At 49.9% G+C, this 71,222-nt stretch overlaps 5 protein-coding genes across 5 annotated transcripts; 2 read left to right on the forward strand and 3 right to left on the reverse strand.

Moving 5' to 3' along the window:
- Window positions 1–7,703: 7,703 nt before the first annotated feature.
- LOC135819064 (uncharacterized protein K02A2.6-like) lies at window positions 7,704–13,872 on the reverse strand. The gene is made up of 3 exons (XM_065332214.1): window positions 13,542–13,872; window positions 10,193–12,520; window positions 7,704–10,109 (listed from the first exon to the last, which is right to left on the reverse strand). The coding sequence occupies exons 2-3, from the start codon at window positions 11,759–11,761 to the stop codon at window positions 7,704–7,706; spliced, it is 3,975 nt and encodes a 1,324-aa protein (XP_065188286.1). The 5' UTR covers window positions 11,762–12,520; window positions 13,542–13,872.
- Window positions 13,873–15,204: 1,332 nt separating this feature from the next.
- On the reverse strand, window positions 15,205–20,289 carry LOC135819141 (3-oxo-5-alpha-steroid 4-dehydrogenase 1-like). The gene is made up of 3 exons (XM_065332298.1): window positions 19,735–20,289; window positions 17,133–17,401; window positions 15,205–16,575 (listed from the first exon to the last, which is right to left on the reverse strand). The coding sequence occupies exons 1-3, from the start codon at window positions 20,064–20,066 to the stop codon at window positions 16,358–16,360; spliced, it is 819 nt and encodes a 272-aa protein (XP_065188370.1). The 5' UTR covers window positions 20,067–20,289; the 3' UTR covers window positions 15,205–16,357.
- Window positions 20,290–20,650: 361 nt separating this feature from the next.
- LOC135819143 (RNA-binding protein 25-like) lies at window positions 20,651–44,064 on the forward strand. The gene is made up of 18 exons (XM_065332302.1): window positions 20,651–20,865; window positions 20,954–21,009; window positions 21,793–21,888; window positions 22,888–23,038; window positions 23,729–23,820; window positions 24,334–24,483; window positions 27,595–27,663; window positions 28,952–29,021; window positions 29,740–29,816; window positions 31,860–31,940; window positions 32,178–33,047; window positions 36,131–36,294; window positions 36,558–36,714; window positions 36,956–37,141; window positions 37,611–38,267; window positions 39,435–39,533; window positions 42,500–42,547; window positions 42,862–44,064. Exons 1-18 carry the CDS (start codon window positions 20,715–20,717, stop codon window positions 42,952–42,954), a joined length of 3,267 nt encoding a protein of 1,088 aa, XP_065188374.1. The 5' UTR covers window positions 20,651–20,714; the 3' UTR covers window positions 42,955–44,064.
- A 1,470-nt stretch (window positions 44,065–45,534) lies between these two features.
- Window positions 45,535–48,767, reverse strand: LOC135819147 (protein cereblon-like). Its single transcript, XM_065332305.1, has one exon. The coding sequence runs from the start codon at window positions 48,582–48,584 to the stop codon at window positions 46,662–46,664; it is 1,923 nt and encodes a 640-aa protein (XP_065188377.1). The 5' UTR covers window positions 48,585–48,767; the 3' UTR covers window positions 45,535–46,661.
- An 11,349-nt stretch (window positions 48,768–60,116) lies between these two features.
- On the forward strand, window positions 60,117–64,166 carry LOC135819065 (uncharacterized protein K02A2.6-like). The gene has a single exon (XM_065332215.1). It carries the CDS (start codon window positions 60,117–60,119, stop codon window positions 64,164–64,166), a length of 4,050 nt encoding a protein of 1,349 aa, XP_065188287.1.
- The last annotated feature ends 7,056 nt before the right edge of the window (window positions 64,167–71,222 follow it).

The following is a 71,222-nucleotide window of genomic DNA, read 5'->3' on the forward strand; positions in this document are numbered from 1 at the left end:
GAGCGACCGGGGGGACTTTCCCGGGCACCGCCCTGCCCCCTCAACCCGGTCTGGTGGCCTGGCTACAGTGTACACACATGCTCTCCGTGACGCACACTCACACCTTCTATATTTGGACTACGGCGGAGCACCGCATTGCCGCGGAAACGTGCGGCCTGTTCACTTTCAAAGCGGAGCGACTGGCCAGCAAGCCGCACTCGATCGTTGCCGTGAAGTTCAGCCGGCCGCAAACGCCGCAAGTTCTCCTATCCATGCGCTTGATACATCCGGTCAGTGCCCATGCTCTAGATAGCAGCAGCGGCGGCAGCGGTAGCGGCAGTGGCAGTGCTGGTAGTAGCAGGGTTAAGTCTGGCAAGACGCCACTCACCATACCACTCCTGTCCGAGGCCAGCGGTGTTGCCGGCGCAAAGTCAGCGGTGCGCCGAGTCGGCAAGGCAACCTGGCACGGCATGGCCTGGTCATCCAGCACTGCCCTCGGCGAGTACCAGTCGCGCTGGCAAGACAGCCTCGTGCCCGTTCAGCCACTGGCTGCTGACGAGAGCGCATGGCTTGTCGACACCGGAGCGGCCAGCAAACCGCCTACACTGCGCAGGGGTATCAGCCTGCGACGACAGAGCTCCTTCCAAGCTGCTGCAAAGCCTGATGGCGGCGTCGGCACAAGCAGAGCAGCGACCGCACACACCACAGCATTGCGACCGGCTACCAAGACACCGCAGCGTCTCGAACCGGGCTTTCTACCTCCGGACTCCCTGTTCGTCGACACACAGGCCACATGCACTCCTCTCACAACAACAACCACATCGACAGCAACAACAGCTGAATCAGTGCTAGAGATGTCAGAGCTGCACACTGTACAGGCAGCGAATCTGAACACACTCGCTGCAGCCGCTAAGATCTACTCCAGCGGTGCGGCACTGCGCGGGCGTGTGCGCAGTTTGAACAGCAACGTTGGCAACAGTCTGATGACGGTCAGCTCATCAGTGGAGGGTAGCAATCACGAGTCGTACACGGTGTCGGCTAACGTAGAGCACCATGGTAACGTGGCTTTCTTCTCCTGCACGTGTCCCTTTCACAGTCGCCGAGAACGTACTAGCGGCTGCTGCAAACACGTGATCGGCATGTTACTCGAATTCAACGCCAAGCAACAGCTGAAAGCTCTACAGCAGAAGAAGCAGCAGCAACAAGAACGACCCTCACCGCAGCATAACGTGTCGGCAGCTAAACCCAAGCGTGAAGAGCTAGATGCCGCGAAGTCACTAGCACCCGGCCAACAGGATGCGAACAAGCCTGCCGTCACACCTGCAAAGCAATCACCCTCTGACGCGCCGCAACCACTATCAACTCCTCACAGTGTTGGTTCAATGACCAGACAGGAGACGATTGGTGGTGCTCGCAGCCTGCCCGACTGGATGGTCGGGTCTCAGCTGAAACGTCAGGCTAGCCTTAGCTCAGAGCAAGTGGCTAAAGACACAACGACGACGAGCACCACAGCGGGAACTGCAAAGCGGAACGGTGGTGGCGGTGACTTTGCCTCGCCAATACGTCCGAAGCGCACTATGAAACGCACCGCCACGGCAGCTGCAGCTGCGGCCAAACCGAGCACAACGCGCGCCACGGACACTGAGTATCGCCTGAGCGAATCGGAGCTGCTCGCCGCGGCCAAGCTAATCATTCGCGAGCACGGCCAAGCGAGAACGCGCGTTCAGCGTGCGTGGAAGCAACGGGTGCAACGTCAGCGACGACAGCAGCCACACCGGACGGCCGCTGCAGCAACCACCGTAACCTTTGACAGCAGCAGCAGTTGTACTGGTGAAGACAGCAGCGACGATTGCGTAACCGTTGACAATGCCGCTGCACCTCCGCCTCCGACGGACAACCTCTGCGTCGACACTCTCCTGCAGGAACTGAGCTGCGAGGCGGAAGTGGAAGCACAGCGGCTTGATACGCCGCTACCGTCTGATGTACATGTCACAGCTGAAACACAACAAGTACAAGATATTGATGACCATCCCGGTCACGCAGACTATGAACCTACTGCTAATGGTGGCAGAGGCGGTGGTGATGCACTGGATGAGTTTTTCGCCGCCATTCCCGATCTTTCACCGGTGAAAGTTGCCGTGGCGACTGACCACCACACGGCCGTTACCTTGGTACCGGAGACTATACTGGCAGAGAGTGATGGCGATGAACAGGCCGGCGATAATTTGGTGGACTTGTTCGGCCAGCAACCGTCGTCACGTAAACGACACCATTCGGCCATCGATTCGTTGCAAGACGGCAGCTCCGAAGACGAGGAGAAAGAGAGTGCAGAGTACTTTGCAGCTAAGAACCGACAGCCGCTTAGTCGCGGACGTCTTCTCGCCACAAAGAGCACGGCATCCACCAGGAGCAATGCGTCTACTAGTCGGCTGCTGAGTCGTCGTGTTGATTCTGACCTTTATCTCCACGATGGTCGCAGTAACTCGTCAGGTATTGGTCGTCAGTGTACCAAGCTGCCACAACACACTCACACGCTGAGAAGCCGTCAGCATGCGCCAGTCATCATACCTGATTCGTTTGCCATCCTAGATGACGACGATAACTCGGAAACGCAACTCGTCTGAGCTATGTGTGTGTGTGTGTGTGTATGTGTGTGTGTGTGTGTGTGTGTGTGTGTGTGTGTGTGTGTGTGTGTGTGTGTGTGTGTGTGTGTGTGTGTGTGTGTGTGTGTGTGTGTGTGTGTGTGTGTGTGTGTGTGTGTGTGTGTGTGTGTGTGTGTGTGTGTGTGTGTGTGTGTGTGTGTGTGTGTGTGTGTGTGTGTGTGTGTGTGTGTGTGTGTGTGTGTGTGTGTGTGTGTGTGTGTGTGTGTGTGTGTGTGTGTGTGTGTGTGTGTGTGTGTGTGTGTGTGTGTGTGTGTGTGTGTGTGTGTGTGTGTGTGTGTGTGTGTGTGTGTGTGTGTGTGTGTGTGTGTGTGTGTGTGTGTGTGTGTGTGTGTGTGTGTGTGTGTGTGTGTGTGTGTGTGTGTGTGTGTGTGTGTGTGTGTGTGTGTGTGTGTGTGTGTGTGTGTGTGTGTGTGTGTGTGTGTGTGTGTGTGTGTGTGTGTGTGTGTGTGTGTGTGTGTGTGTGTGTGTGTGTGTGTGTGTGTGTGTGTGTGTGTGTGTGTGTGTGTGTGTGTGTGTGTGTGTGTGTGTGTGTGTGTGTGTGTGTGTGTGTGTGTGTGTGTGTGTGTGTGTGTGTGTGTGTGTGTGTGTGTGTGTGTGTGTGTGTGTGTGTGTGTGTGTGTGTGTGTGTGTGTGTGTGTGTGTGTGTGTGTGTGTGTGTGTGTGTGTGTGTGTGTGTGTGTGTGTGTGTGTGTGTGTGTGTGTGTGTGTGTGTGTGTGTGTGTGTGTGTGTGTGTGTGTGTGTGTGTGTGTGTGTGTGTGTGTGTGTGTGTGTGTGTGTGTGTGTGTGTGTGTGTGTGTGTGTGTGTGTGTGTGTGTGTGTGCATGTGCGTAGTCTCTCTAGACCGCCTGCCCCCTGTGCCCAGGTCACCAGTCCTGTGCTAAGCACCCATCACTGTGTGAGATTGTCAAGTACGCCCTAGGCCCTAGGCCCTGTGCCCTAGGCCCTGTGAGTACCGCGTACTACTAGTACATGTACTGGATGCCAGGCCAATGTTACCATGACAACTGAGCTATTGTTTGTGACATACATGACATGTACATGATTGTAGAACTAGGGTAGTTATCAGGAGTGCTTTAAAAACGTTTTGTTAGTACTCTCTGATAGTAATCGCTCACACTCACCATTTGAGAAGTCATGAAGAATTGAGTGAATTCACATTTTTTTAAACTTTCCCTCGCGAAGTTTTATTTTTTGATCAGCACAAATACCAGCATGTTCATGTAGTCTTGTACTTGTAGAAGACTTGAAACCTGGGCTTAGCATTTTACTGCTCTCTGCTTGAAACGTGTCAGCGTTTGGAGCACCGTAGGTTGTTTTCAACATTGATAGTTTCTTCCAGGAGTTTTTAGCCGTTTTTTGTAAACTTAGATGTCTCGCTTTTCCACAGTGATGATAGTGTGAGGATGTCTCTTCGACGCAGACAGTATCATAGGCCAACAGCTAACACTTGATGCTGAAGCGACAAGTTGACCTTGACAACCGCTAGTTGTGTGTCTGTGTCTGGCTGACGTACATGTACATGTAGCTGCTTGACCAGTCATGGCTCTGTGTTGTGTGTCTGTGTGTTCCTATGCTCGGTGTTGTGTGTCTGTGTGTTCCTATGCTCTGTGTTGTGTGTCTGTGTTGTGTGTCTGTGTTGTGTGTCTGTGTTGTGTGTCTGTGTTGTGTGTCTGTGTTGTGTGTCTGTGTTGTGTGTCTGTGTGTTCCTATGCTCGGTGTTACTGTAAAAGCAGAAATTTTCGGGGGTGTTTTATTTTCGGTAACTTCGGTGCCGATATTGTTACCGAAAATGAAATGCGCCGAACTTCATAGTACCAAGAGTACATAACCCAAGAGTGTGCAACTCCAGCTATGGGGTCTGCGACGGCAGAACTTCACATCACGTGATGAACCCGTGCACTCTAGTGCATGATAGATACTGGGTTGTACGCAGCCCAGCTTTGGGTACAACTCTCTTGTGGTCACTTTGCACTGTTTGCCAGCATAACCTTTTGAACCATGTCACGTGATGTGAAGTTCTGCCGTCGCAGCACAGCATAGAGGTTGTGCAGGCAGTTGCACACTCTTGGTTATGTACTCTTGATAGTACACTTACCTGGAAAACGGGTTTACCGAAAACTTCCCTCCACCGAACCGCCGATTTTGGAGAGTACCGAAAATATTACACCACTGAAATGTTCTGCTTTTACGCTACCTGCTGATTCTGTGCCCATGCCGTGGACAGTGCGTAGCGAATCAGATATCAGTACACTGTGCTTGAAGTACGAGTACTCAGGTGTGGTTGCTACTATCATGGCATATACATTGTTCATACATGTCACGTGCCTGTTGTCAGGTCGTTGCTAGCATTTGGCCAATCAGAGCAGCACCGTACCAGGGCATTATCAGACGATAATGCCCGGGTACGGCGTACCCATGCCCATTAGGAATGACCCCAGGCGTACTACGTACGCTGGTGCACTGCCAAATATGCACCAAGCCATGCCTTTTGGGCAGTGACCTGGTACATAATTGGCAGTACTCCAGCGCACATAGAACACATGGGACCATTCCTAAGGACACCACATGCACTCGCACACACCACACAAAACGAAACTACTAACGTGCACCGTCCAAAACATTTATATTTTACTAGCAATGTCGACATAGGAGAAGTAATTTATAACAACGTGACAATAGCACACAGCATGTCATTACCATGCATTACTAAATTCAAGTCAATTGAGACGAACAAGTCAACAGGTGAACATGCATCACAAAGTTACCTATCTGGAAGAGATCAGATTGTATCTCGAACTACTACAAAATATACAGTTACATCTACATTGTACTTCAAATGTACCTAGCTACATGATTGTCCAGTGTACACATGGACCTCAAGTAAACTGAAAGCAATGCGAACAAAATCTCAGATGTAAGTGAAAAAGTATCATTGTTCCGAATAAGAACACTTACAATGTACTCTCAAAACTAGTCTAATTACTAGTGCCCCTTGGTCAAGGATGTTTGCGGCCAACGTTAACCCCAAAGCAGCAGCGAATCAGCTAACTTCCGTACTGCCCAATAGGCAACACTAACACCAAAATGCAAAGACATATTCCTGGAACTGCAAGTAAATCTGACACAAAACGTTCTATCATTCCACGGAGAAAGCTCCTTCCGATCTTGTTCGACCCTTCATTCATATGACAGCTGATTGGAACCTTCCTCCTCCCTTGACCATGTTTACCTTATTTGTCTACAACTAGGCACGTGGCATGTATGAACTATAATAAACACATGGTGCGTCGTGCATTATGGCTGATTGTATGCCCTAGTGCGTAGCCCTCGGTCGTGCACCGTAGCCCGGGCCCGCGGGCCTGCGGCCCTTGGGCTACGGTGCACGACCTCGGGCTACGCACTAGGGCATAAATCAGCCATAATGCCCTCCGTACCATGTGTTATAAGAGAGGTTCTGCACAACGAAAGTTCGAACGAAGTTTCGCGACAGGCCTTGCGAAAGTGTGTACGAATTTTCGCACGAACTTTGTGTTCTGCACATTTTCGTAGTTTGCACGCGCCAAGTGCACGTACGACATGACCCAATCTCACGAAACTTCCTACGAAAGTTCATTTCGCGTTCCCTGCAAGTTTCGCGTCCAAAGTCAGTCGATGCGCCAGATTTGAAAAATCACGTCGGAACACAGAGTTCTATTTTTCAGATGCACCCTTTTTGGGCACTTTTCTCAAGGCATTCTCAACATACGATCGTTTTCATGTATGTACGTGCCGGCCAGTCTCACGCTTTCTCGGAGTTATTCGTCACACTCGAGGATTCAGTAGTCGCCTTTCACCTTTTTCTGTTATGAGTTCTTCAAGAACGACGAAATTCTGTAGTTTGATGTCGCTACACGTCGGTTTGTCTCTTTTCCTTTTTTCGTCGAAATTTCGTCGCCCGACCTATAATTTCGTGCCACCGAATTAACCAGGCATTTCGCTGCTTCTATGCTGGACGTATCGAAAGAGTAAGTCTTTGTGACATTGGAGCGGAAGTTATGTTCTGGCCGAAAAAAGGGCATGCCTCTGGTGACGTGATTTCTAACTAGTGTTTTTACGTGTATTTTCCATGCATGTGTGCACAGATGTCAGCGGCAGGAAGACCCAGCAATGCCACAACTGGCACAAGCATACATACTTGACGACCATGTGGCTCAGAATGAAGCATTTGCTCCAAAGTGCCATCTGACAAGCGATTTACACATGACTCAATGCTGTCAGATTGGCAAAATTGGCAAAAGCTACACACATGCACATCCATCACGTCAGGCCAATGCATTTATTGCAAGTGCGTCAAAGCACTACGACGCCAAGTATGCACAGCAGCGAAAGAAAATAAGCCACCAGTCAGCCAAAGCACATGCAGTGTACATGATTGCAGCGGAGCGGCATCCGTACACTGTCCTGCAGACAAACTGCGCGTGCACAGTCTGAAAGAACAGTGCGAACCGCTTCTGTGCCCAACCCATTACCAGCAGTGTGTGGGCCATGCAACATGTGCTTGGTGTAAGTCGAGACTCACACCAGAACACAGGTGGAAGTCACCAAACTTTCAGCTTGCAGAGTGTTATATTCGCCAGAATATGATCGACAGAGAACTACGTGGAGCAAGAGCACAATATATTACAACTATACTTCAGAACGACAAGCAAGGAACTATTCGAAATCAGGAAACGAATAACTGACATAGCTGACAGAGTAGACTACGCGCTCTACTTCAAACACTACGCATAACGTACACATGGCAAAGCAGTTGACAACAGTGTACAAGGCATGCATGTATAATGTGCAGTACACACAGAGCAGCGTATGGCGTACAGATCATGTACAGACAGACTATGGATTCAAACATAACACTCCTCCTCCTTTAGATAAGAAACGCCGTGAGGAATAGAATGTTGTTCATACTAAAACAAAAAAGAACTACTGCGTTGCAACAGGGAACACAGTAAAGATAAAGCTCACAGAACAATTAACAAAACGGAATGAGCTGTGCTAGAATCATGACAGGACTGTTAGTGTCATCACAATTCTTCAATCAAGCGTTGACGGGGACGATGCTGTCTGGAGGATCGGCGCGGCGACTGTGCTGGCTTAGCCTCAGACGATGTGGATAGGGGTTGAGCTACTTCGATGTCTGCATCGGGCTCAAATGCTGGCTCGACAGCTGGTACAGCGGGAGCGTGTTCTGCTGGTGCACTGACTGGTGCAGGTACGGTAGAAGGCTGGCGGAACTCAACGGCCGGTTGCGGTTGCAGTTCAATTTGTTCAGTCTCCTCTTCCCTCTCAGATTCTGCCATACGAAGGTGGTCAGAATGTACATGTCGCGTCTGTTCACCGGTACGAACGATGTACGATAGTGGACCAAGCCGCTCGGCGATAGTTCCGTGAATCCACTTTGGACCATTGCCATTACGAGTGTTGAGTACTGCTACAGCATCACCGGGAGTATAGTCTCTCTTCGTTGATGACGCTGTAGTCTGACGCTGACGCTGGGAACTACTGAAATTGGGCTTCAGCAGGGAGAACTTGACGTTTGGGGATTTCTTGAACACCAAGCTTGCAGGCGTGACTTGTGTTGTTGAATGTGGTGTGTTGCGGTACGCGAACACAAAACGGTGGAGCTGGGTGCCGGCTGACACGTTGTCCGGGCGAGTACGTAGCGCCTTCTTTAACTCTTGGACACAACGTTCTACTTGTCCATTGGACGCTGGATGATATGGCGGTGTGCACTTATGGCTGATTCCATTCTCCAAACAGAATTGGCGGAACAGGTGCGACGTGAACTGCGGACCATTGTCGCTGACCAGTGTCTTCGGGATGCCGTACGTAGATAAGAACGACAGTAGGCACTCCAGGGTCTGGTGGGTTGTCGTAGAAGACATCTTGTAGACGCTGAGCCATTTTGAATAGGCGTCTACAAGCAGAAAGTAGTGCTGGCCGTCGTGCTCGGCGAAGTCGACATGCACTCTTTCAAAGGGCTCGGAGGGATAGATCCAGGGATGCGGTGCTTCCTTGGGCGGAGCATTAGCGGTGTCTTGGCACTGACGGCATGACGTGGCTAGATGCTTGATGTCATCATCAATGCCTGGCCACCAGAAGAAACTGCGTGCGACGGACTTCATTCGCACAATGCCAAGGTGCACACTGTGCAGCTCCTGCAGCAGCGCGCGGCGAAGTTGCACAGGGATTACGGTACGATGGCCTCTCACCAAACAACCAGACTCGATCGTCAGCTCGTTGCGGCATCGGCGGTAGGCTTGAAGATCGTCGGGGGTGTCGGCGGGCCAACCGAATTGAAGGTACTGCATGATGCGCGAGATAACGGCATCGTCTTTGCTGGCTGCGGCAACATCAGCAGCAGAGACAGGTAGAGACTCACATGGATCACGGGCATGCTGGAGAACGGCGTTCACAACGGTTGCTTCTTGCTGCTCGGACAGCTTCAATGGCAGGCGGGATAAGCAGTCAGCGATGACGTTAGCGGTGCCACTGATATGCTCAATCTGGTACTCATACTCACTGAGAATTACTGCCCAACGCTGTAACCGGGAAACGGCTGTTGCTGGCATGTCGGAGTGCGGTCCAAAGATACGCAGCAGCGGCTTATGGTCAGTGCGGAGTACGAACGGACGACCATACAAATACATGTGAAGACGTTTCACTGCGAACACAATTGCTAGAGCTTCACGCTCGATCTGGCTGTAGTGCGATTCGGCAGAACTCAAAGCTCGGGACACGAAGCACACAGGACGTCGGCTGCCAGTATCATCTTCTTGCAGCAGACAGGCACCGAGGCCATACGGAGAAGCGTCACACTCGACAATGACTTTGCGGTTGATGTCGAAGTGGGCAAGAATGGGTGCATCGGCCATCAGACTCTTGACCTTCTCGAATGACTCTTGACATTCAGACGACCAGTCCCAGGGTGCGTCTTTCACGAGAAGTTGTCGTAGCGGCTGTAGTACATCTGAGATAGATGGCACGAAACGGCTGTAGAACATCACTAAACCGATGAACGACTGCAGAGCTGTCTGGTCTTTCGGTGGTGGTGCGTCGACAATGGCAGCAACCTTGTCGCCATTGGTTTGAATGCCTTCGCCTGAGACAGTGAAACCGAGATAGCGGACCTGGTCAACGCTGAGCACACACTTCTCGAGACGTAGACGTACACCAAATTCGGCAAGTCGCTCCAGTACTTGACGTAGGCGCTCATCGTGCTCGGCTGGGGTTGCTCCGGTGATAAGGATGTCGTCATAGAAACAAACCACACCGGGGATGCCTTGCAGGATCTGATCCATGGTTTGTTGCCAGATTGCCGGGGCACTTGCAACACCAAACGGCAGACGGTTGAATGCATAGAGACCGCGATGCGTGGCAATGACGCAATACTTCTGGCTTGCTTCGGATAGCGGCAGCTGTGCGTATGCCTGGCTGAGATCAAGCGTGCTGAACATTGACCCACCGGCAAGACGTGACAACAGATCATTCGGATTAGGTATTGGATGCTGACGTGGATCGGTGGATCGATGTGCCGGTTGATCGTGACCTTGAAGTCGGCACAAAGGCGGATGTCGCCGTTCTTTTTGCTGACTATCACTAGTGGCGAGGCCCACTCAGCTGACTTGACTGGACGTATGATACCTTCACCCTCCAGACGGTCGAGCTCACGCTCCACGGCAGGACGCAGAGCATACGGAACGGGACGAGCTGAACAACAGCGAGGGGTCGCTCCCTCCTTCAAGTGGATCTCAGCTTGGTGGTCCTTGACCGTACCGAGGCCAGTTCCAAATACCACCGGAAACTCATTCTTGAAGTCAGCCTCTGTGCTCGACACTGAGTTGATGCGGAACAATGATGGCCAGTCGAGACGAAGACGGTGCAACCAGTTACGACCGAGTAGGGGATGGCTACCGCCCTTCACAACCACAATGGTGTCTGTGATGGATTGCTCACCGTACGCTACTTCAACAACCGTCTCTCCTACCACTGGTAGCGAACTGCCATCATAGGTGGTGAGTTGCAGCTGGGACGCCGCAAGCGGAACATCACTCCAGGACTGTTCCCACACGTGTTCAGGTACTAGAGTGACTTTCGCGCCTGTGTCCACTTCCATTCTCAGCGGCCGTTCGTTGACGAACACGGACACAAACAGCGAGTCTGACTCGTTCAGCGGAGACGTGACTTTCCCAATAGCGTAGGACTCATGCTGGACAGGCTTCTGCTGAGATGCTGGTGCGCTGTGTGCTGAAGGTGCACTAACGACTTGATGCGTACCACCTCCTCTTCCTCTCCTTCCAGTCTTGGACGACCTGGACGTCACTGGTTTCCGACACTTGCGCTTGTAGTGACCTTTCTTGTGGCAATTCAGACACTCCTTGCCACGTGCAGGGCAGTTAGCAGACTCCGCTGTGTGATCCGAAAGGCCACAGTTGCTACACTCTGCTCCGGGTGGACCACTTGAATACGTTGGTGTCCTAGTGCCAGTAGTGGAGGATACCAGACGGACAGGAGCTGGAGCACTGCGCGATTGTGACATTCCTCGAGCGCTGAGTTCAGTTGCCTCGAACTGTCTGGACAACTCCAGAGCATCCTTGAGCTTGAGAGTGCCTTGTTTCTCCAGAAACTTTCGGCGTAGACGATCATCGATGCACTTCTCTACAAGCTGGTCACACACTTGCTCGTCCTGGTCAGCAAACAAACAGAGCTTTGCTTGTTGAACCAAACGGTTGCCAAACTGAGCTACTGTCTCTGTCTCCATTTGCGCCAATCGGCGGAAAGTATGTCGTTCGAACATTACATTCGGAGTGTACTGAAAGTACGAATCCAACATAGTGACTACTTTGTCGTAAGAATTCTGGACCGAACCATCCGTCGGAGCTGGAGGTTCCGGGAGCGTGTCAAACACGTCCTGTACAGCGGGACCAACAAGATGTAACAGCTTTGCTTTCGACCGTGTCGAATCGGTGATATCCTCTGCAGCAAGGTAGTATTGAAAACTGCGTTTCCACTTCGCCCAGCGAATGGATACATCTTGAGCAGGGCCAGTAGGATCGAACTGAGGTACTGGGCGTTCTGCCATTGCGGATTACAAAAACTATCTTCGTCGCCAGTGTTATATTCGCCAGAATATGATCGACAGAGAACTACGTGGAGCAAGAGCACAATATATTACAACTATACTTCAGAACGACAAGCAAGGAACTATTCGAAATCAGGAAACGAATAACTGACATAGCTGACAGAGTAGACTACGCGCTCTACTTCAAACACTACGCATAACGTACACATGGCAAAGCAGTTGACAACAGTGTACAAGGCATGCATGTATAATGTGCAGTACACACAGAGCAGCGTATGGCGTACAGATCATGTACAGACAGACTATGGATTCAAACATAACACAGAGCATGTGTTGCGTAGCATGCACCATGTCAGGATTTCAGACGAGAGTCGATTTTGTAGACGCTGCTACCAAAAGCAAATTGACATGCTCCCTGCCGACAATGCACCAAGCACAGACCACCAATTGCGAAGCATCATCTCTCAGTACAGCACGGAAGGTGCCGAGAGTGATTTCCCCAATATTATAGTCATTGCCGCTACAGGACGGGAATTGCTGGACAAGGATGCCATATTGTTGACGACAGTGCACGATTTGTATACAGAGACTTTGCACCCAGCTGCTGACCCCAAGCCAGCGGCATACGTGCTCGGCAAATTGAAGTTGACCCTGGAGTACCACTTGCACATCATTCCACCTAAGTCGCGGAAGGATGGCACATTGCTGCTACGCAATGGATGTAATGTAATGCTGAGAAGGCACTACATATGATCCTTTCTGCAGAGCGTAAACACAAGATAGAGCAAACACCAACAAAGCTGGAAGACCTCACTCTGCCATGCTCACAGCACAATTGATAGCCAGCAACCGAATAATACATGTACTTCACAAATATGGGAACCCATTTACACCAAGTGCTATTATCGGACAATGCCATTATGCTCCTAGCACGCGGCACAAGAAAATTATAGAGCTTCGCCAGCATTGCCTTGATTTTGTCGTAATGTGATGGTGTGTGCGTGTGTGTGTGTGGTGTGTGTGTGTGTGAACATGGGAACCCATTTACACCAATTGCTATTATCGGGCAATGCCATTATGCTCCTAGCACGCGGCACAAGAAAATTATAGAGCTTCGCCGGCATTGCCTTGATGTTGTCGTAATGTGATGGTGTGTGCGTGTGTGTGTGTGGTGTGTGTGGTGTGTGTGTGTGTGTGTGTGTGTATGTGTGTGTGTGTGTGTGTGTGTGTGTGTGTGTGTGTGTGTGTGTGTGTGTGTGTGTGTGTGTGTGTGTGTGTGTGTGTGTGTGTGTGTGTGTGTGTGTGTGTGTGTGTGTGTGTGTGTGTGTGTGTGTGTGTGTGTGTGTGTGTGTGTGTGTGTGTGTGTGTGTGTGTGTGTGTGTGTGTGTGTGTGTGTGTGTGTGTGTGTGTGTGTGTGTGTGTGTGTGTGTGTGTGTGTGTGTGTGTGTGTGTGTGTACATTACATATTGCCCTATCAAAAATATATAAATAAACTCGGATGGTGAGCCAATGTAATCATGGATAAAAAGAATAAGGACAAAATGTTACGAGTTATGACTAACTGTCCACCATGTACCAATGTCGCTAGATCATATACAGTCGGCGAGCGCGACAAAAAGGCACAAACTGACAGGGAATACTAAGACATACAACGACCAAATAATATTCAAGTTAATTTCGAAATGTCTATAATTTCGTGCCGTCGGATTAACCAAGCATGCAACGAAAGGAAAGGTATACACGCTTAGACATATATTATTAGGCAATTATCTGCACCAACCTGCATTCCGGCCGAAGCATCATGTCGGGTGTGGTGGGTCGGCATTCCGGCGTATCTCCATACACCAGGAAAATCGTGAAGCGAGAATTCCCTCGTCTGCAACTGGCAAAGTCTTCACTTGACACTCAAGTTGAAATTTCTAGATACCTAGCTAATAGGAGCAGACTTCAGGACATTTGTCGCACTCGGGAATCGTCAGTTCGATCCGTACAGGGTTGGTAAGACACAAGAAATATAGCAAATTTCATTGACTGACATCTTCATCTTTACCAACACAGTTCACCACATAAACTTTCGCGCGAAAAAAATAAAAAGACCCACTCAGCTGGCTTGGCGCATCGACTGAAGTTGCGAAAGTTCGTGCGAAGTTTCTCACTTCGTGACGTAGAGCGAAAGTTCGTACACATTTTCGTTTTGCAGAACCTCTCTATTATATACTTTTGCATCGCCGCCAGCCATGCCGGAATCAGCAAGGACTTAGCACGGGGTATAGTGGACCCGACCTCATGCATGCATGATGTATTCCCATACTGTGCCATGTATGCAACCTTTACCAGGGAACACTACACATGCCGGTATGTGTAGTGTTCCCTGGTCTGTATCATGGTGGTTGTACTAGAGCCGTAGAGGGACGAGATCCCATGCATGGCAGAATAACATGTTGACGATCTAAAAGTGATTCGAAGAACAGTGGAACTCAGAACATACAGTGATAAGACAAACCCTAGCTTAGTACGTAGAGTGTCCAGAACTCTTGTGTATTGATCCATGCTGAAGTATAATAGGACGTACCGCAAATACAGTAAAACCTGTCAAGGCGACCACCTGTCCTGGAAGACCACTCAAACCAGGACCAAGGGATACGGTAATATTTCCAGTCAAAGGACCCTGGATAGGGAGACCACCTGGTTACAAAGACCACGTTTGTAAGGTCGTACAGAGCCGTAGAGGGACACGATCTTAGACAGGTTTCGCTGTAGTACGTGTACAGTTTTGCTGCTCGTGGGGTTACCATGGTTACGTCTTATCAGGGTTCTACCAGGGAGTAGTAAATATTATGGCATTTTACTACTCCCTGGACTATACTGTACTGACTGGGCACCCAAAAGTATGGAAGCCGCAGAACCTCTCCTGGCTCGAGCTCTTCTCGGGGCACGTTAGAACCCAAGAGGTGCATGCCATGCGTGCATCATCTCAGCCACATCAATCTGTAGCCCCATGGGAAATAGACTATTTATAAACGTTGCAGCCATAACCATAGTGTGGTTATGCCACATTGGCATCATTCTCTTCATGTGAGCTCAATACACCGGCCATGTGATCGATATGGCATTCACATGCATGCAAGTGTAGCATACACAATAATTATGATAAGAGGGCTAAGACCTTCAACGAGGCTGTGCGATACTATAATTTATAAAGCTAGCTCAGCTCCACCAAATGGAATTTTTCCAGATCCGACCATGGATATCGGTCTGTAGGATGGTGGGTGGTCGAGGGATCTCTCTCTCTCTCTCTCTCTCTCTCTCTCTCTCTCTCTCTCTCTCTCTCTCTCTCTCTCTCTCTCTCTCTCTCTCTCTCTCTCTCTCTCTCTCCCCCCCCCCCCCCCTCTCTCTGTGTGCGCTGGCCGCAGCACCATCACACACATGGAAGACCAAACCACTCAGATAGACATTGCTATTGCAACTTCATGCTTACATGACAAGATCTGGAGATTGAGCAGAAGATAAAACACTCAGACACCCGGTCCATGTCTGTGTAAGTTAAAAGATAGACAGTGCACGAATAAAGTATACACAAATGTCGATACATTATTGGTATACATTTTGCAGGAGCAAATCTAAAAAGGCAATAACACTTGACAAAAGCAAAGCGTCCCACTAATTCCTGACGAAAGCACCAAGACACGTGCTAAAGAGTTCTGGGAGGCGTGTACAAGCTGGCAGACCAGAGCACTGCCTGTTTGCAAACATCAGTGCAGAGAGTAATCAAAGCAGGCTAAAGGGGCTAATAATGATACTGGTTAAATTGTAAAATATCATCAATGTTTTTCACGAGACGAACAATTTTCGGATAATAATAGTATAATTTATGTGTGGTGGGTCAAGGACAGTTTTGGTTTGGAAAAATAAAATGATACCGGTAGCTAAAACATTGCCTGTAACTGTGAGATGGCCCTGCCATTAATGCTAGCCATAGATAAAGTCTAGACGTCGGAGAGGGATAGATACATACATACATTGATGGATAGATAGATAGAGAGAGGGAGAGAGAGAGAGAGAGGGAGAGAGAGAGAGAGAGACCTGCTGCAACTGCGCAGATAGAGTAAAACTACGACCCGTGGTTGGGTAAACGAAAGGCAGGCTGCAGAACTGTCACGCACGCTGCTTGCAGCTGTGTGTACTTCAAACAACCCGCACGAGTGGTTCGTGTCAAGACTCAGACTCCGTCACTGATTGTACGTATGGACTGTGAGCAGTAGGAGCATGCCATAGGCCGCAGTGACTGCATACCACAAAGTGACTGCACATGACGTATGGACTGCATACAGCACAGTGACAGCATACGGCACAGTGACTGCATACGGCACAGTGACTGCATACAGCACAGTGACTGCATACAGCACAGTGACTGCATACAGCACAGTGACTGCATACAGCACAGTGACTGCATACAGCACAGTGACTGCATACAGCACAGTGACTGTAAAAAACACAGTGACCGCACAAGGGACACGAGCAGGCCTGGCACACAAGTACATGTAGTCGAGAGGGGCACGCATCTCGGCACGGTCGGTCGACATGCTTGCCGTCACGTTAGAAGATGAAGGGAATGATGGCGGCGCGCTCCGACGGGTAATCTTCAAACTTCTGTTTGTACCAGGCATGGTGTGTGGTGGCACGTGGCACCAGGTTCAATAGAGTGATAACAACCATGACGGACGATGGCACTGAACAGCCAGCTAGTGCCAGGCCACTCCACTCCACAATCTCACCAAAGTAGTTGGCACAGGATACATACTCGAAGAGGCCGCCTGCAGTACACACACACACATACACACACACACACACACACACACACACACACACACACACACACACACACACACACACACACACACACACACATGCAGCAAACAGACGGGAAAATAGTGAGTGGACGGGAGAATTCAGTGAACAGGAGTACTGTGCGTGAGAGTGTGTGTGCGCCACGCTAGTAGCAAGCACTACCTTCACCGGGGGCAGGGTTAACTGCAGTTGGATCCCGGAATGGATACCCTGATGCCGTCAATCCTTTTTCTGCACCTTGTCGTCATCCACTTACCGAAGTGTGGTGAGCCCGTGATTGGGATCATTTCCAAGTCCACCCAGAGTTTAGGGATTTCCGGGGGCGTCGGCCGTTGGGTGATTCAATAGCCAATTGAGTCATCTTTCCAAGATTCCTTTCGAATGTTTCTTTTTCGAATTTTTGAATCTTTTATACACTACATAATACTGTATTATAAAACCAATAAGTTTATATGTTCACACACAACATTACTGCAACCAACATTGCAACAAGGCTGAAATACCCTCTCCCACCCGAACTTACCTCTGGGGATTTTATACCCAGTCTCGCCGGGCTTTCGTAAGTTCCTCAGCACGCCGTCCGCATGTATGTTGAGCAGGAGCCCGGCGAAGAAGAGCACGAGCCCGATGATGAACTGCGGACTGGACGTCCAGGTCGGCGGGTAGGCGAGCACTTGGACGAACGCCAGCGCGTGTATGAGACCGGACACACTGCACACGACCATGGCAATGTGCGTGGTGAGAAGAGACGACGGCTTGCTGCCGCGCAGCAGGAATGGAAATATAAATGACCTGAGCACACACACATACAGCAAAACAGGTTCACGGTTCACATGAGACTTGGCGGGTTTTCGGAATTTCCGCATCCGTAGGAACGCCACCACCCTCTATCGATCAAGGCGCAGCACCCAGCAAAGGCCAGAGGAAAGCGATTGTACACAACTGCCAAGATGACACGCAAAACCGTAAGAACGGGTTCCAGAGTTTACGCTACATGACATGTACATGTACTTCGAAGTACATGTTCTTCAATAACACACAATGTCATGTAGAAGTATACACCGTAAAGTAGTGTATAAAGGCCTCGGCTTATACGACTTTTTGGGGACATTTTTGCAGGCTTCTATTTGAGACAGGCTTCCATACAAGACCGGTATTTCTATGTATGTCAACACTATAACCAGGCTTATGTGCAGTCAGTGTATCTCGAAAGACAGACTTCTACTCTATTCTATTCCAGTGGTCAATGGTGGTGGTGGTGTGTGTGTGTGTGTGTGTGTGTGTGTGTATGTGTGTGTGCATGTGTGTGCGCGTGCGTGTGTGTGCGTGTGTGTGGTGGCGTGCGTGTGTGTCGACGGAGGGTCGAGAAGGCAGCCCCAGACATCCTGTGGCCCAACTACCGCCGTGACCGAGTGTTCCGTCGTCCTGGTGACCTCAATCGGCATTCGCCGTGCTGCAGATTTCGGCAAGAGTACATGAAAACCAGAGTGTGCAGCTTGGGGCTTTTTCTGCTATGGGTGTCTGTCACGGCGGAATTCCGTGATTACATCATATTTGGCGCAGATCTGAGGCGGGAAATGGCGTAGTGCGTACAACTGAGCTGCAGTTGTGCAGAAAGAGACCTGCTTGAATCCTGCTTGTACATACTACATCACTAAAATGATGTAATCACGGAATTCCGCCGTGACAGCAACCCATCCGAGCTGCACACTCTGCTTTTCATGTACTCTTGATTTCGGGTTTAGAGCCTCAGCGCGAGGAAGCCATCGCTATCATTGCTACGGCAATGGGCGTTCAAGGTGTGTGCGTGTGTGTCCACGCTCGCGCACGTCGGCATCCGTTTTGCTGTTGTCACCACACACATGAATTCGGTACCACAAGGAGGAAAACTTCCTTCCGCCAGCGGAGAGGGCTCGACACAATAATGTGGAGCATTATTTCACACAAAAGGCACAATGGAGTTTTACAGAGTTGTCGAAACTCGGAGTTTCTTGCTCATAGTCGTCTGATGATTGCATTGAACAAGAAACTCCGAGTTGAGACAACTCTGTAAAACTCCATTGTGCCTTTGTGTGAATTCAGTACTATGTATCTCTACCCAAGCTTAGCAAAAAGGTGTGAAGCGTCACATAGTGATGTCACACAGTGATGTCACATAGTGATGTCACACAGTGATGTCACATAGTGATGTCACATAGTGATGTCACATAGTGATGTCACATAGTGATGTCACACATCTGACAGAAAAAAGGGTACACTGTCAACTGAGCGGCTCCAACGCCTGGCAGAGTCAAGCATAGTTACGTGTACTCTGGTGTGTCAAGCATATCCCATACCATGCCTAGGAACTCCTCACATATCAAGTAAGACAGCGACAAAGCCGTCCAGGCCCCATGAGTGCATGCTCCGACCCCCCCCCCCCCCCCCCCCCGTCAGTCTCGTGTCGGGGAGGTGAAACGAAACCATGAGAACAGAAGAAAGGATAGGGTGACAGATCAAGACAGGCTTACAGTGAAACCCGGGGCATATTTCCACATGTAAATGGGCCCTTACATAAGCAACTGAGTGCGATAGAAACGCAGGGTATAGCAACTGAGCGCGATAGAAACGCAGGGTATAGCAACTGAACCTTAGACTACAACCACACTAGGTACAAAATCACGTACAAACGGCATTACAGTAGAAATCGTCATGGCGACCCGCCTGAAATACAAAATGCGCTTTGTAGGTTTTCAGCAACTGGCGCACCGCTGTAGAAAGCCACGTTTGTCGTTTTCGCGCTCCATCTCCTGTGTACAACTTTTTTCGTACCTGGTCAGTGGTGGTCGTACGTCAGTATCAGCATTGTTTTTGAATTTCCCGGTCTTTTCCAGCGCATGTCACACGCTTTGGTACGGCAACGTCACGTGCTGGTTGCGCGAAAACGTTGTCTATGCAGACCGAAAAGTATAGTGTGGTTGCGTACCGACTTGTACTCGTACTGAGATATGCATGAAAATTTGTACTGTGATTTTTACGTAGTGTGGTTGCGGCCTTTGCGTCTGGGGAAATGGAATACCGTTGAAATCCTATGCATGCATGGGCTCCAAATGGGCTCTGAATTTCGTATGTTATCATATTCCTACCGGTATGTGTAGTGAATGCAGACGGCGAGAAGGAGCCACGAGTTGGCTGTGGGCTTGGTGACGTACATATCGTACCAGTGTCCGGAAGCCAGGACGTAGATGACTGGAATGAGGACAGCAGGACACTCCTGAACAAGCCAGGACAGCCGAGCGGGTACCTTGGGACCTGCCCACCACTGATGCTCCACATAGCGACCGTATGGTGCGGCACCCAGGACTCCAGTCACCAGGATGAAGAATGCGATGGTGAACGAAGAAATCTGAAAGATGATCAAGCCATAGAGGGCATGCTCAGCCCGGAGTCCGGATGCAGATATCGCTTCGTTGATCATGCTGAAATCAGACTACAGTACCATAAAATACAATTACGCGAAGGAGAAGCTGATCGCTTCTTTGTGAACTTGAGGGAGGTAAAAAGGGGAAACAAAGTACTATCAAAACTAACTTCCCCTTGAAATATCGAAGTACATGACAATCATGCCATTGATTGAAATATTCAATCCAAATATTCACAACGACACACTACTACTCGACATGATCTGATCACACTCTCAGCTTCTCGATTTCAATGATGGTTCTGTGAATCAATCATTTCTTTTCCTTTTTGAACCACTCAGAAAAAAACAAGCTGCGCGTTCCGACGCGATAGAATCGTACGGTTGTGACCATAGTAACCTCCATGTAAACCAAACCGTTTGCTCTCAAATCCAATTGTTTTGAATCGCACATTCCCAAACCTGGCTGAGTACTCAGCAATAAAGCGGCACCGCATCGATACTGACTGGAAATGGACAAGGGAAAACTACGTCACCCAGTAAGATTTCGCGCCGAAGGCCATGGTTTTCACACAGATTTAGGTGACGCGCTTGCGCATGACTGAACACAATGGCGCGAGACGACCAAGTTTGCGAAGAAGTGGGAAGAATTTTGCGTCACCTGTTCGAAGTACTGAGAAGGGTTTCTTCTCGAATTTGGTCAAGATGCAGCGACCTCCAATGGGCGCTCAGCCCCCTCCACAGGGAGCTCCTTTGATGCAGAGTGGTAGTGGTGGTAGTCTTATGCAGCCTGGCCCACCAATGGGAGTCCATGCCCCATTTCCAGTTTCTGGCCCTCCATTTCGTATGCCAAGTGGTATGTAATATTTATGTGACCAATAACTCAGCAGTTTGAGCGATTTTGTGAATAAGAACTTTGTTCTTCTGCTGTATGCTGCATCCAGGGGCTGTCCAGCCTGGAGTTATGAATGCTGGAATGCCTCCACCGATGATGCCACCCGTAAGCAGTTACTGGCTATTTGTTTCTTTCTGTCATTTATTGACACGAATTATTATTTCCGAAAAGTAGCATACTCAGCAACAATACAGGCACATAATGTTGTCCATCCAATTTTAAAAAAAATTCTGGAATGATTACGTCCATGGCATCACTATAAATCATGGCCTATGTGCACTTCTGTTGAGCGATATTTTGCCACTCTCAAAAGGTTTTTAGTTCACAATTCATTTTGTTGATCATTCGGAAAGTTTGAGAATATAGATTTTCGAAGTGTGTGTTTTGTATTGTATGCTGCGGACAGGGATGATGATAATTGTGGTGCAATAAGCAGAACCAGGGGATTGAACTTTTTAGTGAATTTTCCTGTGTATATTTCTATGCAAATTGTCAAGCTGGAACATAGACGGTGTGTTCAGCAGAAGTATGTGCAAAAGTTGTCACTATTTTGACATTGTAGAACTGTACTAGTAGTCCCCATTGTTGTATGACGTTATGCTGTGTGATGATGGAGGGACCTTTTCAGCTGATCATCACCCATGTACCGATTAAGATGAACACTGGTGTGAGAGGCCTCGTCGGATTTATCAGTGGCTTTACCTTCCTCAAACAAAATCTCTATTCACTTTCTTCTTCTAATCAGTTTCCAGTCTCGTCTCCAAGCAGGCAGTTGACTTACCCGGCATAATAATGATGATGATGCTGATGTGTGTGTGTGGGTGTGTGTGTGTGGTTGGGACAATGGGTGCATATGTCTACGCCCTATCTGTTTTTGCTAATTTCTAGATGGCAGCTGGTATGCGTCCACCCATGGGCACTCCAACATCAACGCGACCAAGTCAGCCTCGCGCAAGTGGTACCCCTGGCAGAAATTATAACAAGGTATGGCCGCATCACACACACACACACACACACACACACACACACACACACACACACACACACACACGGGAAATACATGATTTCGTCTCACCCAAAGCAGTGAATCTGCATGGTACATGTTAAATTGTAAGAACACAGTATACCATATACCGTACTCACTCGATTAGAAGCCGCTCTCGAATAAACACCCCTCTAGAATAAAAGCCCTTCTTGAATAATACTCCCCTTCCAACGACCGGTTGAAATGATACAGCCCTTTTTGAATACAAAACACGGACTACTATTCGCGAGGCATGGGGTGGACAAGTAATGCCATGTATCAGTGTGGTAAGGTCATGTGGGTACAAAAAAATATCACGTGCATGCACATGCATGCCCGGGTCGACGTAGTGTGTTCGAACTACTTCAAATACCTTGAGGTCGAGTTGCCTTGAACATGACAATTCTAGGGATTCGATTGGAAAACTGCTATGGACTGAAATAATATCTCTTGAGTAGATGGCTAGACGCCCTTCTCGAATAGAAGCCCCCCTGCTTCTAATCGGGTGAGTATGGTACAAAAGCCAATAATCAGCTGGTGATGACAATGTCCTAGTACCTCACAATTGGCATATCTGTATTGTGTAGTAGTCCAAGCAGGTAAATTTGCCGCTGGTCTACACTACTTGTAGTTTTCACAATTTCACAATTTGCGGTCGTCCGTAAATATCGAACTTTTTTTTCGCAAAACGAAATAATTACGTTATGGGTTGGGAGGGGTTGACCATTTTCATTTCAGAAAACATGTACATGGCCATTAGGGCAGTGACACACTTGCAACTGTTGTTGCATGTATGTAAAAAAAATCGTTCTGAGGGGGAGGGGTTGGGTCTAAACTAAAATAGTTCGATATTTACGGACAGCCCCTTAGCCATTGGCCTGTTCGCCTTGGAATTGGGAAGTTTCTTCCTCAGCTCGGGTATTCACTGGTGGTGTTGATCTTGTTCTTTTGTCCTCCAGTCTTCCAATGTTGACAAGGCCAAGGCAACAACAGTGTTCGTTGGTAATATCTCGGAGAAGGCCACTGACACAACCGTGCGTCAGATGTTGATGCTTTGCGGCCGCGTCATAGGCTGGAAACGTGTGCAGGGTGCCAACGGCAAGATGCAAGGTTAGATGTCTTGATGTCTTGGTTTTATGCTGTGCGATGGGCCAGAATGTACATGTCATGGGCAAGTGCAATTTGATCTATAGCCACAGGCGGCTGGCCACACTTTTTGGAGGCCACCTTTCGCTCTCAAAGCCGCGAACGATTCAATGAAGCCGATGGCGGTCACGCTGTCCTCCTTTCATTTTTTGAAGATTTTGATTCTTTTAGAAGGTGGCGTACTTCACAGTGAAGCAGCAAGTCAGAGAATTTCCCCCGCGGAATGCTAGAGAGAATTCCATCATTGATACTGACATATCTACGAACTGCATGGTATCATGTCACAGTGTTCACATTCTTGCTTGTGTCTTATCTTTAATTCCTGCATGCAGTATGTCAGTGCAGATATAATTCATAGGGCTGACATAAATGAAGTCTGCCACCTCCTATCTATTTGCGCTCTCTCTCTCTCTCTCTCTCTCTCTCTCTCTCTCTCTCTCTCTCTCTCTCTCTCTCTCTCTCTCTCTCTCTCTCTCTCTCTCTCTCTCTCGTCTCTCTCGTCTCTCTCGTCTGTCTCTCTCTCTCTCTCTCTCTCTCTCTCTCTCTCTCTCTCTCTCTCTCGTCTCTCTCTCGTCTCTCTCTCTCGTCCTCCTTTCATCACGCACACGCACCCACACACTCGCACGCAATCCATTGTTCTGCCTGCTGCTACAGGTTTCGGTTTCTGCGAGTACGAGCGTCCAGAGGCAGCCATGCGTGCACTGCGCTTGCTCAATGAACTGAGACTTGGCGACAAGAGGCTGGTGGTGAGTTGTTGGTGCGATTAGCCCATAGGTCACTGAGGTATTCTAAGCTATAGGCTGCAGTGTATGATCACTGTCGTTGTGAAAGGCGTGCAGGGTGTTCTTGGCGTCGTATTCTGACAGCAGGCTCGCAGCTTCCGCTTGTATTATACAACGAGTTGTGGCCAGACTTTGTTGGCAAGTGTACTCTATGAGGTGTGCTAGACTACTGCCAGGTGGGTGTGCCACGCTCAGCCCTGTCTTTGCAGTACCATGCTTGCACTCAGGCAACATACTGTGTAGCTCATGCCACAAGCATTGTTTTGTTGTACGTGTACAAACACAAGCTGGAATGTGGCATTTTGCACCTTTTCCAATAGTGTACATGTACATCCCCTCATGTGTTCCCTGTGTGTGTCCCCGTGTGTGTGTGTCCCCGTGTGTGTGTGTGTCCCCGTGTGTGTGTGTCCCCATGTGTGCGTGTGTGTGTCCACCCGTGTATGTGCGTGTGTTCCCTATGTGCTGTACGACCTGCAGGTCAAGGTCGACGCTAAGACCAAGAAAGAACTCCGGGCGCACAAGAAAAAGATGCGCAAGGCAGCGGCAAAGGCAGCTGCTGCGGCTGCAGCAGGTGACGGAGACGCAGCCGCAAACGGAGAATCCAAGGATGAAGCAGGCAATGGCGAGGTATGGCATGTTTGTCATTTTGACAGGTTTTTTTTTCCAATTTCGGATAGGATGTCTGTCTAAGTACAGTGAACAGAAACCTGTCTAAGACGACCGCTCGAGGGACCTTCAAAACGTGGTCTTTGTATCCAGGTGGTCTCCTTCTCCAGGGTCGTTTGACTGGAAAAAGCATCCCTTGGTCCTTGGTCCAGTTGTCTTCTGGGACAGGTAGTCGCCTTCTCCGAGTGGTGGCCTTGACATGTTTTACTGTAGTAAGTTGCTGATTGCATCATCATTTTTTTTGTGCATGCTTTTGCAGCTGGAGCATGTTATTAGTGTCTATGCGTCTTGTAAATCAAACATATGTTGGACGCAGCTATTGGACCACTTATCACGTTGGCCACGCGTGGGTCTGTGCTGGCACCATGGGCGCACGAAGGCTCAATTGTGCTCATTTGTAGGAGCTAGGCGCATGGTCTAAGAAAGCAGTGATGCCTGCTCCCTTGCAGTGAATACTACACCACAGTTCATCTAGATAATCAGCGCTCCATCTCCGGGCCTCAGTGGTTCCAGGCATGGACAAAATTACAGTCTATTGCTGTCGCTTTTGACGTGGTGCTTGTTCATTGTTGTGCCATGCCGTTGCAATCCTTGTGAAATTATTTCTCTTGCTCGTCTGCGTCGCGCACATGCATAATGTACGTATGCGTTAGAGCCATGTGTGGCTGCTAAGTTTAGGGTTCACGGATAGGCATGCTAGCGTCGCCAGCTACATCATGCACGTGACAGGCGCGTGCATATACTGTACCACACAATCGGTCAGTGCTCAAATCGCATTTTCCCATCAACTTTACGGGATTCATTACGGTTGGCTCAAACTGCCTGAATTTTTGAATCCACACGCACGAAAGACGTCCCAAGACTTCCACTGTTCGTATTTTTTCAAACGAGTTCCGGGTTTTCCAGTAACTTTGGCCAAAGTTCGGCTAAAAAAAACAGGGGGGGGGGGGGTCGTTGCGTTTCCGTAAAGTATTGAACGGTAGAAGGATAGCCAAGGTCGAGAGCAAAACAACAAGCCATTATTTGAGCCAGAGCACGCTAAAATATGACCACAGACCAAAAATTCGATTTTCAGTTTTTTGTTCAAAAATGATCAAAAACACCTAATGTTCTCTGTCTGAAAGTTTTGGATTGATCTGACATGTCTAAGTGTTGCTACAATGGTATTATATGAAGCACTGTTGAAATGGTGAAATTCTATGGACGACAAAGGGATTGTCATTTTTGCACACAGTTGATATGTCCCTTGGTTCATCCTTTCCGGGTCAGTTCCTCTGTCCAGGGTCGAATAGCACGAGCTGACATGTACTCGGCCACATCCAAAATATCTATAGGCAGCTGAGCTGGGTGTCCGAAATACCTCCTGGTTGGACCACCACTGGAGAACTGCCAGCGAAAACACGGTCCATATCTGTAGATGGCCGAAGAAGTTTGCACTCCACGTCCTCTCCATCACACTCCACCTGTCTTTCAGATATACAGTATACACTGCTGCACACAGTCTTCCTCAACATACTCGACGTCGCACTCATATTCCCCACACCAAAGCCCATCTGCACACGTTTTTCTCCGCTCGCCAGAGAGTACTGCTTTCGCTGCCTACTGCTCGTGCTAGCGATGTTCCACATAAGGGTGCTCAAATGATTGACTTGAGCAAGTTGAGGGAGCAGCAGAGTTCATTGATGTTTTTCCACTTGCAATCAATACTGGCATTGTCCCGGATATGTGCAGCGATGTCCATTCTGGTCAATTCATCGGCCGACTCACCTCCCAAGTCAGTGTCGATGCCAATCGCTTGCCAGGTTGTCATCAGAGTAGAATTCCTCGTCACTGCAGATTGCGGGACTACCAGCATCAATTCTTTAACGCTCGATGAAAGTGTTGCCCTCAAATGAATCGTCGCTGTAGCCATCATCGTCTTCCTTCTGTTTCCGACCCAAATCCTCAAAATAATTCATCCTGCGCATGGAGTGCGAGGATGTCGTCTTCTTCCGCTCCGCAGTACAGTACTACCACTAGGCTCTTCCGTCGATACATCGATGTTGATCAGTTTTAGGCGACTCAGCGCAACATGGAATACAAACTCAAACTAATAAACTTACTTGCAACAAAGAAAATGCATCCAGAACAGTCCAGTCGACCGAGGAGAACAACAACAGCGACTCGCGTTGCACTGCACTTCGTATTCTTTGCTGCGGAATTCAAATCGCGATTTTCTCGACTTTTTCCAAAAAAGCTGTGGTCATGTTTTAGCGCGCTCTGGCTCATTTGTCAAAATCGAACAAGAAACGGCTCAGCGCATCTATTTTCCGTGCACACGCGCGTACTTTGGCCGACAAGGTGTGCAGAATTTCTGAAGAAGAAGAATATCAAGAGCAGCAGCGCTCGGAACAGCCGTGCTGGATACTTCCAATCCCGACACGATGGAGCGTGTTGGCTGTCGTGAGCTGCTGAAACGACCATGACATTTCTTTTTCTTTGTATACCCTACATGCCCTTGCTCAATTTCGGCCTCTTTACAGGAAGAATATTTTCTTTCTTGGCATCAGCCATTTCGGCCAAACAGCAAGAAGAGCAACAGATCGAGATTTGCAGGGCAAACAAAGGATGCGTGCAGCTACATCTAGCCAGGTTCGATGCAGCTGCGCTTTGCCAGAACCTCAGTAGACAAGAAAAGTCGACAGAGTGCCTCAGATGGAACTGGATCTTTCGCCAAGACCGCCACCGCCGCCATCATCAAGTCCAGGTCAGTCAGAAAAACCGAAGCAAAAATGCAAAGCCCGAGTGAAGTGAAGCCAAGGAAAAATTCGAAAAGTACGCTCTCCGGCTAGACTTCGAGTCGATATTTTTTTACTTCGACAGGTGCTGTCGCGGAGTGTAGCGCGCGTCCATAATCCAAAATGGAGGCGCACGTGACGGGTGCTTTTAGTGGCAAGCCGTGAACCCTAAAGTTACGTCCCGGTATGTGTGAAGCTGAAAACACCTAGACGCTTAGCAGCTAGGCATATTTTATCTGATGAGCTGCACGCTGTGTGTTCTCTCTCTCTCTCCATACATTTATTTATTATCCAGGATGAGGATAATAAATCATCATCCGAAGATGAGGGAGATGAACAGGAAGAGCTCGACCCGGAAGTCAAGGTGGGTCTCTTCCACCTGGTTCTCTTTGGCACTCTTGCAGTTGGCGTTTGCTGGATATCGTAGTTAAATGTTGAGGAAATGTGCAATGTCCTAGAACCGCAGTTTGCTTTCCATGGTGCTTGGAATATTTAGGCCCCGTTTTCACGTCCGCATTTTGAAACGTTTCCAACTCTGTCACAGGTAGTCCAATACACCAACACTTTTGGAAACGTATTGGAAACTTTTTTGAAACAGTGCCTTAAATGCGCTTTCGGCTTTGTATCGTTTCGCATCATCTTTCGAAGAAGAGTAAAACCACTATTCCAGTGAATCGTGTCAGATCTTTTTTTGCACCATACGACTTGCGACTGAGCGAGCTATCAAACCCCTGTGAGGCTTGCCAAGGCAGCATGCACACACTACAGCAGCTGGCAAGTACAACAGTTGATTGGAAACGTTTTCAACTTTTCGTCGTTTTTGTTCATTGTGTAGTCATCTAGAGCCTGGTTCACATTCGACGCAATTCTAACGGTACGTAACGTAAGGGCCTATCGGGGACGGCTGGGGTGAGCTGTAAAGTCTTGTACTATTCGTACAACCCGGCATGCTGCAGTTGTTGGAGATGTTCAACGTCGAACGGCGCGAGCCATAAGGCATGGTCCGTGACGGGGTGCCCTTCGGGCCTAATTTCTTGTTTTTCGGGACTTCTTTTCAATTATTTCTCCTTGGATGAAGCCGGTAGTACGGTTGCGTTCCCGCTCCTGGTGTTCACATTGGACGTCGTCGGACTGTCCCGTCCCTGCTTATGTCCCCCCGCGCCCCGTTGAATGTGAACTAGGCTTAATTCTCCCTGCCTTTACAACCTACCGCACCAGGCATACACTCCGCCTTAATATAACACTGCTATCCGTGAAACTAGCACAGCCCCACATGCATCCACACAATTTTTTTCCACACTGCTTGCTAGTACTACGAATCCAACACCCAAAGCATAGCACCACACCACAGAACCGCCAACACCTCCACATTTCTCCTTGCATAAATACTGCCGTGGTCAACAGCATATTGATGTTGCTCTACGGTTGCATGCAACTCAGAGTTGCAATGAACTAGCCTGGCGCCTTTGTTGTTCTGTGTAGACACTCGAAAAATGGACTGCAAGCAGGTAAAAACGCTACAAAGCATTTCAAACTGTCTTCATGTAAGCGAGGCCGTAGACTAACATTTCTCTATGTTATCAGGTGGTATTCCATAATGCCATGTGGGTTTCGTGGCTCGTGATCGAGTATTGTGTCCTGTTTTCTCGCAGGCGCAAGATGACAGTACTCTTCGAAAGCTCTTGGGACTTCTCAAGGACTCGGTCGACACTAATCAGCTTGGTGAGCGAGGCTATCAGTCGTTTCGTGCACATGTGTGTGTCTGTGTATGTATGTATGCCTGTGTTTGTGTCTGTGTCTGTGCTTCCGCTCCTCTGCGTACCATACTCTGTGTGTGTGTGTGTGTGTGTGTGTGTGTGTGTGTGTGTGTGTGTGTGTGTGTGTGTGTGTGTGTGTGTGTGTGTGTGTATGTGTGTGTGTGCAGGGACAGCGCCTCTGGTACGGCCATGGCTGCACCAGTTTTTTACCAATTCCAGCTTTTCATGGAATGTCCAGTGTATCATAGATTATGTGGAAGCACTGATAAGCTATCCTCACTAAGCTGTTCTTCTTGTCCAGTGAGGACTACTGTGCTAGCGGCATGTGTAGCTGAAACAAGCAGATATGATGCGGCGTAGAGAGCTAGAGATGCAACCTCCCATGCCACTCTAGGCATAGGGAATGATAGGCCCTGTATCCGACCTGGGGCTGTACCACCCCTCATGAGCTGGCTCCGGGACTGGTACGTGGGCATTTTGGGCTCCATTGAGTTTCGTGACATGTAGACTGTGCTTCCACATGAATGCTATGATTCTTTTCAGTCCGTGGCTGATCTGTACTCTGTTGTTTGTGTGTGTGTGTGTGCGCGCGCACGCGTGTGTGTGCGCGTGTGCGCGCGCGTGTGTGGGTGTATGTGTGTGTGTGTGGGTGGGTGCGCGCACGCCTGTGCCAATACCTTAAGCTGATGATGAAATTGACGACGTCGTGACGGAATCAATAATCTCCATGGCACGGCAAGCTGGCAAGATTGGCCCGGAGGTAATGTTGGCCATCTTTACTTATAAAAGAGAGGCACCTGTGACGTGTGTCTGTGTGTGTGTCACGCTCCTTATAAAGAAGAGGCACCTGTGACGTTTGTTTTTGTGTCACGCTGAAGCGCTGCGGAGCAGCGCTGCCATGCCCTGAGCACGCGAAGCGTGCGAACAGTGTAGCACAGTGTAGCTAGCGGCCGCAGAAGCACTGAGCACGCGAAGCGTGCGAACGAAGCGTGCGAATCGTGTAGCTAGCGGAAGCAGCCACAGAAGCACTGAGCACGCGAAGCGTGCGAATCGTGTAGCCACCACCACGTGCTGAGCACGCGAAGTGTGCGAACAGTGTACATGTAGGTGGTAGCAGACACGATCAGTACGAGTAGCATGCAGTAGCAGCCGCGCGCAGAAGCACTGAGCACGCGAAGCGTGCGAATCATGTAGCCACCTAGCCTAGGCCATACTATTCAGGTAGCACTAGCAGCCGCACAAGCGCTGCGGACCACGTGAACCGTTCTCTGCAAATAGAAACATCTGCAACAAATAAAAAGGATACAACAGTTTATGAATTTTTTGAGCCGCTTCATCCGCCACCAGGTGATGGACAACCCTGACCAGCCTCCTGAAGGCGTAACAGACGTCCCTCCTTCTTCTTCCAACGATGAAGAACCTCCCTCACCAGGACTTCAGCGGTCTGGCCACCACCACGTGCTGAGCACGTGTGCTGTTCACGTACTTGCTTCACATGATCACCCGCGCGGCCGCATGCGCATATGCCACATTCGGCCAGGCAACGCTGGCCGGTGGTGCTGCTAGTGTTCTTCTAATGCTGTGTACCCTTGTTCTGCTGCGCTGGCAAGTGAACCGCCTTTAAGTTCTTTATTATCACCATTCCCGCGCGCGCGCGCGCCTGAACAAGAGGAGCGAGTTAATCCCCAAATGTCGTCATGCCAACAAGTTGCAACTCAGCAGGGTAACATGATGGACGACAAATACATGAGCTGCACCAGGCTGGGGGTGGCTGTTTTGCCCGTCGGCGAAGTGGCGATCGGGGCTGGGTTCCCCGGGGCGCGGGAATGGTGAGCACTCCCCAGGACTCATGGCTCACGCGCTTTGGCGGGTCTTGGCTTCTGTCACCGGTTTTTCGATGCCTTGGCGGGTGTGGTAGTCACCCCCTTGCCTGGCGTGAGTGATTCCCACTACGCACAATCCCCATCACAATTGTTACCACCCTAGGTCACAATGTCATGTGTCACAAATCTCTACTGATGTGTGTTGCCAGAGAATCGCACTGTTCCTCTACCCTATGCTCTATACTCCCAACATCTTTTTCCTCTTATAATCACGCTGATTTTTGTCACCTTCTTTTCCCTGCGCTATTGAAATGTTGTACCTCCATCACCTCTGCCCTCTTTTCTCTGTATATGTATGTATACATTCTAATGATTGTTAGTCTTGGTCATATGCTGTCTGATGAGTGTTTTCACACGAAACTCCAGTAACAGCGGAAAGAGATTTGTTTGATTCATTGCTGTGTAATATTTGTATTACTTGCTCTGTCCACTGGACATTGAGCACTGTAAGCAGCCTGAGGACTTTAGACAACTGTCTATGTATGGATGGATGGGTGGATGGATAGATGGATGGGTGTATGCATGTATGTGGGTGTATGCATGTATGTATGTATGAGTATGTATGAGTATGTATGAGTATGTATGTGTACAGTAAGAGCAAGCTACATCGTGAAGCCCGACGGAATTCTGAGAACAAGTCATGACGGCAACCCATCAGTTGTTGCACAATGTCAATGGGAGTTATATTCTTTTGACATAATTAATGTATTGGTATGTGGCGCATCGTGTCTTATCGTGACAGTTTATACATGGGGGTGCAGTGCCCTGGCCAAGATCCATTGCGTAGCCAGCTCTGCATGCGCTCAAGATTTTGTGAACTTAGATGAATGATGTATTCTCTATGTTGTCCTGTGTGTGTGTGTGTGTGTGGTGTGTGCATCTGTGCGTGTGTGTGTGTGCATGTGTGCGTGTGTGTCCAGGACTCGCTGGGAGATGTGGATATGAACGAGGACAAGAAGATGATTGTTACCGACGAGATCAAGAAGTTCCGCATCCACCAGGTAGGTCTGGTATATGTCACCGCATTTGCTTTCTTCCCACAGGTCCTATTACCATGCATGCAAGTGAACTACGTACGCACATCGTTTCAATGTTGTGTTACCTAACAAGCATGGTTGTGGGTGCAAATTCTCTGTCGAGCGTAATTGACCGCACTTCCTCCGTGTACTCCATAGCTACCCTGTACTATCTTCTTTTCATCCTGTGCTTTGTCTCTGCACCTTGCTTTTTCTTATTAGGAAAAAGAGAACAAGCGACGCGCTGATTTGGAGCGCGAGCGTCAGCAAGCCCGTCGAGAGGAGAAAGAGAAGGAGCGAGATCAGGAGGAGAAGGAGAAGGACCGGGAGAGAGAGTCCAGCAGTCGTAGCCGTCATCGTGGCGATGACGACTCTAACAGCAGCAGTCGGCACAAGTCCTCTAGGGACAAGGACAGAGACCGCAGCTCCAAGAGAGACGACAAGGATCGCGAGCGTGGTGGCGATCGGGATCGTGAACGTGGAGATCGCGACAAGGATCGCACTGGAGATCGTGACAAGGAGCGTACTGGAGATCGTGACAAGGATCGTACTGGAGATCGTGACAAGGAGCGAAGCGGAGATCGTGACAAGGAGAGAAGCGGAGATCGTGACAAGGAGCGAAGCGGAGATCGTGACAAGGAGCGAAGCGGAGATCGTGACAAGGAGCGTGAAAAGGAGCGCGGCGACAAGGATCACGACAGGTCCTCACGAAGCGAGCGAGACCACGACAAGGATCGCAGCGACCGGTCGTCTCGGCGAGAGCACCGCTCCGAGCGTCATCGCGACAAGGACCGGGAAGAGAAGGACCGCAAGCGGCGTCACGAATCCACGCCGGTAGCTGATGCCTCGTCGGAAGAGGACGAAGTGCCCATGCAACCGGAGCCCAAGCGACGGGACCGTGCTGAACGTGAGCGTGTCGATCGCAGTGACCGCAACGACCGCAGCGATCGCAACGACAGAGATCGCGACAACGGTGCTGGTGATCGTAGTGGATCAACAGAGCGTCGTAAGGAGGCAGAGGTCGAGCGGTCACGCCAGCTCAAGCGCCTGCGCGACAGGCGGAGACGCGAGCGAGAAGAGGTCTACACTGAGGTAAGTAGATATGTTTAGTGTCTGTGCGTGCATAATGTAAGTCGCGCACTCGCGATAAGTCACGCACAGTGTCCTGGAATAGAAAATGCGCGACTTACCGCGAGTGCGCGACTTACATTATGCACCACGTCATGCATATGTACAGCCGTCATCTTTTCTTCTGCATATGGACATGTGTGCTGAACACGCGTACAAGCACTGAGCTGCATGCGCACGGACCACTGTCTGTAGTCTACACTGACTGACACTGTACACTGCTGTACACGAGACGTAGATCTACCACAGCATGAAGCCATGATCCGTTGATCGATATGAAGGCATGATCGAGAAAGAAAAGTAACGACGTTCCGTTACTTTTGCCGTTTTGGTAGGGATTTGACAAGACGCACTTCTGTTTCCGTCGTGTAAACACTTCGTTTCCCTTTGCTTGACGACGCCTTCTCATAAGAAAACGAAAGAACAGCGAACAGTGGCTGATCGACTGCGTTTGGTTCGTCTCTATCGTGAGAGTGGAAAACCTCCGCTCGAAAATTTGCAAAGTTGAACAATGTTCCGGAGGCGATGTTCCGCGGCTGGCTGAGGGATGATGAAGCTGGCAAACTCGCCGATGCTAATCCGTCTGGTCCACAGGGAGTCCGCAACAGAAGTTCCCAGTTCGGGAAAATTGAGGAGCAGCTAGTGAAGTATATTTTGCTTCGAAGGGAGAAGTTTGTGACTGACAAACTTGGATTGTCGTGGGTGATCCGGAGGGAGAAGGCTCTCATACAATAATATGCAGATAATAATTATATTCTTACCTTTACAGTATTCAAGCTCCATCATTGAAAACCACATCATTCGCAAATATTCACGAAATCCACAAAATCCCGAAAAATAAAAAAATTCTTGAGCTGGGTGTCCTGGATGAAAAGGTGCGTGACTTATCGCGAGTGCGTGACCTAAAAGTGCGTGACTTATCGCGAGTAGACTGTACTTGCCTGCCTGTAATGCTGTCACTTGCCAGCAATCTCTGCTTGTGGAGAATGGCGCGTCAGACCTCGGTCTTTATCTGTGTAAAACTGTAAATCATCCCTTCACATCCTTCAGGCTCAGCGCACGCAACTGTGTAGCCATTGACCACATTGCCGTCCGTGGCTACCAACCCGCTGTGATTAAGTCCTGTATTGCAACTTGTCATGCCCTGGTCACCGCATGCGCGCTGTATACAAATGCCATCTGCAATCCTGCTCCCGAGTGTTGTATCAACAGCCCTCTATTGCCAATGGTGGGAGCATGGGATTGAGTATGCTGCAGAGCAGGCTGATTGCTTTCTTGGGTTACTACTAGTATAGTAAACCTGCCCTAACCGGCCGCCTTTGGTGCAGCAGAAACTGTCCTCGTATGGCGGGGATCCGCTTGATCCGGGGATTCGCTTTCGATCCACAGCGCTTTGGTGCGTGAAAATTTGTCCGGGACTACAGGATTCCGCCGCTCGGTACAGGGTCCGGCAAACACAGGTTTTACTGTATATATGAGCTGGCAGACAGACGCATGCAGGTCGACCTGCACAGTGCTAGTAGCAAGGTTACCCAGCTCACCAGGGTGTGCAACTGCCGACGAGTGGCTATCAAGCCTTGTTTCCAGAATTTCACACTTGTGTGCTCCAATTTTGCTTCTCTCTCTCTCTCGCTTGCAGACCGTTGATCCGAATGCATTCTGAAGATAAGCGACTATTTGTATCGAGTCGGAGGAAGCGTGTGTAATAGCAAGAGTACATAACCCCCCAGAGTGTGCAACTCCCACATACCCTGCTGTCCCGACAGAATTTCAAGTTGACGTCATTATTTATGACGCAATGCTCCTTGCACCAGTGGTTTACAACATGTGTACGGGTGTCAACGCGTCACGTTTTTCCTTGCAATAATTTGTACAGCATCAGATCGGCTTCGGTCAACCACAGGTTCCGGATTCGTCTGATAATCCGTGTAGAGTGCGCATTGCATCATCAAAATGACGTGAACTTGAAATTCTGTCTGGACAGCACCCATAGTCGAGTTGCACACTCTGGGGGGTTATGTACTCTTGGTAATAGAGTCGCTTCACATCTTTGTCGTGTGACTAAACTTGTGTAGAAAGCGGCCAAGGCATGTTAACAGTGGAACCAAAATGGCCGACATGACGTGACCCATAGATACAGGAGTTCAGTAGAGTTAGAACCAACACGGCTGTCCCATTCGGTCATGTGATGGATGCGGAACCACTCCATTGCGTTGAGCACTGTGCTTGCTATCGCAAGGTTGATCACAGACAGCCATTGTTGAAAGTTGGCACTTGCATGGAAACTGGGGAGTCCACACAACTGGCAGGGCAGGGTTGGGCCTTTTTCTTTTCTTTGGGCCAAAACAAATAATGACCTTGTTTCCGGTCGCCCGACCGGGCCACTTTTTCCCAAATTCTGAAACTTTTTTTGGTCCCAAATGTATGCAAACGGTGGCAATGCCATGTGTGCAAGTGCACTAAACGAGTCATAACTCAGTCAAATCTCAACCGAATTCCACAAGCGAAACACCTACAAGGTAGCAGAGATTCTCAGCTGTCGGCTCGAAAACCTCCGGGGTCGATACGAGCTAGAATAACGGAGCTGGAAGGACTCGAACTGTTTGCTTGATTTCTCAGGATGTACGAAAACAGGAATACACCACATGCTGTACAAGAACAGTGAGTCAGTCAACTTTGACTTTGATCCTTGCCATGATATAATGTACAATGTACATCTGTAGGTGCTCTTGTCCATCAATGCCACAACGATTGAGGAACCAAAAAAAAGTATCCAAAAAAAGTTTCATTCCGGCCGACCGAGTCTCCTTTTTGAGGGGTTGCCGACCGGAAACAAGCCTATTTTTTGTTTTGGCCTTGTCATTATTATTTGCCATGGCGACCCCCGTAAGTCCACGTAACTCGCAAGACAGGGTTGGTCCTTTTTTTCTTTTTCTTTTAAAAGTTCCGATTTGGAAAATGGGCTACTTGTCGGGTCACATTTCAGACTTGTTGCATCTATTGTGGGCTAATCTGTTCTTTTGTGATTTGATTACACACTCGTGCAGCGTGTGCGAGAATGGGAGAGCCGGGAACGCAAGCGAGCGCGCGAGTATGAGCGTGAGCAGAACGAGGAGAACGCGAAGAACGAGGAGATTGTGCGCGAGCGCAAGCACTTGATGGACTTCCTGGAGGACTACGAGGACGAAAAGGACGACGCCAAGTACTACAAGTAGGTCACCGGGCTCAGCAGCTGCATCTTGCAGTGGTGTCTCTCTATTTCTGTTTTGTGTTGCTGGTGGTGAGGAAATGCCTTTCCCGTGGTGCTCACTGTGCGGCCTTTATGGCGTTATGGAGGGCTGTGTTTGCATGGCTTCTCTCTCTCTCTCTCTCTCTCTCTCTCTCTCTCTCTCTCTCTCTCTCTCTCTCTCTCTGTTATGGGCGGGTTGTACTGGAGTGTAACTCTATATTCGTGGGTTTTCCTTGTTGCTTCAGGGGTAGTGCGTTTGACCGTCGTCTTCGACAGCGCCGGACCGAAATGGAGGAAGATGAGAAAGATCGGCAGCAAGAGCGCGAAGCCAGAAAGAGACGGCGGGAGCTGCGGGAGCTGTCTCGGTCCCGGTCTCGATCAGTAACACGCTCACCCAGGAAGGTAGGTAGGGCAGGCGTGTTGTTTTCAGGCTTGACACTTGTAAGAGAGTCTGTGTACCGTCATGGTGGTTCTGGTGATGATGATGATGATGATACTGTCTGTGGTGGTGGTGGTGGCACTGGTGGTGGTGGTGCTGCTGCTGCTGTTGTTGTGTTGTTGCCGTCATGGCCATCACTCGCCCAAGTCACTGATTGTGTTGTGTGTCTGGGTGTATGTGTGTGTTCTTTTCTGACTTCCGTAGTCTGGGGGTAGTAAGCCTGACAAGAAGCGCAAGAGACGTCCGCGTACTCCGTCACACTCTGAGCATTCGGACGACGAGCCCATGGATGCTGAGGAGAGCCGACACAGTCCAAAGGTACCCTCAGGCAACAGTGTTGGAGGTTCTGCCGCCGTCAAAACACAAGGGTCGACCTCCTTCAAGCCAACGGTATGCATTACTTTGCCTACTATTGCTCAATGGGTCGTTGCATTCATCCCCTGTTGTTCCCGAAGCGCATATTGTACATTGTTGCACGTGCACCACCCTAAAAAGTTCGACCTACATATTTGTAGATTCAGCATGCACATAATGACCATGATGACATGCACCAGCCATGCTCGGGTACACATATCATACCCCCCCCCCCCCCCCTAAGAGTTGGACCCCAGCTACGCCCATGCCACTGTACCGGCCTTGCATGTAACAACAGATTGAGTTTTGCGACTTACATCTGTTGCCCAAATTGCATAGCAAGTCCTTGGGGAAATTCAGGCTTTAGTCCTGGCCAATCGAATATGGTGACTGTTTCAATCTGGCAAATGACTACCAATCTATTCATGTCTCATCTCCACATGTGCTGCTGTCAAGCTTCCTTCACACTCAACTTGTATTATGTGGTTTGTGCCGTTCTGCTCAGGTCGAGTCTGCACCTCACGTCGACCTCTCCACCAAGGTGACATCCTCTGCAAAGCATCGCGAAAACAGCACTGCCACTGCCGCAGCACAGTCCTCTTCTTCGCCCGCCGTCGCCACCGCAACTTCGATCAAACTACCGCCCGCAGCAGAAGCCGCCGCCGCGTCTTCGAATCACGTTGCCGCCGCCGCACCAGCCGCTGTCGCCTTGGCAACACAGCAAGTCAGTGTAGCGCAGAGCACGCCACCCACGGCAATGACCGCTGCCCCCGAGCCAGTTCAACCGGTTGCTGCCGCTCCTGCAGTGACAACAACAGCCGCAGCCAAAGCACCGGCCAAACCTGTCGCACCGCCTGCAAGCAAACCCGCCGCTGCTGCTGCTCCTGCTGCCGCTCCCAGCAGCAGCACCAGCAGCACAGGTAAGAAGTCTCGAGGCATTGCGTCAGCCTTTGCGGACGTCGACAATGACGAGGGAGCATCTGGTCCGAAGAAGATGCTCGTACCGATTGACTACACGGAGGAGGAACAGCAGGCGGTGGGCCGAACCAATGTCATGACTCCGGAGCAGAAGAAAGCGGCTATCAAGCAATTGATCGAGCGCATTCCGACCGTCAAAGAGGACCTATTCGCCTACAACCTGAAGTGGTTCTTAGTCGACAAGGTGAGAGAATCACTCATCATGTGCTTTGTTGGAACAACGTGTGAGTCCCTGCATGTCCAGTGTGGTAAAGAAGTCAAATCGCCACGCCAGCAGGCCCATTGCTGGAATGTGTTCATTGTACCTGTGCCTGGGCCGATCTAGTTTGCAATAGGCTGTGCGCGGTATCAAGAGTATATAACCCCCAAGAGTGTGCAACTCCAGCTATGGGGTCTGCGACGGCAGAACTTCACATCACGTGATGAACCCGTACACATTAGAGAGGTTCTGCTACACGGAACTACGTACCAAACTCCGTGTCAACTGCAGTGAAGTTTGACACGGAAGTTTCGTACGTTGCACTGGTTCTGCTGTACGTAGCATGCTCGAAGCATGCACGAACACCCCGCCACATGTACTCTCTACGCTCACTTTTCACACGGAGTCCAGTCCGTGTGAAGCGCGCTTCACACGGAAAACGGTATGAAAAAATCCGTATCAAACTAAATCTCGTACCGCGGCGAAGTTTCCATACGTACTTTGGCACGTTTTACCGTGTGGCAGAACCTCACTATTATTTGCACTCTGTGCATGATAGATACAGGGTTGTACGCAACCCAGCTTTGGGCACAACTCTCTTGTGGTCACTTTGCACTGTTTGCCAGCAATGGCCCAGCATACCCTTTTGAACCATGTCACGTGATGTGAAGTTCTGCCGTTGCAGCACAGCATAGAGGTTGTGCAGGCAGTTGCACACTCTTGGGGGTTATGTACTCTTGGCGGTATGTGGTATACCTCCACTGTCAGAACCCACTCCGTATCGTTATGATCATGAAACTGTTCGAAACATCACCTTGGCAAGTCAAGCACAAGATGGCCTGCCTTTGGACGTGCTCAACGTTAAAGCTTGTACAGGAGTTATCCCGATGGTGTCACAGGCCATGAATGCACTGCCTTTTGCTGTTTTGCAACATTCCGCCACCTGTTTTCGCTCCTTGTTTGAACTATCAGTGCTAGAACAATGCATGCAGTTATCTTCTATGCTCTTCATTCCCGTGTGGCATGGTTGCGTGTACAAGCAGGAGAGTGAGTCTGACACAAGATGTAGTAGCCTGTCTTGCAGTGGTAAGTGTTGCCTAACATGCGCTTTCTGTGTTCTTTTGCTGTGTCTGTGTTGCTGCTGCTAACCAGGATCTGGTGGAGAGACGGGTGAAGCCCTGGGTTGCGAAGAAAATTATCGAGTACATCGGTGAAGAGGAGCCCACTCTCGTTGAATTCATTTGTGGAAAGGTGGGTGAACTATCTGTAATAATGGGCTGTAAGTGTGTCTGTGCGTCTGAGTGTTTGTGCATCTTTCTTCAAGTTATCGGCCATGTGGCTACCACCCCGAGGCATCGCTCGCTCTGCTGCGTATACGATATTCTGTAGAAGTCGTGTATAAAAGTCGCCGCTTATAATACAATTGTGACTTATTTGGAGACATTTTGCAGGCTTCTATACAAGACCGGTATTTCTATGTATGTCAACACTAAAACCAGGCTTTATGTGCTGACAGTGTATCTTTAAAATCAGGCTTCTATCCAAAACAGGCTTCTATAATGAGACAGTATTTGAGCCAGGGACTACAGACACCACCCTATGGCACTTTTTGGCGGAAAAAAATTTTCTCTCAAAATGTTGGTATGGTATGGTTATGTGCTCAAACAAAATATCAAGTTGATCTGCGGTGGTAAAATGTGCATAACCACCTATTTAATAATGGCATGTCAATTGAGCGATATAGAGCAAATTTATGTACACAGTTTGTAATGTTCTTTGTATATCTTCAGTCTTGCTAGTTAGGCAGTTCTAATGTATAGTGAACTATGCCCTCAGCTTCATCCAGTGACGCCTGCGCGCCGTCCACTAAATCTCGGTAGTACTGCCGCTCCTCTTGTGCTAGTGATATGTGCAAACGCAGGGCCTGGACACTACATTCCGTCTCTTCCTCTGTACGGGCGACACGAATTTTGTCCCGCAGATTGTCACACAGTGCGCATACGTCTGTCCTTGGCTTCATCACTTTGATGTGTGCTGCCTATCTCCTCCAAATGTGGCAACATGACCTGTAATGAACAGGCGAATACTGTGTGACGGTCTTGGTATAGATGTTGTATGCAGACTTCTTGTTCTCGGATGCTGGTAAGTATACTGGAGGGTCCTCAGCACGACCTCGCTCCGCTGTAGGTTGAGGTAGACCGTACATGTTAGCATAATTATGACTAAATAAACTGCACTACATCCTGCTCTATGTCTGCCGAAATGGCCAAGTGCTCTGGTGTTCTCCCAGTCAAGCCATGGTGTGCCAGTTGAACGACTCCTTTGTTTGCCTTTTTTTGAAGGCGCTTCATTACATGACTTCCAACACTGCATGAACTGCCATGAACACGTCTTTGCACAACTCGTAACCACGTACATGATAGTGGAAATAGAAAGGTCGATCACCACCACCAGTCAGTGCACCCAGAACAAACTGCTTGAAGCGCTTTTTCGATTCTCGCAGTTTAGAGGCTTCAAATATGTAGTCCTCGAGCTGCTGCTCTGGGATGACTTTCCAATGATTCTTCGACTTGCATCCACAGCCTCTCTCAATCCCATCGCTTATGTCTGAAGACAGGAGACCACGCTTCACCTGCTCCATCGTCGGTGGCTCAGGTGCGGGGGGGGGGGGGGGGGGGGGGGCATCTGGTTCGTCATCCAGTTCCAAGTAGTCGGTGTCACTCTCCGCGTTTGAAATTTCCGAGCTGTCGGGGCTTGGCATTTATTTTTCGACACAACACTAGCAGCACTCGAGCTTGCTGTGACTCCATACGTCTTCTTCTTAGGTGGCATATCATCGCCGTCGCTCTCAGCATCGGTGTCGGAATCGCTCGCGGACGACTCGCGGGTGCCAGCGCTGAATCCGTAAAAATTCTCGTCGTCCGATTCAAGCGCCTTCGCATCAGGGACTAGTCGACTCCACACAGAATCGAGCTGCGTCGTCTACTAGATGTTGTAGCCATAATCAATCACAGTAATTGGAGCCTCATGAGTTACTCGACAATCGCTCGAGCTCGGAATCCTTCCCCGAACACCTAACAAGAGGATAGCTCTTGAGTCTTGTCAAAACAAAAGTGACGAGTTCTGCGCTTCGCGTAACTTTGAGTCGCGTGACTTTGAAACGTCATAACTTGATTTTGATATCAAACGTCGTAGGGCGGTTTCTATAGTCCCTGGCTCATTTAATACAAGACACTACGGTCGCTGCAGACCTATCTCAGATTTGATAGGTTTTAGAACAAGTACACCTGACAATGACCTAGCTGTACCTGTGTACCTTTCCACTGACGCAACGTCTCAGCTGCTCTCAACAAAAGGCCGAGGTGGCAGTTTTGGCTGCAGTCGGCAACCGTTTTTAGAATAGTTCTTTGCAGTTTGTACAATTGTGGCCAGAGAAAGCCGACTAGTGAGCGGAAAGTAGCGACAAGGCGCATGCTTCTCCTGCGGTCCTCGGATGGGTTTTTCGCACTGTACATGATGTAATCGAAATGGAAATGCGGCACTGCTTTTGACTCGGGAGTCGGATTTTTGGACACGACCGTAGTACGTGCTTCTTTGCACTGACATGTCTGCCAGGTGCGAGCAACGGTTGTGAGCTCAGGATCCTTGCAGCAAGCGGAATGGCATGTACTGCGGGTGTAGCAGCGGAATACTATCTGCTGATGTGGACAGTGGTGAAGTTCAACTGTGTTGTAAACTTGTAGTCGCAGTGCATTGTGCACACTAACTTCCTGCAGCTCATGACCGTGGTTGTTACGTCCACCAAGTTTCATGACAACAAGACTCAAGAGTGTGTTGTATGGGTGTGTCTCGCACCACGAAATTCCTGGATTGCATTAAGGTTAATGCAGATGAGTGTCTGGCAGTGGTGTGGTGTGGTACGTACAACTGAGCTACAGCTGTGCAGCAGGACACCTGCGTGTATGCAGTACATGGCTAGTACGATCCAATCCATGGATTCCACTGTGGCGGCAACCCATCCGGGCTGCACACGCTCTTGTGTTGGTGTACGCTCACTTCTGGTTGGCAAGCGGTTACACGATCGTGGTAACTGCTTCCACAAGTCCAGCTCGATCCCGGTGGCCTTGTGATGGTACGAATGGACTAAACGGTGATGGTTTCTGTGTCTCTGCTGCTGCTGCTGCTGCTGCTGTTGTGCTGTGTTGTGTTGTGTGTAGATTCTTGACCGAACTGGTGCACGGGCCGTATTGGATGATGTTGCAATGGTTAGTACAGGGCCGCACGTTGCTAGCTCTACATGTATAGCTTAGTGTGAGTAGTACCTAAAACTGCTTCCTGCTGCTTCTGCTCATGTTAGCATAGAAGGACTTGCACCCGATTGGAATAAAACACTTGCCCTTCATTGCACTTTCATCGGCACATTTAGTACTCGTTGCTTACAGCCTCAAGGAAACTGTACGTAGTACACAGTACGCCTGGCTGCAATTTTGTGTGTGCCATGCCGGGCATGAAACATTCTCCCACTCAAAGCTTCTTCTTGTCCTCCTCCTCTTCCTCCTTTTCTCCTTTCTGCGTTTAGGTACTTGATGATGAAGCCGAAGTGTTTGTTGTCAAGTTGTGGCGCCTCCTCATCTACGAAACTGAAGCGAAACTCATCGGGCTTGTCAAGTAGTTCTCCCGGATCGTATTTTTTTGTAAATGGCTGCAGGCTGGACTGTGTCTCGGAAACCTTTCTGACCTCTTTCCTGTCTGCTACAAGCGCTGTAAATACGCGCAGAGTGTTGGTTCGCTCCTTCTGCTTGTGGGAAAGACTTGTGTGGCCTGCTTTACAGGCCGTGTTTCCGCGTACAGGACACCAACAATCCATGATGTACATAGGGATGACGTGAATATGTATATGTGTGTGTTCCTATGGTGGTGGCAGTGGTGGTTGTGGCTGCCGCCTTGCCTCTAGCGCTAAGAAGCCTGGGCGTAGGTGCTTCTCTTTCCACGTGCGGCTTCCCTATTAGAATATATACGCGGAGCTTGCCCATCAAACACATGACAGGTATGCACACACACACACACCTGTCTCCACAGTGCTGGAAGGCTACATATGTGCAGCACCGCCGCCGCCGCCACCACCACTGCCCCATGCCTCACCCACTGCACTCTGTCGCCGGCCACTGCTTTCGGTCTCCGGGCGACAATGTCATTGTTCTTGTCCAATCACAAAATAGTGTCATTTGATGCCCTGGCGACAGCTGCTGGCGGCGCGCAGCTTTTGTGCTCCTGTTTCTCAGTGGTATGTAGTCATACTCTGGCTGCTGCTGTGTTGCCAAGTCAAGCCACCTAGGGCACTGCCCCTACTGCTTTGCTCTGCATTTGCTGCGTCTCTGCATGCCGTCATTGTCGTATTCTATTTTGCTACTTGCTACACCCGCTATGCAGTGCCTCCTAGAGCATACACCTTTGTAGTGTGTCCTTCTGTATCTTTATGGCTGCCATTTCTCGCCCTGCTCCGGCCAACTTTGACTCATTGCGTAATATTCCGTGCATGCCTGTTGATTGTAGTGAGGGTGGTGTGGGTGGGTGTGCGTCTGTGTGTGTGCTTATGCATGCGCGTCTGTCCCCACCCCTTTCGTTTTACTCTTGTCGTGCTTGCACTCGCGCTATTTACCCCCGTCCCCTCCCCTGCGTACTCGTGTCACATCTGGCATGGCATTTGCATCTCTTGCATTTTCCTAATTTTGTCTCGCTTTCTTCTTCTTGGTTGATGAGATGACATTTTGTCTTAACTGGATTTCAGTTGCAGCAGTGATGTGGGTACAGTCCGACCTCGCTTAACGGCACACATCCGTTTCCCCCCAAAATATCCGGGTAGGCGAGGGAGCCGAATAACCGAACAGTCGAACACCGGTTTTGTTGGATGCATTACGTATGCTGTATATCTGTAACCAGCTATTTTCTTCCGGATGTCGAGGGATCCGGATAAAAGAGGACCGGATAAGCGAGGTCTAACCGGTTAACCGTACAGTCATGTACAGACCTCTCGTAGAAGACCTGTACAGACCTCTCGTAGAAAGATGAGCTCTGGCTCGGGCGAGCTCCCTGATTGTACATGTTATTGTAGTTCAGTTTGTGATTTGGTTGATTCTTTATTAAATTTTGCGCTACATATTAATAATAATAAACCAGAAAAATAATTTTTTTCTGGTTTTAGAGTTCGCGCGATCGAACCGGAGCAGCCGTTCTGCAATTCAAAATAATAAATCGGGGTGATTTTATCGTACCTTACCGGTACATGGCGCAGTGCCGCGAAATTGGAATTTGAGAAAGGGTCCAAAAAGGTATCTATAATCTCAACTGGGTTTCGAACCGTACAATGTACCGTTGCAAGTGGAGTGAAACGGCCTGGAATTACATGGTTTTACCAATTCAGTGCTTTTGGGACAAAACTTGATCAAAAGCCTATTCTTGTTTCGACTTGCTTTTCGGAGAAATAGACTGTGTTCACTGGTAACCGGAAGAGCATTCCTTGGGGATTGCAAACAATTCTCAAAAAAACTCCACAAGTTTGACCAAGAGTACATGACCCATATCTATAGCCAAAGCAAGAAGCTCATCTTTTCATGAAGGGACTGTAGCCTGTATTACCATAATAATGTTATTATTATGGTATCCAAGGCTGATCAGCGACGCGGTGCCTTCATTTCAACACTTCTACTATGTCATTCTATTTTATTCTTCCAATATAGACACATAATTATATATAATAATATTATGTACAAGTACGTAAGCTCTTGCTGCATCTGGCACTGGGTTTACCGGGTGTTAGCGGCCGCACCGTAGCGAGTTCCTTCGCTCTAGAACAAGTTTTCCTTCATTTTTTAGTCCAAGTGCTTACAGTATATTGCCGGTGTGGTGTGGCTTGCAAGGCACACATATAAAATGCCTATCCTTCATGAAGTTTCCCCACGTGGCCGAGTACAACTTTCATTGCTATGCGTTTACTTTTAGTACCCACATAGAGAGCGTTAGAATCAAGTCGTCCTAGCATACCCAAAAAGTGCTTTATGCCCCTCAACAGAGTTTGGACAACAGCAAGGAGTCGCGCCGGGGAAAGGTTCATACCAGCAAGAGTGTCTAAACTCTCGATACAGTATACCAGTAATAAAGTCCATACTTGCACTCGCAATCAAACTGCATGATTGTGTGTGTGTGTCCTGGATGCACTTCTTCCAACCATGGTGAGGTATCACTGCACACATGATCAGCATTACGGAGGGCTTTATTCTAGGATGATCGGCTCATAAAATGGACAATCAATGACAGTTGCTGCCTTGGCGGCATGCGCTGCGTTTGAGTAAAGAAGAAAATATTGGACTTTTGTGGCGTACGGGAGTATTCGTCATGGTTACGTGCATGGGGAACGCATGTACAAAAAATAAAATGTCGTTACGACTCCTGCCATGGCCTGGCATAGCCTGGAGAGTGAGACAGTGACAAGCCTGGCGTTGCTAATGGGCAACAAATGGGTAAAACACGACGTTGCTGCCGCATAATAAAGCACAATAGGGGACGACGCAGACACGGGGGTCGGGGGGGGGGGGTACGGGGCCGGGGGATGGTTAAAATTGGACCTTGGTGCGAGGACTGTCGGCCTTCTCCAAGCCAAGGTGTATGCACACAGCAAGAGCAGCAGCAGTGCGAGAGTGGACGCTCTCCTTCCGACGCTGGAAAGGAGGAACAAGAGGAGAATAAGACTGCACGTGCTTACGCATGGGTACGCAACAACATGATCATGACGAAGAGACGAGAATAGATCTGCTGATAAAAAAACAAAAAAAAACTATGGACTGGTCCTTGTTGCTGGGTTAGATAACACAGCACTGGGTCCTGATGTCGGGAATAAAATCCGTCCAGGCAGGAGTCGGAGTGGAATCATGCAACATTCACGAAGACGATGACGCTGCTCTCGCAAACCTTAACAAAGAGGACGGTGGCGGGGGTGAGGTCACACCGTACTCGGCTCAGTCTAGCAATGCTAATGGAGTGGCCGCCAGTGCATCAGATGAAACAGCATACTTATAGACTTCCAGGAAACTGCACACTGGTGTGCTACACATGCAGGCACCATTCAGGTTAGTAGGAGCGCGGGATTTCTCCTTCGCAGCGCGTGCAGTGGCTTCACAGACGTGCGCGGACACGGACACATGATGAGACAGCATGGAGCGTACATGAGACGGCATAGAACGTACAGCACACACTCGTGCAAGATAGTTGAAGCCATCAACCGAGCTGCACCACCATCCCTACCACTACCTCTGCTCCCTAACCTACTAGCGCCCTACACAGCAACGAGTGCGGGGAATCACTCGTTCATGTTCTACCCGCGATCTACTCATCATCATCGTCGTCGTTGTTGGCCACAGCTTGCTGTTCCATGGCCATGTCCTGCTGGGCCAGCGGTGGCGGTGGTGGTGGACCTGCACCAAACCCTTGGCCGTGTTGCCGAGACGACGCACTCTGTCTGGCCGCCGCCGAACGATACAGGTCGGTGGCAAAGTCCGGCACTACCTTGCTCTGCACCAGGCCAAAGAACTGCTGCGGCGATACCTGCGGATCGTCGGTCTCGAAGATCCAGCCCAAGTGATTGCTGCAGCTTATGCAGATTGAGCAGCACCACGAGTAGCCGGGAAACCAGGAGAAGTCGGTGGACGACGGACGTAACTGAGCGCACGCAAACGCAATGGTGTCTCGCACCGTGAACATCTCCGTCACAATGTTGCTCTGGTTGACGTAGAGTGCCGACGGGCCATCGTCCGACATGCTCATCACCTTGTCGCGTCGGCAGATACGCCGGCCACACTGCGAGCAGCAATAGTGCCTGCAGCTCAGCATCAGCGTGAGGATACGCTGCAGGCGTATGAGCGCAGAGTCCACGGCCAGCAGCTCTCGCTGTGTGTGCTCGTCCAGCGGCATGCTAGCCAGTACATAGTAGGAGAACGGCACCAGCTCGTGACGCGACAGGTGGCTACGGGAGCGCCAGGGCAGCAGCTCCTTGAAGACGCGCTCCACCACGCGCTCGTAGCTGCACTCGTGGAAGGCGCGCAGCGGCACGGAGCACAGCAGCCCGCAGTGCTTGGGCATCGTGCATTGCACCGAGCTGTGCCGTTTCTCTTCTGCATCCATACGGCTATCACCGCCGGCTTCGCCACCAGGAGCAGCGGCGGCATCGGTACTAGTGGAATTGTCGGCATCTGATACTCGTGCTGCTCGCTCCTCTGCGGCAATCCTCCGTGCTGTCTGACTGGCTGCCATGCCCAGTGCCCGGTACATTGCCTCGGCAACACGCTCCGTGATGTTACGCGACCGCTGCGGAGAGCGGCGATGCGGGAGGTCGGGCAGTGCCGGCTGCGGCGGCGGCTTGGGCGTGTGTTTCGACGGCGCCGGCTTGAACGGTGAGCGGACAAAGACCTGCGGGCGCGCCGCCAGCAAGTGATGCGGGTACGCTGGTGGCTCCACGTCCGGTAGGATCATCACCTCGGCGAGCATCAGGCCGGTGATCTGCGGTATGAGCTTCCGCACCTGGAAGCGCTGCAAGCCCTTGCAGATAACACGTATGTCGTCTGTGCACTCGTCCGTACTGTACGACATCAGCTCGGCCGTACAGCCGATGTCGCCCACTCCCGGAGGCTGCTCACCACCAGCAGCAGCAGCAGCAGTGGCGGCGGCAGCAGCAGCACCGTGGGCCAGACCCGACGTGGCACGACTCTGACCTCGTCGCGTGCTCTGCGTACACAGCACGGCGAACATCGAGTCGTTGCCCGACGTCAGGTGCCTGACCATGGCCTGCTGGCGGGGAGAATCGCACATGAAGGGCAGCTTACGTCCCGGCATTAGCTGTGCTTTACATTGATGCAATGGAAGACTGCACACATGACCTGGTTCGTACACTCTACCGCCGGTTACACGGGAGAAGTTCTCTCCTAGATATGAATGCTGAGTGGGCAAACTACGGTCAAACTCGACTGCAGCTGGATTTGGTCGATTTGGCGTCTGCAGCTGGATTTGAATTTGCAGCTCAATGCGCGGTCCACGACGCCTTGCCTCTGGATCAGCATCTTCTGGCACCGGTATCTCTTGTTCAGCAATCTCCACTCGAATACCATCGTGAGCGTTATCATTGTCCAAATTGTCCAATTCATCTCTGTCAAACAAATCATCATCAGAATCACTCGAGGAAACTGAATTTTCCCGAGCTGCAGCTCCAGGTGGTGCCGCTTCTTCAGCATGTCGGGGACTATCCTCCTCGTCCATGACTTGAGCTGACTATGCACGTACTGTAAGTAATACAATGTGCAGCAATTCAGATGGACTATGATAACTCGAAACTTGTAGTTTTTGCTTTCATTGTCATTTCTGGCAGTCGACGCATGGCCATCTGATCATACCAAAAATACCTGGCCTGCACACTGTCAGTGTGCAAGGAAAAGCCCTAGAACTGAGTCTACCATCGATCTCATGTGATGTAGGTCTACATTATGATTTTATGTAGAGGAGACGGCTCGATACCGGAACGTTTTGACAGCCAAATTTGTATAGACCCAAAACGATCATCAACGTTGATTTTTCACTCGAAATATGTTTGTGGAAGGAAACTGGCATGTTGAAGTTTGCTCTGGGGCCAGAGTCAATCGAACTGAGCCACTCCTTTGTGTTGACCCATTGCCTCCAAGTTGCCCAATTTTTCGCTTCAAAAAAGTTCAAATCAGAGGTGGCTCCAAACCGGACACGTTTTAGAGTGCCCGTCAAATTCACTCTGGGTCTGAAATTAGGTAATTGCTATCGCTCCACGACGGCCAGTACAGAGTAACAATAAGCCTTGTGTGTGCTTCCATTAGTTTTGATTGGTATGCGGTGCTTTATTGTCGAGAGGCGAGCCGCTGTTTACCTGCGACAAGAAGTTGATTTTTCGAAAGTCGTAAAACTCAAGTCGCAGTGCGAAGCAACACGTCAAAAACTCACCTGCTTGATATGGCGCTTCTGGTCATCGCAGAGCCATGAAATTTTGGCTCGGAGTATAACACATCGTAGTCTCACTGTGACATATGTTTTCTAATCAAAATACCAAGAGAGAAAGTGACTATTGAGTCCGTTCCGGTTTGCAACCTATTTCCTATTTGAAACCGTCGCCTCTACAATCGATCATGCCAAGAGTACATAACCCCTAGGGTTATGTGCTCTTGATCATACCAAGAGTACATAACCCAGGTTATGTACTCTTGATCATACACACAGACTTCTACAGTCATCACAATCATGATGTAGATCTACATGAACACCAGGGAGGCGTCAAAATACCATAATTGACGACTCCCTGCATAGCTAGCAGGCCTGATGAACACTAGTGCACTATCACTGATAATACAGGATGGATCAGAAAAAATTTGAAAAATGTGAAGCACAGTACTATGTGTACATCAGGCATTCAGGGAGTCGTCAAAATACTTTTGACGACTCCCTGGAAGCACACAATCTCACCTACTACATTTTTTTTTTAAATCTGCAGGCGGTAATTTTTATTTACTCTCAAAATAGAAATGAAAAACGTAAAATGTTTGGCACCTATGAAGTCAGGGGGGATCGAAACTTGCACCATTACCAAAGAAACTGTACTGTATCATGTACACCGTTTATGGCACCAGGGCACATTCAGCAGCTGCCAGCACAGCCGAACCAGACAGATGTCGAGGCGGGTTCCGACGGTGACCACGTAGACTGGCAACCATTGCTCGAACAAGGCAAAAGGAGATCTTCGCCCGTACAAAAGCCATCATAACCGGGAAAGGCTCACGGCGCTTTTCACACAGCTACACCTTGCTGGCAATCCTGGCAAAGAGTGCCGAAGCAGCTTTCCGGGCCCTGGCCGCCAGTGGTTGCAAAAAACCACGGGTACGAACGAGGAATGCTCCACCTCCAGGACTCGCCGTTCATACTTACGCCTCTTCTCCTGCTCGTGCTTTCTGCAGACAGACGGGAGAGTAAGGTTTCAGTTGGAGGGGACAAAAGGGTTAAACACCCGAACATCAAACATTGTCCTCTCTAACCTACTCCCATACACTCCACGTGCTGCCACATCAAGACGAGCATGAGCCTCCGTGTTGGCCGACCGGAGAGGGAATGTTTCACCAGAGAGGGGTTCCAACTCTGGCTCCACGCTGACGTCATGCGCAACCTCACGCAACCGATTAGCGGTTAGATCCCGGAGCTCGTTGTGGCGCATCCCAGTGAATCCTCCGATGGCACATGATAGGGCATGGGTGGTGTCGAAGGGCTTTCCACAGGTGCAGTGAGACGGCAACCGGGGAGGGGTCCAGCCGTAGCGCAGACATGGGCATCCCGGAAGCCAGCCTTGTGGATGGTAAACTGGAACCGGCGAGATGGCCGACTAGTGAGCCAACTGGAGGCACCTTTCTCTGCGGCTAGATCCAGAGTCCGCCTGTGGTCGTCACTCAGGGTATCCCTGAGGGAGGAGAGGGCCATTGCCTGATCTTGGCGATTCTCACCTACTACATGATTGTACTAGCAAGAGTACACTAACCGGTTTATGTACTCTTGGTACAGAACTACGAGTACTTTCATCAAGAGTGCGAATAATACTCTTGCTTTTATCAAGAGTAGATCTACCATAAACTCTGGCTTTCATGCTGTCAATCTAACAATATGCGTAGTACAAAGTACTAGCAGGGGGGGGATCCGGGAGTCTGTCCGAGATCTGCTGTAGCTGTGGAAAACACAAAAACAGTGATCCTGAGTCCTGACATCCGATATAGATCTTCGCCTCCCATAATCATATGCATACGGTTACCAGTACAGTGCAATCATTGTACATGTGTGTGTGCATTGTAGTTTAATGTTGATAGAGGAAGTAAAGTAATAGTTTCGATAAAATGTGGCATCGTTTTGCTGCCTGCGCGCGTGCTTTCATTTCAACAAGTAAGTTCCAAAACATGTTTTTTGTTGTTGCAGTAGGGCGTCAGTACCGTAGTTCATGCAACCATACCGAGTCCATCATAGACTACCTCGGTCCAGTAAAACTCTAGATCCTGGCCCGGAGTCGTGGAGGTACTACTCCCATTGCCGATTGGAGCTAGCTGATAGGGCCTATCGCTCGCTATGGACCACAACCGCAAAGCAGAAACGCAGATTAGTTTGATGTCCGAGGAAAACGAAGCACAGGTGAATCCTAGTTGGGTTGCGTTGAGTTGCGTTTTGCGGCGATGGCCGCCTCCGATATAATGAAAAAGCACCAGACTCTCCCAGGGCCATGTACAGGTACTAGGTACTGACTGCTGTCGCGGAAACCAATCCGTGAAACCCCTACCGGTAATCCATAATAATTATTATTATTGTTACAACGACGTTACGTAGCGAATAATGTAATGATTTCCACAACAGTAGATCAGATCTGCACTGTACCGGTAGGTCATAGCTAGGGTCACCGGATTCTGTTGAGCATACCGGTACGCTCCCCTGCAGTTATTTATTATGCTGTGTGATTGGAGACATAGTACATGTACTTAGTAGACTTGAGCCCTAGCTATGAGAGCTTATGCGCAGCAGAAACCCTACAAATGCACTAGTCAAGTCCACGTGCATAGCTGAAAGCATAGTTGGCATAACAAAGACCCTGAGCGTCTGCTCAACAGAATCCGGTGACCCTAGCTATGACCTACCGGTACAGTGCAGATCTGATCTACTGTTGTGGAAATCATTGAAATCCGACAGTCGATGACCGGGGCCGGCACCCTTTCTGCCTTAGCGCGTACATGCATCACAGTTCACGAAGGCAGAAGAGAACAGAGACAACTGGCTAGGTCATTGTTGTAACGCTGCGTTTCATGCACATAGCAAAGCTAAGGCAATCCTCAGACAACTCGTTGTCCCTGTCCTCTTCTGCCTTTGTGGTAATGCTCCATTCTTGTGGTGTTGAGCACTCTAGGCAATCTGCCGGGAACTCTCGCTATTGGGCATTGTAGTTTACGTACACACTGTGAAAAAATGGATCAGCATGCAGCACGCATGCAGCAAGCATGCAGCAAGCATGCAGCAAGCATGCAGCAAGCATGCAGCAAGCATGCAGAAAGCATGCAGCAAGCATGCAGCAAGCATGCAGCAAGCATGCAGCAAGCATGCAGAAAGCATGCAGCAAGCATGCAGCAAGCATGCAGCAAGCATGCAGCAAGCATGCAGCAAGCATGCAGCAGTGCTCGTGCCGGGCTGCAAGGCCAGGGCCCGGCCCCGGCGTGGTCACGTGACTTCTCGACGGATTTCAATGTCCACAACAGCGGCATGGTGTACAGTCAACTTCGCTAATAACGACTGCGGATATAACGACAATTCGCGGATAACGACAGCATTTCCATGCCCAGAGCAAAGTCCCTTCCAACTGTAATACATATAATGAGACTTCGGGTATAACGACACTTCGCGAATTAGGGCGCGTTCAGACTACCGTGAATCCCGTCAAACCGTGAATGCCGATAAACCGTGAAGGACATTCACACTACCGATAAACTAACGTTACCGGTACGTAAGTTTAGCACCTCTCACCGCGGCGCTGAGAAGGGATTTTCCCTTTTTCACAGCGCACATGCAGCCTGAGCACTTTGGTACTGCCGGGAAAACTTTACAAAAAAAAAGAAGTTTTCCGCCGGTAACGTGCCAGTAACGTCACGTGATCAAATCACCTTGGCAACTTTTCCATTCCGTCACTTTGTATCAAAAGTCTAAGGACACTTGTTTGATGCCCCACCGAGTGTCGTTATAAGCAACATTGACTGTACTGTACAGTGAGACCTCGCTTATCCGGTCCTCCTTTATCCGGATCCCTCGCCATCCGGAAGAAAATTGTTGGTTACCGATTTACCGCATATGCCATATATACAGTATGTGTGTTTGTTTGATTATCCAGTTCCCTCACCTATCCGGAAGGTTTTGTGGAAAACGGATGTGTGCCGGCGGTTATGCGAGGTCTGACTGTAGTACGATGACGAATACAGCAAGGCATAGTATACTACAGTAGAGTCGCGCGCTGAAGAACGTGGAGCCCAAGAACGTCCAGCCTGAAATTCTAATAACGCCACAGCCTAAAGCTAAGAACGGCGGTGTTGGTTTTCTGGCAGCTTGTGGGATACATATGATACAGTACGGATTGTTTCTAAGAACGTGCTATAAGAACGCAGCCAGTCTTTCGCAAGTCTGTGCCGACCGGTTTATGATTGTAGTCAGGAGCGCTGTTCCAAGCGCGTAGCACCGCTGTTGAATGTGGTCTGGTTGGGGGGGGGGTCTGTGGGCGTCCCCGAGAAATTTTTGAAATTAGGGTGCAAAATCCTGCATTCTGGGCACTTCTGGGCGAAAAAGGAAAAGTGGTCCGGCCGGACTGGCTGCTACGCCCCTGTGTTCCCAACATAGTGTGTCCTCAATCCGCCTTGTAACATGCTGCCATCATGAAACATGGTTAACCGATAAGCAAGGCTTGCATGTACAGCGCTACATGCAAGGTCTGTCAGTGCAAGACCGGCGTAAGCAGACTTTGATTGGTCCCGCCGTACCCTAGTCTTTCATACAGTTTGTGTATGATATGGAGGGATACACATGACTTTCATACAGTTTGTGTATGGTATGGAGGATACACATGACCTCCTCGGCAGTAAACACACGTTGGTGGCCAATCGTTGGCCCGGCCATGGCCCTGGCCTGACCAACCAGACCGGTTCCGCCGGGCCTGCAGTGGCAAGGAGTAACAGAGTCCAGGAAGAAGGCAGCGCGGGCCGGGGTGGAACATGACGGTCATCCGGGTGCCACTCCCGGATCGCCCGTTCAAGTTGCTCGCAGTTCACCGGGGCTGATAAGGCGCACCTGCCACGGTGTGTGGCCTGAGCTGGGCTGTCATTGGAGCTAGCAGATCACGGCACGCGGCCCTAAAATACCTTCCGACGCCCCTGAACAGAGAGTGCGCTCTGCAGGGGCGGATCCAGGAATTTTTCAGGGGGGGTTCAAATTTTTTCGAGTGCAAAGAATTAAATTCGCTTCAAACTGTTTTCGGTTCGTTCACTACACCGGGAGTTGCAAAATCGTTATTGTCACGGTAGCCCTTGCATTGCTTGCCAATAAGGCAAGGGTAATGCGTTTAGAGCCTTACAAAGTACAAAGCTGCAGCACAGGCAGAAAGTCTAAGGCCGTGACTGCAGCATTTTCCGAACTGACGGAAGGCGAAGTTCTCTGACTGTCCTCCGGCTGGGACTCCGTGTCGTCACATTCGCGCCGTACATGGCGGAACGAAGCCAAGCTCAATGGCAACTGGTCGGCCGCTCGCCTCTTTGGCAGACGTTGCGACATGGCAAACTACACGACAAACACAAACATTATCTTCGTACTTCGACGGAGGAAACCTACAGTCCAGCCAGCGCGAAATAAAACAAAACGACAAGGAAGGTAAGGAGGACAAGTGGCAGTTTCTCCACCTTGTGCTCCACCGCGACATGGCAATCTACACGACAAACACAAACATTATCTTCGTACTGCGACGGAGGAACCTACAGTCCAGCCAGCGCGAAATAATACAAAACGACAAGGAAGGAGGACAAGTGGCAGTTTTTCCTCCTTTTGCTCCACCACTTGAACTGTCGATCGTTTCAAGTCACATGATACGCGTACAGACCCTTCGATTCGAACGGACCGTCGGTACGCGTACAACAGTCCCGACCACTGCATGCATGCAGTGACCTACTGTACGAGTACCTGCACTGCCTGTACGTGACTACTTGCAGTGAAGTCTACTGGCTACGCTGCATGTACGCTACACTTCGCTGACTGCGCACGTGGAGATCACCGAAAAATCGACTGGACCCATGGTCGAAATTATTTTAGGGGGTTCGTCCGAACCCCCTGAACCCCCCTGTATCCGCCCCTGCTCTGCTTCGCGTGAAACCTTTACAGGGATGGCACACAACACAAGTCTCAGTGCAACACACACACACACACCACATACACGCACACTCACACACACACATGTTGACGCCCATCGCAGGAGGCAATGATAGCGATGCTACAGCAGAAGGCATAGCAACTTGTGCTGGGATTGCACCATTCAACAGCCACACCCACAAACGCACCCCCCCCCCCCCCCACACACACACAGGCTGACGGAGACCGTGGCACAGCTGGAGCCAGAGTACATTTCCCGGTGCTAGCCGGAGCAAGGCAAGAACAAGTGCTTTGAATTGTTAAAAAGTAAAGCCAGGGCGACGCTCAGAGGGTACTGGGCAGATATCCTCGGTGTGAATTGCGCACTGACCAAACATCAGCATGCGCTAGTACTGTTATGGAAGGTGAAAATATAAAGTTAAAAAAGCGTCAGAAAGTAAAACATTCGGAAAAGTGCTCAGATGGTGAGCCAAAAAGCGCTTTAAAAAAGTGCTGCGAAATTAAAACAGACTGCAGATTCTGCCACCAATGGCTTTTCTTGCACACATGCGCGTGCACACCACACACACACACACACACACAGCAGCAGCAGCAGCCCAAGCTGGCCCTATCGGCTGATTATAAGACAATTATGTACAATGATGCTGAACACAGGACAGACTATGATAGATAATGCAAATGGCTGATACCACTGGTCAGAATGCCTCGGAATCAGAACGTCCAGCATGCAGGCCAGACCCAAACTTACTTCCAGCGCACAGCCATGGCCACGTCTATGGCTTTATGGGTACACTAGACTACGTAACATAGAAACTAGGGGTCAGTGACGACACGAGGTCACCATTCAAATAATGTTATCTCACAGAATCACACAACATACGACTTCTCCTTGTGGACGATGCTGATGGTGATGTCCGCCGTGATGGTGGGGTCCGTGATGGTGAGGTACGTGAGGCTGGTGTACGGGTACATGATGATGGTGTGGGTGTGTTGGTGCTGTGACTCCTACGGCCAGGCCGGGCACCCCTACTCCAATGGTGACTCCGCCGCCGTGCGCGTGGCCGTGATGCCCGCCGTGATGGTGATGTCCGCCGTGGTGGTGGTGTCCATGAAGGAGATGGTCTCGCTCGTTGTGGACAATATTAGCCTCGGCAGATAACACAGCAGCAGCGCCGTAATGGCCGTGAGCAGCTTCGTGGCGTGCCTCACGCCTCAGCGCCTTCTCTTCGTGTCGGAGATGATGGGCCATGGTGGCTGGGAGATATCTGAGTTTCTCAAATAGAGATCAGTGCTCAACGCAGAAAATCCAGTCGTTTGTAAAGACAGAACCTTCGTAGATCTACTGCTCTCTTTTCTTCCAAGGGTGTTTCTTTGTACGAAAATGCGAAATACAAAGTCGAAAGAGTACGTGCCATGCATGCGCCCGGATTGCATTGCAGGATCGTCGGTCGAATGACGTCATGAGAGGGACGCGTCAGATTTGAATATGCGGCGCAACGTGCTTTGACGTCACACCACGAAGCTCGAAGACGACGACGAAGAGAGGTCACATGCAGTCGATGCGCCAAGCCAGCTGAGTGGGTCTTTTTATTTTTTTCGCGCGAAAGTTTATGTGGTGAACTGTGTTGGTAAAGATGAAGATGTCAGTCAATGAAATTTGCTATATTTCTTGTGTCTTACCAACCCTGTACGGATCGAACTGACGATTCCCGAGTGCGACAAATGTCCTGAAGTCTGCTCCTATTAGCTAGGTATCTAGAAATTTCAACTTGAGTGTCAAGTGAAGACTTTGCCAGTTGCAGACGAGGGAATTCTCGCTTCACGATTTTCCTGGTGTATGGAGATACGCCGGAATGCCGACCCACCACACCCGACATGATGCTTCGGCCGGAATGCAGGTTGGTGCAGATAATTGCCTAATAATATATGTCTAAGCGTGTATACCTTTCCTTTCGTTGCATGCTTGGTTAATCCGACGGCACGAAATTATAGACATTTCGAAATTAACTTGAATATTATTTGGTCGTTGTATGTCTTAGTATTCCCTGTCAGTTTGTGCCTTTTTGTCGCGCTCGCCGACTGTATATGATCTAGCGACATTGGTACATGGTGGACAGTTAGTCATAACTCGTAACATTTTGTCCTTATTCTTTTTATCCATGATTACATTGGCTCACCATCCGAGTTTATTTATATATTTTTGATAGGGCAATATGTAATGTACACACACACACACACACACACACACACACACACACACACACACACACACACACACACACACACACACACACACACACACACACACACACACACACACACACACACACACACACACACACACACACACACACACACACACACACACACACACACACACACACACACACACACACACACACACACACACACACACACACACACACACACACACACACACACACACACACACACACACACACACACACACACACACACACACACACACACACACACACACACACACACACACACACACACACACACACACACACACACACACACACACACACACACACACACACACACACACACACACACACACACACACACACACACACACACACACACACACACACACACACACACACACACACACACACACACACACACACACACACACACACACACACACACACACACACACACATACACACACACACACACCAGGGGCGGATACAGGGGGGGTTCAGGGGGTTCGGACGAACCCCCTAAAATAATTTCGACCATGGGTCCAGTCGATTCTTTTGTGATATCCATGTGCGCAACCAGCGAAGTGTAGCGTACATGCAGCGTAGCCAGTACTGGCAGTAGACTTCACTGGCATGCATCCTGGATGCAGTAGTCACGTACAGGCAGTGCAGGTACTAGGTCACTGCATGCATGCAGTGGTCGGGACTGTTGTACGCGTACCGTTCGAATCGAAGGGTCTGTACGCGTATCATGTGACTTGAAACGATCGACAGTTCAAGTGGTGGAGCAAAAGGTGGAAAAACTGCCACTTGTCCTCCTTCCTTGTCGTTTTGTTTTATTTCGCGCTGGCTGGACTGTAGGTTTCCTCCGTCGCAGTACGAAGATAACGTTTGTGTTTGTCGTGTAGTTTGCCATGTCGCGGTGGAGGAAAAGGTGGAGAAACTGCCACTTGTCCTCCTTACCTTCCTTGTCGTTTTGTGTTACTTCGCGGTGGCTGGACTGTAGGTTTCCTCCGTCGCAGTACGAAGATCATGTTTGTGTTTGTCGTGTGGTTTGCCATGTCGCGACGTCTGCCAAAGAGGCGAGCGGCCGATCAGTTGCCATTGAGCTTGGCTTCGTTCCGCCGTGTACGACGCGAATGTGACGACACGCAGTCCCAGCCGGAGAACAGTCAGAGAACTTCGCCTTCCGTCAGTTCGGAAAATGCTGCAGTCACGGCCTTAGTTTCTGCCTGTGCTGCAGCTTTGTACTTTGTAAGGCTCTAAACGCATTATTACCCTTGTCTTATTGGCCAAGCAATGCAAGGGCTACCGTGACAATAAAGTTTTGCAACTCCCGGTGTAGTGAACGAACCGAAAACAGTTTGAAGCGAATTTAATTCTGTGCACTCGAAAAAATTTGAACCCCCCCTGAAAAATTCCTGGATCCGCCCCTGCACACACACACACCACACACACCACACACACACACGCACACACCATCACATTACGACAACATCAAGGCAATGCCGGCGAAGCTCTATAATTTTCTTGTGCCGCGTGCTAGGAGCATAATGGCATTGCCCGATAATAGCAATTGGTGTAAATGGGTTCCCATGTTCACACACACACACACCACACACACACACGCACACACCATCACATTACGACAAAATCAAGGCAATGCTGGCGAAGCTCTATAATTTTCTTGTGCCGCGTGCTAGGAGCATAATGGCATTGTCCGATAATAGCACTTGGTGTAAATGGGTTCCCATATTTGTGAAGTACATGTATTATTCGGTTGCTGGCTATCAATTGTGCTGTGAGCATGGCAGAGTGAGGTCTTCCAGCTTTGTTGGTGTTTGCTCTATCTTGTGTTTACGCTCTGCAGAAAGGATCATATGTAGTGCCTTCTCAGCATTACATTACATCCATTGCGTAGCAGCAATGTGCCATCCTTCCGCGACTTAGGTGGAATGATGTGCAAGTGGTACTCCAGGGTCAACTTCAATTTGCCGAGCACGTATGCCGCTGGCTTGGGGTCAGCAGCTGGGTGCAAAGTCTCTGTATACAAATCGTGCACTGTCGTCAACAATATGGCATCCTTGTCCAGCAATTCCCGTCCTGTAGCGGCAATGACTATAATATTGGGGAAATCACTCTCGGCACCTTCCGTGCTGTACTGAGAGATGATGCTTCGCAATTGGTGGTCTGTGCTTGGTGCATTGTCGGCAGGGAGCATGTCAATTTGCTTTTGGTAGCAGCGTCTACAAAATCGACTCTCGTCTGAAATCCTGACATGGTGCATGCTACGCAACACATGCTCTGTGTTATGTTTGAATCCATAGTCTGTCTGTACATGATCTGTACGCCATACGCTGCTCTGTGTGTACTGCACATTATACATGCATGCCTTGTACACTGTTGTCAACTGCTTTGCCATGTGTACGTTATGCGTAGTGTTTGAAGTAGAGCGCGTAGTCTACTCTGTCAGCTATGTCAGTTATTCGTTTCCTGATTTCGAATAGTTCCTTGCTTGTCGTTCTGAAGTATAGTTGTAATATATTGTGCTCTTGCTCCACGTAGTTCTCTGTCGATCATATTCTGGCGAATATAACACTGGCGACGAAGATAGTTTTTGTAATCCGCAATGGCAGAACGCCCAGTACCTCAGTTCGATCCTACTGGCCCTGCTCAAGATGTATCCATTCGCTGGGCGAAGTGGAAACGCAGTTTTCAATACTACCTTGCTGCAGAGGATATCACCGATTCGACACGGTCGAAAGCAAAGCTGTTACATCTTGTTGGTCCCGCTGTACAGGACGTGTTTGACACGCTCCCGGAACCTCCAGCTCCGACGGATGGTTCGGTCCAGAATTCTTACGACAAAGTAGTCACTATGTTGGATTCGTACTTTCAGTACACTCCGAATGTAATGTTCGAACGACATACTTTCCGCCGATTGGCGCAAATGGAGACAGAGACAGTAGCTCAGTTTGGCAACCGTTTGGTTCAACAAGCAAAGCTCTGTTTGTTTGCTGACCAGGACGAGCAAGTGTGTGACCAGCTTGTAGAGAAGTGCATCGATGATCGTCTACGCCGAAAGTTTCTGGAGAAACAAGGCACTCTCAAGCTCAAGGATGCTCTGGAGTTGTCCAGACAGTTCGAGGCAACTGAACTCAGCGCTCGAGGAATGTCACAATCGCGCAGTGCTCCAGCTCCTGTCCGTCTGGTATCCTCCACTACTGGCACTAGGACACCAACGTATTCAAGTGGTCCACCCGGAGCAGAGTGTAGCAACTGTGGCCTTTCGGATCACACAGCGGAGTCTGCTAACTGCCCTGCACGTGGCAAGGAGTGTCTGAATTGCCACAAGAAAGGTCACTACAAGCGCAAGTGTCGGAAACCAGTGACGTCCAGGTCGTCCAAGACTGGAAGGAGAGGAAGAGGAGGTGGTACGCATCAAGTCGTTAGTGCACCTTCAGCACACAGCGCACCAGCATCTCAGCAGAAGCCTGTCCAGCATGAGTCCTACGCTATTGGGAAAGTCACGTCTCCGCTGAACGAGTCAGACTCGCTGTTTGTGTCCGTGTTCGTCAACGAACGGCCGCTGAGAATGGAAGTGGACACAGGCGCGAAAGTCACTCTAGTACCTGAACACGTGTGGGAACAGTCCTGGAGTGATGTTCCGCTTGCGGCGTCCCAGCTGCAACTCACCACCTATGATGGCAGTTCGCTACCAGTGGTAGGAGAGACGGTTGTTGAAGTAGCGTACGGTGAGCAATCCATCACAGACACCATTGTGGTTGTGAAGGGCGGTAGCCATCCCCTACTCGGTCGTAACTGGTTGCACCGTCTTCGTCTCGACTGGCCATCATTGTTCCGCATCAACTCAGTGTCGAGCACAGAGGCTGACTTCAAGAATGAGTTTCCGGTGGTATTTGGAACTGGCCTCGGTACGGTCAAGGACCACCAAGCTGAGATCCACTTGAAGGAGGGAGCGACCCCTCGCTGTTGTTCAGCTCGTCCCGTTCCGTATGCTCTGCGTCCTGCCGTGGAGCGTGAGCTCGACCGTCTGGAGGGTGAAGGTATCATACGTCCAGTCAAGTCAGCTGAGTGGGCCTCGCCACTAGTGATAGTCAGCAAAAAGAACGGCGACATCCGCCTTTGTGCCGACTTCAAGGTCACGATCAACCGGCACATCGATCCACGTCAGCATCCAATACCTAATCCGAATGATCTGTTGTCACGTCTTGCCGGTGGGTCAATGTTCAGCACGCTTGATCTCAGCCAGGCATACGCACAGCTGCCGCTATCCGAAGCAAGCCAGAAGTATTGCGTCATTGCCACGCATCGCGGTCTCTATGCATTCAACCGTCTGCCGTTTGGTGTTGCAAGTGCCCCGGCAATCTGGCAACAAACCATGGATCAGATCCTGCAAGGCATCCCCGGTGTGGTTTGTTTCTATGACGACATCCTTATCACCGGAGCAACCCCAGCCGAGCACGATGAGCGCCTACGTCAAGTACTGGAGCGACTTGCCGAATTTGGTGTACGTCTACGTCTCGAGAAGTGTGTGCTCAGCGTTGACCAGGTCCGCTATCTCGGTTTCACTGTCTCAGGCGAAGGCATTCAAACCAATGGCGACAAGGTTGCTGCCATTGTCGACGCACCACCACCGAAAGACCAGACAGCTCTGCAGTCGTTCATCGGTTTAGTGATGTTCTACAGCCGTTTCGTGCCATCTATCTCAGATGTACTACAGCCGCTACGACAACTTCTCGTGAAAGACGCACCCTGGGACTGGTCGTCTGAATGTCAAGAGTCATTCGAGAAGGTCAAGAGTCTGATGGCCGATGCACCCATTCTTGCCCACTTCGACATCAACCGCAAAGTCATTGTCGAGTGTGACGCTTCTCCGTATGGCCTCGGTGCCTGTCTGCTGCAAGAAGATGATACTGGCAGCCGACGTCCTGTGTGCTTCGTGTCCCGAGCTTTGAGTTCTGCCGAATCGCACTACAGCCAGATCGAGCGTGAAGCTCTAGCAATTGTGTTCGCAGTGAAACGTCTTCACATGTATTTGTATGGTCGTCCGTTCGTACTCCGCACTGACCATAAGCCGCTGCTGCGTATCTTTGGACCGCACTCCGACATGCCAGCAACAGCCGTTTCCCGGTTACAGCGTTGGGCAGTAATTCTCAGTGAGTATGAGTACCAGATTGAGCATATCAGTGGCACCGCTAACGTCATCGCTGACTGCTTATCCCGCCTGCCATTGAAGCTGTCCGAGCAGCAAGAAGCAACCGTTGTGAACGCCGTTCTCCAGCATGCCCGTGATCCATGTGAGTCTCTACCTGTCTCTGCTGCTGATGTTGCCGCAGCCAGCAAAGACGATGCCGTTATCTCGCGCATCATGCAGTACCTTCAATTCGGTTGGCCCGCCGACACCCCCGACGATCTTCAAGCCTACCGCCGATGCCGCAACGAGCTGACGATCGAGTCTGGTTGTTTGGTGAGAGGCCATCGTACCGTAATCCCTGTGCAACTTCGCCGCGCGCTGCTGCAGGAGCTGCACAGTGTGCACCTTGGCATTGTGCGAATGAAGTCCGTCGCACGCAGTTTCTTCTGGTGGCCAGGCATTGATGATGACATCAAGCATCTAGCCACGTCATGCCGTCAGTGCCAAGACACCGCTAATGCTCCGCCCAAGGAAGCACCGCATCCCTGGATCTATCCCTCCGAGCCCTTTGAAAGAGTGCATGTCGACTTCGCCGAGCACGACGGCCAGCACTACTTTCTGCTTGTAGACGCCTATTCAAAATGGCTCAGCGTCTACAAGATGTCTTCTACGACAACCCACCAGACCCTGGAGTGCCTACTGTCGTTCTTATCTACGTACGGCATCCCGAAGACACTGGTCAGCGACAATGGTCCGCAGTTCACGTCGCACCTGTTCCGCCAATTCTGTTTGGAGAATGGAATCAGCCATAAGTGCACACCGCCATATCATCCAGCGTCCAATGGACAAGTAGAACGTTGTGTCCAAGAGTTAAAGAAGGCGCTACGTACTCGCCCGGACAACGTGTCAGCCGGCACCCAGCTCCACCGTTTTGTGTTCGCGTACCGCAACACACCACATTCAACAACACAAGTCACGCCTGCAAGCTTGGTGTTCAAGAAATCCCCAAACGTCAAGTTCTCCCTGCTGAAGCCCAATTTCAGTAGTTCCCAGCGTCAGCGTCAGACTACAGCGTCATCAACGAAGAGAGACTATACTCCCGGTGATGCTGTAGCAGTACTCAACACTCGTAATGGCAATGGTCCAAAGTGGATTCACGGAACTATCGCCGAGCGGCTTGGTCCACTATCGTACATCGTTCGTACCGGTGAACAGACGCGACATGTACATTCTGACCACCTTCGTATGGCAGAATCTGAGAGGGAAGAGGAGACTGAACAAATTGAACTGCAACCGCAACCGGCCGTTGAGTTCCGCCAGCCTTCTACCGTACCTGCACCAGTCAGTGCACCAGCAGAACACGCTCCCGCTGTACCAGCTGTCGAGCCAGCATTTGAGCCCGATGCAGACATCGAAGTAGCTCAACCCCTATCCACATCGTCTGAGGCTAAGCCAGCACAGTCGCCGCGCCGATCCTCCAGACAGCATCGTCCCCGTCAACGCTTGATTGAAGAATTGTGATGACACTAACAGTCCTGTCATGATTCTAGCACAGCTCATTCCGTTTTGTTAATTGTTCTGTGAGCTTTATCTTTACTGTGTTCCCTGTTGCAACGCAGTAGTTCTTTTTTGTTTTAGTATGAACAACATTCTATTCCTCACGGCGTTTCTTATCTAAAGGAGGAGGAGTGTTATGTTTGAATCCATAGTCTGTCTGTACATGATCTGTACGCCATACGCTGCTCTGTGTGTACTGCACATTATACATGCATGCCTTGTACACTGTTGTCAACTGCTTTGCCATGTGTACGTTATGCGTAGTGTTTGAAGTAGAGCGCGTAGTCTACTCTGTCAGCTATGTCAGTTATTCGTTTCCTGATTTCGAATAGTTCCTTGCTTGTCGTTCTGAAGTATAGTTGTAATATATTGTGCTCTTGCTCCACGTAGTTCTCTGTCGATCATATTCTGGCGAATATAACACTCTGCAAGCTGAAAGTTTGGTGACTTCCACCTGTGTTCTGGTGTGAGTCTCGACTTACACCAAGCACATGTTGCATGGCCCACACACTGCTGGTAATGGGTTGGGCACAGAAGCGGTTCGCACTGTTCTTTCAGACTGTGCACGCGCAGTTTGTCTGCAGGACAGTGTACGGATGCCGCTCCGCTGCAATCATGTACACTGCATGTGCTTTGGCTGACTGGTGGCTTATTTTCTTTCGCTGCTGTGCATACTTGGCGTCGTAGTGCTTTGACGCACTTGCAATAAATGCATTGGCCTGACGTGATGGATGTGCATGTGTGTAGCTTTTGCCAATTTTGCCAATCTGACAGCATTGAGTCATGTGTAAATCGCTTGTCAGATGGCACTTTGGAGCAAATGCTTCATTCTGAGCCACATGGTCGTCAAGTATGTATGCTTGTGCCAGTTGTGGCATTGCTGGGTCTTCCTGCCGCTGACATCTGTGCACACATGCATGGAAAATACACGTAAAAACACTAGTTAGAAATCACGTCACCAGAGGCATGCCCTTTTTTCGGCCAGAACATAACTTCCGCTCCAATGTCACAAAGACTTACTCTTTCGATACGTCCAGCATAGAAGCAGCGAAATGCCTGGTTAATTCGGTGGCACGAAATTATAGGTCGGGCGACGAAATTTCGACGAAAAAAGGAAAAGAGACAAACCGACGTGTAGCGACATCAAACTACAGAATTTCGTCGTTCTTGAAGAACTCATAACAGAAAAAGGTGAAAGGCGACTACTGAATCCTCGAGTGTGACGAATAACTCCGAGAAAGCGTGAGACTGGCCGGCACGTACATACATGAAAACGATCGTATGTTGAGAATGCCTTGAGAAAAGTGCCCAAAAAGGGTGCATCTGAAAAATAGAACTCTGTGTTCCGACGTGATTTTTCAAATCTGGCGCATCGACTGCATGTTCGATGATGATGTAGCGCATTGTGAATGTACACAGTAACTGTAATATGTAGATCTAGATTCGATTATACAATCATGTATAGTACTACTTCAAGTGTAGCCTGTAGGCTACTGCAGCCCGTTGTTCATACATGACTGTAATCTTGATGTCACCGAATGGACATCTGTCAGCGTCACACTATCAAGAGTAAAATATGCTCCCAGGAGTGCTTATCATACTCTTGGCTACCATGTCACATGATACTATAATATATCCTACTAGTACTGCTATTGTATTCATTGGGTCGGATTTCCCTGTCCAGGACTAGTACGAGTACATGGCTACCATACATGCATTGTATGCTGATGACGACAGCACATGCAGAGTGTGGCCTCAAATGATATGAGCCTGCTGTCCAGCTGTCAAACAGCTGCTGTGCACAAGTCAGTGGAAGGAAAGTCTCAGTGCTGATGTCATGAGTCGTCACCTAGTACCTACTCTCCACCCGGTAGTGCATGTAGTGCATGCAGTGCATAGGACTAGTGTTTGCCCTATTGACTGTGGTCATGGGATGAAATCATAGGGTGAGATGCAGTGGCGAAGTACTAAGTCGCGGGACTCGCGCCACAGAGCTGCACTAGCGACTCGCGCCTCCCTCCCCGTCACCATGGTCACAAGCGCCATCAGGGTATACCGGTAGCATGCACACATGACGAGCACTTGAAGCAGACATGGCTGAAGGAAGCCGACCTGAAAATTAATAAAGTATAGTGCAGGCCAGAGAAATCCAACCTCATGAATAAAATAGCGACGGGGGCTACGCAGCGCTAGCACTACACATACTCTCTCTCTCTCTCTCTCTCTCTCTCTCTCTCTCTCGCTCTCTCTCTCTCTCTCTCTCTCTCTGCATTCGAACGCGGCGCTACTTTATTCACGAGGTTGGATTTGGCCAGCACTATACATGTGAGTATGCCAATCGAATACAGAAAAGATTGACGGGATGTATCCACATGTATTTACGATTCATTTATTCGCCGTTTAATGACAGTAGCCAATATAAATAAATGGATGGGGGCGTTAGCCAGCTGGCGGTGGCAAAGGAGAAGAAAAAAAAGAAGAAACGGATAAAAAAATTAAAAATTGAAGTTGGTAAAATAAATCGAGAAGAGAAAAGCATCAACAGAAATTCTATGGAATGGTGTAACGTTACTTTCTTGTTACGTCTCTGCAGCATTTAAAATAATGTTTTGATGCTGATAGCAACTCAAACAAAGACTGGCACAAATATGCATGCAAAAAACATGCACGTTTGTGTGTGTGTGTGCGCGCGCGCGCACGTACACACACACACAGCATCTAGCCACAGAAAAGCTCAAGTCCCCAGGAGTGGAAGTGATCACCAACATTATCCAGATTTCACGCCGACGTGACAGATACGCAAGCAGCCACAGTTTCCTGAAACGTTGTCACAAGAGCTTCATCGCTCTCAGACTCCAGGGGTAGAGCTGCCACTTTCCAACCCAGAGCTTCCAGTTGGCTGATTCTCCTCTGCATGACGAATGCAAGTTTGTCAGCAGCACCAGGTAAACGGAGCCAATAGGCCCTCTCGACGAGGAGAATGGCAATGGGCACACTTCCCAGTGGCCTGCTCATGACAGAGAGCGCACTGTCCACACTTTCCGGCCAAGCGTGGAACTCATTAACAGAGGAGAGCGTGGCCAGTGGCAGCAGCGTTCCGCCAGTGGCTACTTGCACACCGAACGTCGACGCTGGGAACCTCTCCTGCAGCACACGCACACTGCGAGCATGGAGACGAGGTCTATACTGCTCCAGTAGTCTAGGGTGGGAGGTTAGCTGCGGGTAAGCGGCAACCAGGTACGGGTAAATCTGCTCGAGCTGATAGAAGTAGCCAACATGCATGTGATCGTGCATCAGTAGATGATTGCCCAGGACGGTGACGAGTCGGTCAAGGAGAATACGAGGGGGCGGCAGCCCACACACCACAAATGACCAAGTCAAAATGACAAGCGGGTCAAAAGAGTCAATTGTCACCAGTCCGCGGTGAGATTGCAAGCGCTGAGCAACAATGTCCATAAACGGCGGTACTGCTCCATAGCTGGTGAACGCGTACACCAGGGTTGCAGCGACAATCGGGTGGACGTGTGGAAGGTCGGGTCGTGCCAGCACTCCTTGGATCAACGCACCCATATGCTGCAGCAGTGGCTCATGGTACACACGCATCTTGACCACGGCATCGCACGCCTGTTGACATGAGGACAGCATCACGGTTACCTTCGTCCCTGCACGGAACATGTCCCTGTATTGGCGATGCTCGCAGCTACGTGTAAATATCGTGTACAGCTCTATCAGATGCTCTGCAGCAGGCAAACACCTGTCATCCGGCCGCCAGAAGTACAGCAGGTTTTTCATGAACGCTATTGTGAACTCGAAACGATAGCCAGGCATCTGCGATAAGAAGCTCAGTAATATCGGAAACTTGGCGGCAAATAGGGCAGAAAGCTCATGCGATGGATATGCAGATTGCGGCAGAACTTTCAGAGCAGCAGCAATCTGGTTGGTCGGTGTGTCATTCTTGAGTGACTGTAGCACTATTATTCCAAACTCCTCCGCTGCAGGTGGCTTCAGCAGCCGCAAGGCAGATATCACTTGCCGGCATTGGGAAAGGACTCCAATGAAAGCCCAGTCGGTCGGCGCATCTCGGTAGTCCTTCACCAGTGCCGCCATGGTTTCGAAGATCGCCTCTTTCTCAGTTCTGCTACAGCGCTCCAGCGACTGCCTCTGCATGCTCAGCTTCTGTAATGTTTCAAAGTGAGTCCAGTAGAGTGGACAGTCTCTCTTTTGGGTCCTCTCCCTACTTATAGGTCGGGATGCCATCTCGGCTCGGGGATCTGCGGAAACGTTCGTCGCCGAGCACGTCCTACGCAGAGTAAAAGACACTGGCAACGGGCCATGGCTGAGCCTGTCACTGCTGCTTGGAGCAGAAGCAGCAGAAGATGCCAGTGTACAATGGTACATGTGTTGAACATCACTTGCAGTTGTGTTAGCAACAGTGCGAATGCAGTGAACACCACGATCACCGATAATGGTCTTTGGCCGACTTCGTCTTGCGGCCGCTCCGGTGCAAGCAGCGGGAGCGCTCCACGATCCAATGCAACGCACACACTGCACATTACCAGCTGTTACCCTTGAAGTCAACATCACAAATTTGGCTAGCCTAGAACGCTACAGTAAAGACAATTTCGTTATTTGCATGCTGATACACCACTGGCACTTCTGCTATCCTGCTAACAAACGTTCGCTTCTTGTGAGTGGCGGATCCTATCGCCATGGGTTTGCTGAGTCGCAACGCCACTGCCAGTAATATTATCATGGCTAGACCATTGTCATTGTCGCATCGCGATATTGGTGCAACGATATAAGCCAAAGGAACTATTACTTAGCTGCAAAATCTTTCATCATGATTGTAGCAGCTATGTCGCTATGGTAATCCATTATTTTGGTATAATTTTTGGGCGTGTCGATGAATGAAAAGCGCTAGCGCAGCGCGCGACAATCCGGGGTACAAATGTCGTGTGCGAGTGGCTAGCTGGGGCCATGTGTGTGTGTGTGTGTGTGTGTGGGGGGGGGGGGGGGGGGCCGCTGCTGCAAGGCCCACTGTGGGGCCTGTGGCCGATGCTGCCGCTCTACTCGTGGATTCCAAATCCATAGCTGCCGATTCCAAATCCATAGCTGCCGGAGATGGCTCTCTCGTCGTGCCGATTGAACATGGTCCCTGATCTCTCGGCAGACTGCCGACTTTCTGCCGACGCGCGTCGTTTTCCATGTTGTCGGCCCCGCGAGGGGACACGTGACCGTAATGGCAGTGTTTACCAGGACCAGGGGCCGGGGGGGGGGGGGGTAAACACCGTAAAGCGTGGCAAACAGGGCAAAAAGGTCAATGCCGTATACGCGTAGTGGCCGTGGCATGTCCGCTATGCAGAGTCAGCTGAGTCATAGTACCATGTAGTACAGTGAAACCTGTCTAAGACTAAGACGACCGCTCAAGGGACCTTCAACATGATTGTGGTCTCTGTTACCAGGTGGTCTCCTTATCCAGGGTTATTTGACTGGAAATGGCATCCCTTGATCCTGGTTTCAGTGGTCTTCTTGGACAGGTGGTCTTCTAGGACAGGTGGTCTTCTTGGACAGGTGGTCTTCTTGGACAGGTGGTCGCCTTGACAGGTTTTACTGTACTGATGTAGCGTGACGATGACGTACATGTACATGTATGGAAAACACAGGCAGTGCTGTGCATGCCTAGATCCGTGGACAATGGTTTGTGCACTGGTTCAGGGCACTGACTTATTGACCAGGGCAGGGTACCAACTTATTGACCAGGGCAGGGCACTGACTTATTGACCAGGGCAGGGCACTGACTTATTGACCAGGGCAGAGCACTGACTTATTGACCAGGGCAGGGCACCGACTTATTGACCAGGGCAGAGCACCGACTTATTGACCAGTGCAGGGCACTGACTTATTGACCAGGGCAGAGCACTGACTTATTGACCAGGGCAGGGCACTGACTTATTGACCAGGGCAGGGCACTGATTTATTGACCAGGGCAGAGCACTGACTTATTGACCAGGGCAGGGCACTGACTTATTGACCAGGGCAGGGCACTGACTTATTGACCAGGGCAGGGCACTGACTTATTGACCAGGGCAGAGCACTGACTTATTGACCAGGGCAGGGCACTGACTTATTGACCAGGGCAGGGCACTGACTTACTGACCAGGGCAGGGCACTGACTTATTGACCAAGGGCGGATTACATTGAGAATGCCTGTACTACAAGCTCCTAGCCTAGGAAACAACACTCCAGCTCTGAGCTAATAACAACTGTTGGTGAGCGTTGCAGGCATTGCTGTCTACTGCTCAAGCCAAGACTGCAAGAGCATTACGCACTGTGAAGACACACGTCACGCACATGTCACAGTGGAAGCAGACATGGCTGAAATAAGCCCGCCATTGAGTATGTCAATCAAGTAGAGAATGGATTTATGCGATCAGGGCCAAACAGAAAGCTGGCCATTTTTAGTTTCTATACATAGTTGGTAAACAGGACTGGTTTACGACATCAAGTGAATGTGTAGATAATGTTTTGGTGCTGAAAGCAGCTGAAAAAAATGAAGCAAAAAACAAGAGGCTTCCTCCTGAAAATTAAAATGCCTTGATGGCATCTTGCAAGGCAAGTGCACGCATGGATGCACACACACACACACACACACACACACACACACACACACACACACACACACACACACACACACACACACACACACACACACACACACACACCGCCTCTAGCAACAGGGAATCTCCACGATCACCAACATCGTCCAGATTTTCATGCGGATTTGGCAGCTACACAAGCAGCCACAGTTTCCTGGAAGGTGGTCACAAGAGCTTCATTGCTCTCAAACTCCAGGGGTAGAGCTACCACTTTCCAGCCCAGAGCTTCCAGTTGGCTGATTTTCCTCTGCATGATAAATGCAAGTTTGTCAGCAGCACCAGGTAAACGGAGCCAATAGGCCCTCTCGACGAGGAGAATGGCAATGGGCACACTTCCCTGTGGCCTGCTCACGACAGAGAGTGC

The sequence above is a fragment of the Sycon ciliatum genome, chromosome 6, assembly GCF_964019385.1.
Source record: "Sycon ciliatum chromosome 6, ocSycCili1.1, whole genome shotgun sequence".
NCBI classification, from domain to species: domain Eukaryota; kingdom Metazoa; phylum Porifera; class Calcarea; order Leucosolenida; family Sycettidae; genus Sycon; species Sycon ciliatum.

Coding starts and splice junctions, on each gene's coding strand:
- LOC135819065 (XM_065332215.1), top strand. CDS start 60,117: ATGGCAGAACGCCCAGTACCTCAGTTCGATCCTACTGGCCCTGCTCAA.
- LOC135819141 (XM_065332298.1), bottom strand. CDS start 20,066: ATGATCAACGAAGCGATATCTGCATCCGGACTCCGGGCTGAGCATGCC. Junction 17,402..19,734: donor TGCATTCACTACACATACCG/GTAGGAATATGA, acceptor GTGTGTGCTCAG/GTCATTTATATTTCCATTCC. Junction 16,576..17,132: donor TGGGTATAAAATCCCCAGAG/GTAAGTTCGGGT, acceptor TGTGTACTGCAG/GCGGCCTCTTCGAGTATGTA.
- LOC135819147 (XM_065332305.1), bottom strand. CDS start 48,584: ATGGACGAGGAGGATAGTCCCCGACATGCTGAAGAAGCGGCACCACCT.
- LOC135819064 (XM_065332214.1), bottom strand. CDS start 11,761: ATGGCAGAACGCCCAGTACCTCAGTTCGATCCTACTGGCCCTGCTCAA. Junction 10,110..10,192: donor ACATCGATCCACCGATCCAC/GTCAGCATCCAA, acceptor GATCTCAGCCAG/GCATACGCACAGCTGCCGCT.
- LOC135819143 (XM_065332302.1), top strand. CDS start 20,715: ATGCAGCGACCTCCAATGGGCGCTCAGCCCCCTCCACAGGGAGCTCCT. Junction 29,817..31,859: donor CTGGCAAGATTGGCCCGGAG/GTAATGTTGGCC, acceptor GTGTGTGTCCAG/GACTCGCTGGGAGATGTGGA. Junction 37,142..37,610: donor CGACCTCCTTCAAGCCAACG/GTATGCATTACT, acceptor CGTTCTGCTCAG/GTCGAGTCTGCACCTCACGT.